Source organism: Poecilia mexicana, unplaced genomic scaffold (assembly GCF_051168715.1).
Source record: "Poecilia mexicana isolate PSO_F unplaced genomic scaffold, ASM5116871v1 scaffold_11, whole genome shotgun sequence".
NCBI classification, from domain to species: Eukaryota; Metazoa; Chordata; class Actinopteri; order Cyprinodontiformes; family Poeciliidae; genus Poecilia; species Poecilia mexicana.
The window spans coordinates 5,639,536-5,710,713 of NW_028263380.1; the positions used below are offsets into that span (position 1 = coordinate 5,639,536).

The 71,178-nt window shown below is 40.0% G+C and overlaps 5 protein-coding genes and 1 pseudogene across 5 annotated transcripts; 4 read left to right on the forward strand and 2 right to left on the reverse strand.

Moving 5' to 3' along the window:
* Positions 1 to 9,302: 9,302 nt before the first annotated feature.
* Positions 9,303 to 12,604, forward strand: LOC106928814 (C-type mannose receptor 2-like). Its single transcript, XM_015005318.2, has 5 exons — positions 9,303 to 9,367; positions 9,619 to 9,656; positions 10,122 to 10,502; positions 10,850 to 11,280; positions 11,990 to 12,604. Exons 2-5 carry the CDS (start codon positions 9,620 to 9,622, stop codon positions 12,089 to 12,091), a joined length of 951 nt encoding a protein of 316 aa, XP_014860804.2. The 5' UTR covers positions 9,303 to 9,367; position 9,619; the 3' UTR covers positions 12,092 to 12,604.
* Positions 12,605 to 14,572: 1,968 nt separating this feature from the next.
* On the forward strand, positions 14,573 to 17,260 carry LOC106928815 (macrophage mannose receptor 1-like). The gene is made up of 5 exons (XM_015005319.2): positions 14,573 to 14,707; positions 14,981 to 15,018; positions 15,114 to 15,494; positions 15,996 to 16,426; positions 16,518 to 17,260. Exons 2-5 carry the CDS (start codon positions 14,982 to 14,984, stop codon positions 16,617 to 16,619), a joined length of 951 nt encoding a protein of 316 aa, XP_014860805.2. The 5' UTR covers positions 14,573 to 14,707; position 14,981; the 3' UTR covers positions 16,620 to 17,260.
* A 1,133-nt stretch (positions 17,261 to 18,393) lies between these two features.
* LOC148156377 (C-type mannose receptor 2-like) lies at positions 18,394 to 20,048 on the forward strand. The gene is made up of 3 exons (XM_088009938.1): positions 18,394 to 18,430; positions 18,519 to 18,896; positions 19,570 to 20,048. The coding sequence occupies exons 1-3, from the start codon at positions 18,394 to 18,396 to the stop codon at positions 20,046 to 20,048; spliced, it is 894 nt and encodes a 297-aa protein (XP_087866064.1).
* Positions 20,049 to 20,313: 265 nt separating this feature from the next.
* On the reverse strand, positions 20,314 to 22,003 carry LOC148156378 (uncharacterized). The gene is made up of 4 exons (XM_088009939.1): positions 21,981 to 22,003; positions 21,077 to 21,758; positions 20,433 to 21,042; positions 20,314 to 20,330 (listed from the first exon to the last, which is right to left on the reverse strand). Exons 1-4 carry the CDS (start codon positions 22,001 to 22,003, stop codon positions 20,314 to 20,316), a joined length of 1,332 nt encoding a protein of 443 aa, XP_087866065.1.
* A 78-nt stretch (positions 22,004 to 22,081) lies between these two features.
* LOC106913300 (uncharacterized) lies at positions 22,082 to 23,879 on the reverse strand (annotated as a pseudogene).
* Positions 23,880 to 39,367: 15,488 nt separating this feature from the next.
* Positions 39,368 to 57,180, forward strand: fndc5b (fibronectin type III domain containing 5b). Its single transcript, XM_014972023.2, has 5 exons — positions 39,368 to 41,474; positions 44,866 to 44,984; positions 46,273 to 46,471; positions 52,456 to 52,545; positions 56,998 to 57,180. Exons 1-5 carry the CDS (start codon positions 41,390 to 41,392, stop codon positions 57,135 to 57,137), a joined length of 633 nt encoding a protein of 210 aa, XP_014827509.1. The 5' UTR covers positions 39,368 to 41,389; the 3' UTR covers positions 57,138 to 57,180.
* Positions 57,181 to 71,178: the final 13,998 nt, after the last annotated feature.

The window sequence follows — 71,178 nt, forward strand, 5'->3', positions numbered from 1 at the left end:
CAAATCCATCAGGAGAGAAATGCCAGCACACAGGCGATGGCCCCCCTGCCAGGAGTCTAAATAAAAATCAACGGACCGCAACCGGATGTGCATCACTGGTTGTCATGGCCACTGAGGACTAGTCTTTGGAGTTGCCAAGGCAACAGCTTGGGGAACTCTTTGCCAGCCCGTCACTCGTCTCGGGAGAAAATAGTGGATGAGGGACGATAAGTATATGTTTGTTTTTGCTTTTTTTATTATTATTATTAATATATTTCTTTTTTGCCGCACAAGTATGTCCGCGTGCTGCGAGAAGAGTCTGGGTGACTGGAACAAGTGGATGAGTTTGTGAATAAGAAGTGAAGGCAGAATAAATGGAGATATTTAAATTAGTGAAAAATACAAACACACATGCATGTCTTTCTTGAAATGTTGTAAGTCTATGAGTACTATCTTATGTCACCTATTCAAGACATTTTCAATAGGACTTAAGGGAACCAAAGCCCAGTCCTAGTGTGTTAAATCCCGTTTGTAGAGTTAGAGCTATGTTGTGAATTAGGGTTAGGCGTGGTTTTGTGTCAGTAACGTTTAGATGGAGTTACTTAAATGAATAGAAGTCAGTAAAAAAGTGCTGACATGGTCAGAAACACTAATCTGCGTGTACGTGTGTGTGTGTGTGTGTGTGTCTGTATGATTGTATGAACATAACAAGAGTCGTGAATCAGTGTATATGTATGTAAGCGCGCTGTGCACATAAAACCCACTGCCAGTCAAAGTGACGTGAACTGAATGAGGGGAAGAAAAAGTAGGGCCCGGTTGCTATGGCGACGCAATGGGCTTTCAATTGGGAGCTCTTCTCTCCTGGGCGCGATCGGCATCAAATGCTACCTGGATGATAAACACAGACCGTCTACGTGTCAACACAACGGCTGAGCATCAAAAAAATAAAAATAAAAATCTAAAGTCGTCGTCTCTTCTGCTGTACTTCGGCTCATAATCCTTCTTCTCCTCCACTTATTTGTCTGTTTTTCCTCCCCTCCTTTTTTTCCTTTTCTCCTGCCCTATATTCATACTCTAATCTAGTCGGGTCTGACTTCTTGTCTCACTCCAGTAATCTTGTCAGGACAGATGGTTCGCACACACACACGCACAAACACACACAAGTATAAAACGCTTTCTCTCTGATCCACATTCGATGCACATTTGCTCTGTTGGTGACCCAAATCAGCTCGAAACTCACATTACGTCACATTTCCCACAGCACACACACACACACACACGCACGCACGCACGCATGCACGCACGCACGCACGCACGCACGCACGCACGCACGCACGCACGCACACAGCTACCATCCCACTGGGTGACACAGTCATGTTCCTTGCTCAGCGATGGGCTGCTGGCAATCAACAGGTCAGCTGGAGAGCAGATCAATGAGAATATGAATTTTGGTCCTAACATGCTTTGGAAAATTCATACTGGCTTGCTTGTTAGGACAGTGGCTGGTCAATATGATGTCGATGATGGCTTCTGTAGAAAATCCACTACTCTGTTATCCTAAAAGCATTTTCTTTTCCAAACCAAACCCCCCAAAAGACTTGTCTGTGTTCTGTTTTGTGGTGGCGATGCAGTTAAACTCACTGAGAAACGTACTGATGTTGGAAAAATCCTGTCATGGAACATGTTAGGAATCTGTGCATCTTTTTCTTCTTTCACACAGCAAACATGTGGAAGAATGTTCAGTTTTCAAGCTTCCGAGCTTCACGGAGCAGACCTCACCTTTAATTCTCCCACTCAGCTCCTTCAGACTAGCCAGCAGCAGTTAGCAAACACCTAGTGTCACTGCACGTTAGCCAAATTCATTATAGGAGCTACTTCTGAGTGCTACACTGGTAGAAACATTGATAAAGGGTTAATAAAGGAGCCATGTTATGATGACTTCCTTAAGGCGGAGATTCAGAAAAAGAAGGGATTTTAAAAAGAACAGAAGGCCAATTTCAAGGTGTTAAATTATAAAATAAAAATTTTAAGTCATATTTGGTATATATAACATTTTTATAACAAGTGAAGGTAATATTATTTGATTGTGCTATAAAATGGCATTATGTCCCTGGAAAACACATAATACTGGCCCTATAAATGGGATCTAGACAAACTAGAACTAGTCCATGGCAAACTTCATGGAAAAATGAGAATGACACAAAAACCATAACAGCAAGAACTACAATTCAATTACATTAACAGTTTTGCAAGGCACCATATGTGCATGTTTGGAAACAATCCTACTATGTGCTTGTTTTGCTGTTTTAGGATTCTATGGCAATCAAGTTGCTCAATGAACTAAAATCAAACATTTTTTCAGGCAAGCAACAAAAACCAGAGTTGAAAAAGAGATGAAGTGTAAGACTTGAGGCTACACAATCCAGACAGGATCAATCAATCTCTGGTTCATCTGTGTGTCTTCTGGTGCATTCCTAATGAACTAATCCATTTAGCATGCTCAGGGAAAAAAAAGATCACATGTTCCACCAGCAACAAACCCCACGCACATGACTCTAGCTTTTATGTGCTGTATTGATTGCCTATGAATTTGAATAAATAAAATAGTCATTGTAGTTATATGTGTGACTGTTGGCTGTTTGGATTCTTGGTTGAAATGGTTGCAGGAAGTTTGGCAAAGACCAGAAACTCGGGCTGGTGCAAGTTGGGAGGAGACAGGGAGACTTACGGAAAAATAAAAACTAAGAATTCGATTTTGGAAGCAAAAGTACAATTGGAGCCACGGTAGATGGGAAAAAAAAGAGGAGTAAAATTTCCGCCAAAAACTCAAACTCAATTTTCTGATGAACTGAGGTTTGGATTTTTGTTTTCTTTCTGTTAAACATTGTCATCAAAGTTAACAGCACTAAAATGTTCAACGAAATGAATCTATGAGTTTCACTTTTAGTGAAATAAATGTTCTTTTCAGTAATACTCTACTGACGTATGGTTGATCTCTTTTCTGAGATCTTATCCCTCTTATCATGGTCAAAGTCAGTCACCACATGTTAGAATAAACCACATAAATTAATGCCAAGCAAAAATGAGGTGAAAGATTGACATGACATTTTTTAAAGCAATTGAAGACGGTTCTGGAAAAGTAGAGGGAATAGAATAATTGTTTATGACCTGCTACTACTTACCCTTCCTTCCTTGTGTTTTTGGTGGCCCCATGTTTATGTTACTAATGCTGTTAAAACTACCGTAAAAACACATCTGAGCCTCTTGTATTTTCACATTAAAAATGGGCTAAGGATTGAAAACTAAGAAATCTAAGAGAGGTTTGTGTATGGATTTTACATCTAACTTTGCACAATTGAAAATTGTCCTGCCAAATGATATTCCCTCCAAAAGTTTCAAAGAGTAAAATCTTTGTTTTAGTCATTGCTCTCTTTCCACAACAGGTCATGCCCTGTTTAAGTATCTCCTCAACTTTTCACCTAGTGACTCAATATCTCATTATTACATGTGGGCATTATGTTGTACCCAACTCTTTCCATCTTAAGAAGATTTAAATTTTGAAAAAGTGTCCCTCTAAACAAACTTGTGCCATTCTTGAGTGGCAACCGAACTCTGATGATGACCAAAAAAAACAAACTCTGGTCCAGCTACAAATCTCGGTCTCTGTTCAGTTGAAATAAACTCTGGCGCAGTTCGAATGCGTATGTGGACATCAAGTGGACCAGACACTGCTCCAAAAGCAGGAAGTGGACTACAGGGCAAAGTATTTTGGGTAAAGTACAAGCAAAACAAAAGTGAGAGTCAAATGTGAATATGAAAATGACTTGTGGTCTTTTACCAAAGACAAAAGAGAAATCCTACAACCGCTAAAATCTGACACTACTTCATTTTTGTTTGCATTACGTGAAGAATTAAGTTGCGCTCATGGTTCTTCTGAGGTTTTCATGCAATTTCCCTGAGTGGTTTTTGGTGCAGCGCCACCACAGGCGAGGAGGAGAACAGGTTTTTCAAAGGGTTTGGTTTGTTTGACAGAATGAAATTGATCCTCAGCAGCTGAAAATGTCACAAAAGTTACAATTTTGGTCCCCAACTGAAGCGAGTCTACCGGCGTAAAAACATCCCGAGAAGCAGTTAAAGACTTTTATATCGACAGGCTTTTAAACACATTTATCTTGAGGTTTTGTCTTGTTTCTATGTTTGCGTCATAGTCATTTTTAACATCTGTGACAGGCACCACTTATTTCTACTAGCAGAGGTTCTGCCAATAAATCAATTCCATTTATTTCATGTAAAATGGGTCAGCGAGAGAAGCACATCTGAACAGAATAGATCTGAACAAAAGAGGGGAGAACTTGAGAGGTTCAGCTGTAGTTCTCTTCTCAGTAGAGGAGTCACCGGAGGGCAGGGCAGTGGCATGACTACGTCTCCCAGCATGCTGCGGTCACACTGGGACGAGGGGATGGAGGAGACGTTGGGGGGAAAAAAAAAAAGAAACTACTGATTCAATACAAAAATCAGATTTCTGCTAATTCCTGCTAAAAATACAGAATCAAACTGGTTCATCCAGATTTATCAAATGGATACAGGAAGGAGGCGGTTGATTATAGAGCTGCAGAGGAGGCTTCTCTACACCAGTTGGTGCAATCCTATTGGCCCATCTTGGTACCCCTTCCCCCATACCGATCCCACCTCACAGACTCCTACTTGATGTCTCTCATCTTCAGCACATTTCTACGTGCATCAAGCCAAATTCACAGACGGCCATGGTGGGAAGAGACAAATTTGTCCGACAGCAGTCAGGGGTTGTGTACACGGTGTAGAAATATTTATTGCAATCCAAGTGAGGAACAATGTAGGTAGGAAAAAGTGGGGGCGGGGGGTAAACGGGAGAAGGGGTGGAGGCAGTGGAGGGGTGGGTGTTTTTGGGAAGATGGATGTTGTTCAGAATAGGAAATGGAGGCAGCAACAGAGAGAGGAGTGGGGGGGTGAGTTCATATTGGGGAAGGGGCGGTGGTGGTAGTGGCGGATGGTGGGAGACTGGGCTACATGACGTTTGTTTCCATGGTGATGGTCTCTCTGTCTCCCACATGTAGGGAGATGGTGCTTTAATATCTGTGTGTGTATGTGTGTGTGTGTGTGTAATGGTATTTTTTTTCTCCAAAAAAAAAAAAAAACACAAAAAAAAAACCTGTTTGTTTGTTTGGTGGCCATTTTATTGCTAAAAGAGTAAAACCACAGCAATGAGCCGTGCCAATCTGCACCCTGAAATGCTTCCAGGGTTTGCAGTCAACACAGATTTCAGAATCATGATTCAACACAAGCAGACTGGTTTTAAAAATAAAAAGTGTCTTTTCTTGTCCAGTGCTGTTGTTTGAACCGGTCAAGTTAAAGTGTAAATGGCAACATTGCCACAACTGTGGCTGTTGGGTTTCATTAAGAATCTTTATCTTTGCTTTGAAATTAAAATAATATTAATAAAGATTAAATCTGTTGGCGCAACCGCAGCTGCCAGTGCCAGACAACCACTAATTCCAACCAGCTCGCTCCGGACTGCAGAAATGCCAGATCAATTACAGTGCGCGAGTCGGTTTTTCCACCTGTGTTTCCCGCCATCACGCTTTTCTCATTCGCTGATTAATGTAATTAAGAGTTAGGATTGCGTGAGCTGCAGATTTTGGTGTTTAGTTTGTAAAGGTTCGTTTAAAAATAGCATGTAAAAGAGCTACAGCTTGGATGAAGGTGGAATTGTAGTTTGTGGGGGTGTGGAGGGTTTCAAAAAAAAAAAAACGTCAGACGGTGAGCGAGGCTGGATGCTTCTGCACGTGCGTTTTATTAGGGATGTGACACTGCATGTGTCGGAGAAACAGGCTGATATCTGCGCGGGGCGTGACCGGCATGGTAAAAAGATCCTGTTGCGATCCGCGCCGAACTGGAGGAAGAGGAGAAAGTGGCCTGGGAATTCCGTTCAAACTTGAAGGCAACATCGCCATCTGCTGTCAGGAAGAAACACAGCACTTCTGCTGAGCAAATCACCCCCTTTAAAATATGTGATTAGCGACACATTAAGCTGCGTTTTGCTTACAGACGGACACACACGAGATTGAGGCAGACAACCTCAGCGTGAGTCACCAAGCAGACGGGCGAATTCCCTTAGAGGCGTCAATTCAGGGAAGACACGCATCCATCCTCCTCCATTAACCACACACGCCATCTATTTTTTCCACCTGCTTTTAATGACATTATTGCTGTCATTTACAACTTGGCACCAGAAATCTGCATGAAAATTCAAGTTTGAAAGGAAAAAAGAAAAAAAAAACTTGCTGGCAGAATTTCAAGCAGCTGAGTCAGAAGAAAAGAATTGCTGTTGTTCTCGACAAACGGGCCATTCACCTGCAGAAATAAGAGGATAAGCTGAACTGCTGGAACTCAAAGCCTTAGGGGAAAAAAGTAATTAGTAACCCTAGGATGATTAATGATGCCAACTGTAGTTTATGGATTTAAATGCAAAAGGCATGGCACAATGCCAGTCATGGGTTTGATTCATTTTTAGCGATAATAAAGTGTTGGGTTTTTAGGTTTTCTTTGCTGCAAAACCACAAAATCTTAAATACTTTTCTACTTCAGATATTTTAATACATTTTAAATAAGACAAAACTAACTTACAAGTAACTTTTCAGGAGGTGTAAGAGCTTGCTTTAGCTTTGGTGTGGAAAAGGAAGTCTTAAATGACTGCCAATGAATGAAAAATAAATTTAATGGGTATTTTTTTCCTAATCAGCTTAGGCTGAACAATTACATACCCTTATTAAAAATGATATATTTCAAATGTATCCATTGGCTAAAAAAAAAAAAAAAAAAAATTAAACACGACATTCAGATTTTGTGTATGACACACACACAAAATAAATATCTGCAGCTTCCGTTTAACATCCGAGAAGTGTGTCACTGCCTCTCAGTTTTCATGTCAAAGTTCTGGGCCTTTTGTTTCTTTCTCCCTGCTTTCATCATCCTCATGGGTTAAGCCACAGAAGAAAGCTCTGTTTTCGTGAGAAAGATCAACCGTGAAACCCATAATCCACGCTCCAGCAAGACATTTCCCTGGAGAGACGATCTAAATAAAACCAGAGCAAACCTGATGTTTAAACTAAACATACAATCACTTCTAAAACGGTTCTACAGTTTTTGAGACTTTATGGGAAATTAATAGATTGCCTGGGAATCTTTCAACATAATCATCTCATGCAAATTCATTCAAATGTTGGTGATGACACTTGACAAAATGTAATGTTTGTTACTGGTTTCTCAGTGACAAACATCAGTTTTTGATGTTTCTGTTTTTATGATGTAAAGCACTTTGAGCTGCCTTGTTGCTGAAATGTGTGATGCAAATAAACTCGACTGATTAAGAAGCTACAAAATAGCTTCAATCTCAGATTAGACGTCAGCTTCCACCTTCAGAACAAACTCGTGGATTTATGAGGAATGAAGATGGCAAACCGTTTAACACAATCTCATTTAAAAAAATCTGAACTATCCCTTTAACTTTAGAAAGCATAAAAGCTAAACATTTAGGGTTTTTTTTTACTTATTGCTACAAACAGAAGCAGTCGGTTGCCTTTAAATATCTGAACAAGATGGGAGCAAATTCAACAAATGGCCACAAGAGGGCACCTTGAACAAAACATTGTTAAACCTCCAGTCAGATTCCTACTATGTCAGAGAGACAATCTGTGTCCATCTGTTCAGCACTGAGACTGAAACTGTCTTCAACTGGTGCCTCTGACTCAAAAGGGTCAAAGGTCACACGCCAAAGATCTCCATCTCCATTGGCTCAGGCGCAAATATTGAAAGTCAGTGCTGTCGATACAATCTGTGCCAGGCAACGAGCCGTGCAGTGCTCAGAGGTCGGATGTTTTGTGAGAACTTCTGCTTGAGTGATGTTCAGTTCAACCCAAAGTCATACGTGTGATTCATCTGCCACCCTGTTCAAAGGATAAATAATAATAATTTATTCTTTGAGAGAAAAATAACAATAAAAAAAAAATTTCTCAACTACATCTAGATGATGATAATCTCTAATTCCGGTTGTGAACTGTCTGCCACCCTTAGTTTGCTTACATAATGGCCTGAACAACCCTGGAGCGGAAGGTCACACGCCTCATTTCACCACCTTATGGATGCAGGGAAATAGGAGTCTGGGCTCTCTTCACACAAGCAATGAGGCGGTGGAGTTGATTTTTACATAATTGCAGCACGCATTTATCACGGGCAGTCGTAGGCCGGGCTAAAAAACAAATGAGATCTGGTCCAGGTAAAGACGGATCTTATGAAAAACGACACGCTTTTGGGTGATTTCATTTGAACGCAGAAACTAGGATTTCCAAGTTTTAAGTGGAAAAAAAAATCACCTGGAGCACATTAAAAGTACTTCAAGCTGCAGCAGAAAATTATTTATTTACACTTCTGTGATATTGTGTCACACAGAAAGAGGTGGATAAAGTCCACCTAAATGCAAAGTGTGAAGTAATCCCATTGTATTTGTGATAACTGTCCTGGTGGTAAATCCTACCATGGTAAGTTATTTCCCATTTTGCCGTTTTCATCACCATTTCTGATGCAATACTTCTAAATGCTCATAGAAAAAAAACATTGATGGAAACACGGTTGTATAGGACTGCTGATTAGCTATCATAGCAAAGTACAACTAGCTAGTTCCACCAGTTTTTCACCTTACTATTGAAACATGCTTACTGCCTGTGGGTTACTTGACTCAAATTTTAACTTCAAATCACCTTTTGCCCAGTTCCAAGTCAGGAAATCAGCAGGACTGTTAATTATTCTTCTAAACCTAACCAAGACTCAGAACTGAATGTTGTCAGACTGGTAAAAACAAAGAATTACAACCTACATGACAACATAAAGTGGGCTAAAACAACTCAAATAGCAGCAAGGTCATTGTCATTTATCAGTTTGGAGTAATTTGTAAGGTTTTCAGACTTCAAAGTTAAAGTCCAAGAGCACAGATTCAAATTTGAGTGAAATGCTCTGCCATGACCTTAAATAGGCCAAACATCCTTGAAAACCATCCAATGCAGCTGAATTAAAGCAATTCAGCATTGAAGGGTGTGCTAGCCTCCATGATGGATAACACAATCTATTAAACTTTGATTATACTATTGGTCAAAGTCAAACGCTAAATTTCACCTCCTAGATTTGCATGTTATTGGCAGTATCCAATTATGGAGAATGACTTTGCATAGCAACCAAGAAAAGGAGGGGAGAAATGAAACAAAGCTAAGAAAAGTCTTCCTAATGGTAGGAGGGTTTTCTAATCCAAAGAAAGCAAGCAGCCAGGCATAAGAACTGGAGCTTCTTTTCCTGTTGGAAGGTAAAATTATTTAATGTGTGCATTTACACATGTTCACTGATTCATCTGTACATTTTATTTTTCTTGTTTGAACCACAGACGTGGGAAATCAGCAGTACTTTCAACGCCTTCAGCTTAAATTCACCTGTTTATAACTGCTTGTTGTTTAAGTTGGGGAAGTAAAAGCTTGAAATTAACATTTGCCGTTATCTTTGATCCGCTGTATTTGTATTTCTTCAAAAATATTTTGTACAGCTTCACACTTTTTTCAGGATGAAGCGGACGCTCCTGCTTGTCCTCGCTTTCTCAGGTCAGTCTGTCAGTTGTGCAGAAGGGTGAAACTCAAAAAGACAGGTCTGATGTTTTTATACAGATAAGTTATCTGAAGTTATTTTCAGTACCTCCAGTGGACAGATGTCATACAGTAGTGATTTTGTAGAAAGTGAAGAGATCCAGACCTTGTCAGTCCACTATAATCTTACCATGAATGCTGTAGTTTTTGTAACAAGCCATCAGTTGTTTACATGGGCAGTAATCATATTATTAATTGTTCTTTCGGGAAAAAAAAAGAGTTAAATATTAAACGCTAATTGATGGCATTTGCTGGATTACAGCTACTAACAGTACGATAAGGACTGTTCATTTTGCTGTTTGAGGTCATTTCCCACTGTTGGTTTCACAGCTTATATTCTAATATTTATATAATATTGATTGTTTACAGAAGATATGTTATAAGATGAGGTAATTTGAAAAAAAGAAATTTTCTCTTGTCCAGCGGGGGTTTATGTTCTGTCTACCAACTTGTTTCGTGAGTACCACTATGTGAGCAGCCCCAAGACGTGGGCTGAAGCTCAGCGGTACTGCAGAGAGGCGTACGCCGACCTGGCCACTGTGGACAGCCCAGAGGAAAGCGACAGACTGCTCCTTGAACTGCAGGGATCCGGACAGTTTGCCTGGATCGGGCTTTACGACAACACAACGGGCTGGAAGTGGACAATGGGAGATGATGACTTTGTCGCCAATAACAGTTTCCCACCTTGGGAACCGAATCAGCCTGACAACTATGGTGGCAAGCAGAGCTGCATAGTGATGAACTGGATAGGAGGCTGGCGGGATGAAATCTGCAACACAGAGCGCCCTTTTATCTGCTTTGACGGTAGGTAACCCAACTTTTCATTTTTAAAATCTAGTGGCAAAGATGAAAAGTAGGACAATAAAACAATCAGAAGTGAATATATTTAGGTCAGACAATGGTAAGGATTAAAATCAGTAGAAGAAAAAAATATCTATAGTAGTTTCAAAGAAGAGAATGAGTGAGGTTTGTCTGTTTTTTCTGTGCGGTTTCAGAAATTGACAGTCTGACCGGACGAGCCCCCACTTTCCCCCACTGTCTGACCGTGATATTTTCTGTGCTCCTCCTGACCATCGTTCTACAACCATAGTAGCGTTAAAGAAAAGAATATAAGTAAAGTTTATTTTTGCCGTTTTTCTCTTTTCTTGTAGAACACGGCCCTTCTAAATACGTTGTAGTGAATACATTCATGTTTTGGGAAGATGCTAAGAACTACTGTCGGTCCAAACACACGGACCTGGTCAGAGTGTGGAACACGTCTCAGAACGATGAAATCCACCCACTGATTGAGAGGAACTACTGGATCGGCCTTTACAGAGATCTGTGGGCTAACTGGTCTGACCACAGCCTGCTGACCTTCACTAACTGGGAGACGGGCCAGCCTGACAACAAAGGCAGCACCAACATGACTTCCTGTGCTGCCGTGGATACGAGCACCGGAACGTGGTGGGATGTTGACTGTAGTGAAGAGTACGAGTTCATCTGTCAGACTCTGATTCCATCCAGTAGGAGGTTGGAGCTGCACTTCCAGTCCGAGGCCGACCTGAATGACCCAGACGCCCAGCAGCAGATTTTACAGCAGGTACAGGAAGCCTGAAAACTGGTGTTTCCTCTCTATTTTGAGAACTTAATCTATAATTATAGCAAATCTAAAGGAAAAGTGCAGAATTTGAGTGCAGAGTTACTACTAATCAATAAATTAGAGTATGCATTCCGAATTGGCTCACATTTGTGAACGTTTTTTGTTCAAAAGGTAAAATCTCTGTTACCTCTGCGTTTCCATCAGCTGTTAGCAGAAATTCACCATGATTAACAGAAACAAAAGGCTTGAAACTATCATACCATATGCAATTATTTCATGTGTTGCACTTTTCAATTATTTTCTTATTTGTTCACTATTTTAAGACTGTAGATAATATCTTGAATATTGCAGAAACTCATCAATTAAAGTAAACTGGTTTTAGCACAATAATTTATAGGAAATCAGCTCTATAACCAAATAAAAATGACTTAAAACTCACATGACAGATTGTACAACATCATGATTTATCATACACTAGAAAAGGCTGAAATGGATACTTAATATTTATAAAGACTAGGAATTAGAATATCTCCTTTGCTTTGTTTGACAATGGAGATATGAAGATTGTATTATATAACAATTTTAGCTATCCTGTTTGTATTATTTACAGAAAATTCAGTCAGTCAGACATATGACAATATGCTTTGATCAAGTGGACAGCACTTTAACAATCTACCATAAAAACTAATCAGTTTTTTCTTTCATTTAGCTCCACGCTAAACTGGAGGCTGATGGACTAACAGACTTCAAGCTCCGCTGGATCGAGAAAGATGGGCAGATTTTTCACAAGGATACAAAGGAGAAAACATAAGAAAAATTCAGCTTTTTAAAATTTGGTCTTATTATTTCAGCAGCATTTGTAACAGTTAGTCAAAGATATATTTGTTTTTTATTAAGTTATCTATTTAAATTCCAGATGGGAGAAGCAGAAGACTTTTTCCCCTATAAATGTCTATCTCTGCATTATGTGAATATGCAACGCTCCTTTTGCTCTGCTTTGTTTTATGGGGTTGGAAAATTGATGGACTGTGGTTCAAAAGTCTTGAAAAATTGTGAATAATTCCTTGTACTACAGTCTTTCTTAAGTTGGGTTATAATCATACATATAGTTTGCTTTATTCTTTAGCTGAAGTTTTATTGTTATGCTAAATGATCTGACTTGCTTTAAAATTCCATTACCTTTATTTTATTTTATTAATTTCTAAAGCTCGTCTGTAGTTTAAAATGAAATAAATATGGCATATTTGTGTGGTCTGAATTACGGTTTGTCTTTGATCACTAAATGTTTGAGTAACTTAATAAATCAGATTAAACCAACAATAAACTGTGTAAATTTATTAACATCACAATTTGTCATTTGAGGTGCAAAACATTATCATTGAAATTTTTACAAAATTAGTTTTTGTTTTAAGCAAATACCCTTTGTGTGAGGTTAATAGGGACTTTTATTTAGTTAAAAAAAGATTAAAAAGATAGAAATTTAATTTGCAGGATTGGAGTAAAATATGCATGATGACAGATATTTTTCTTGGCCTAATGGGCATGATAAAAAAAAAGTCAATTTGACCTTAAAACACAAGGAATTGCATGTTCATGAATTTCAATTAGGGTACCTTGTGAGTTTTTACCAAAATCAACTCAGATTATAAAATAAGGGTAAATTTACTGTGAATTAAATTAGGAAAATATATATTTTAATGGAAGCCAACTAAGTGCATTACAGGTGTATAATATAAAGAAATATCATGTATCATAATGTAGAATGTAATGAACTAAGGTTGCCTTACAACCATGACCAGCCTCTTAAGTTTTGTCTGCTGGCTTCTGGTATTTAAAGAATCACTGGGAAAAAAATTATATTTCTGTTATTAGAGCACAGACTTACATGTGGCTTCGCTCATGTAATCAATTCTTCTCACAAAGAGAATGAAAATAAATTAATCTATGTTCTTACTTGCCACTTTGAATGGATTCCCAGTCGTTTTTATGCCATTAAAATATATTGGGTTAAAGCATCTGTTAAAAGTCAAGGTTTACGGGACATATTATGTCCGATTTATAATTTATGTGTTCTTCGACATCCTATTTTGAAAAAAATCTTTTTAAAGTACATAAATCACAAGAACAACAGTGTGTGACGTTTGCCCGTTCACTCGACTGATCCATTCTCCTTGAGGTAAGGACACAAACATTTAAAAATCTTTAATTGAAAGTTGGCCATATCATCATCCATTATTACACTGTAAGTGTTGACCGTCCAAGTGAAGGAAGGTGTTCTACAGTTCTTGCTGTGCTACAACGATTTGTACTGTAAAATCTGCTGGGCTAACTGCTAATCCAACCACTGGTCAAATCTGGACCAATTATAGGACATGGGAGACTTCCTGTAATTCATGGTACCATGAGTTCTTTGCTCAATCATAAAATCTAACCATGAGCTTGTTACTTTAAGCTCCAGAACATTTAGGCTGTGGAGCAGAACCATCTTTGAATGGGTCAAAAAACAAAATCCAACTGAGAAGGTTTAAAGCTACAGAGTGTAACTTTTATAAAAAAAAAAAAGTTACATTTGTTGAAGCTGTCACTGCATCTAGACAGGTAATCTGGGGGGGAAAAAATACAACTTCTCCCCATCAGCAAAGCCTGAAGTGAACGCTAAGGCTAGTCAGCATGGCCACATATGATGACAGACAAGCCCTTTTGCTGTTTCTCTGCCTTTAACACATTTATCAGCGCGTTCACGAGGTTGACTGACTGCCACCGCTAAGACCCTCCTCTTGGCTCTGATTGGTTGTTTCTGACAAAGACGAGTCTAAAAGATAAAATAAAAATACCCCAACAGAATTGCAAAACACTGATTAATAGATATTGCTACCATGATTATTAGCTTCAAATGACAATTATTTTTTGGTGTATAAAGCTTTTGTCCTTAAATAAATAAAATGTATTGAAAACTGCTTGTTGTACTACCTCTGCATATCTTTGACATTACAATGTATTTTGATGACTAAAAATACATTCAAAACAGAGCAGAAACTAACTTTTGGATTTAGCTAAATTTGGTGTGAACGGCTTAGAAACACACAGATATGGTACATTGCTAAGAGCCAAACTTCTTTCTTTTTACGCAAGTAATGCCTTGCTGAATGCTTGACTTGAAAATGGAAAACAGTAAAACACAAAACACCTGCGCTATTAACAACCACTAAATGTCTTCAGGACGGTATTTTCCCTAATGTCAAGGCAAGGTTAGCCACCTCATTTCACACAGTTAATTTGTATTTGTTTACATCCTGTTCTAATGAAAGCAGCAAATTACTCAGATTGGGTTTAAATACTGAAAATAAGGAGGAGAAATAAAGGTAAGCAGATTCTTTTCATCAAAGCAAAGATCCAGGCAGGATACCCGAGCCGTCTTCAAGTCCAAGTAAGTATATCGTATGTTCCTTATTTGGTCATGCTTTTATTTATTAACAAATTACAAATAAACCATTCATTAAGTCTTAGACTTGAAGGAGATATCTCTCAAATGTAAATTGTCCAAAAATATTCCCAGTTGTTCAATCCTAAATGTCCAGTAAGTTTTAATTTTTGCCTTTTCTCTTCATATGAATTAGGAGGTGTAATTTACATGTTTTGTGCTTTGTTTTTTTAACCCATTATTTAAAAACTGTAATATTTAAAATGTTTAAATTTACAGTATGAGGAAGACACTACTGCTTGTTCTCACCTTATCAGGTGAGTTTTCTTTAAGGGGGAAAATGAAACAATGTTTCCATGTTCTTAAAAAACAAAAAAAGCTTCATGGTTATTTTATTATCATCCTTACCCAGCGGGGGTTTATGTTCTGTCTACCAACTTGTTTCGTGAGTACCACTATGTGAGCAGCCCCAAGACGTGGGCTGAAGCTCAGCGGTACTGCAGAGAGGCGTACGCCGACCTGGCCACTGTGGACAGCCCAGAGGAAAACGGCAGACTGCTCCTTGAACTGCAGGGATCCGGACAGTTTGCCTGGATCGGGCTTTACGACAACACAACGGGCTGGAAGTGGACAATGGGAGACGATGACTTTGTCGCCAATAACAGTTTCCCACCTTGGGAACTGAATCAACCTGACAACTATGGTGGCAAGCAGAGCTGCATAGTGATGAATTTGATTGGAGGTTGGCGGGATGAAATCTGCAACACAGAGCGCCCTTTTATCTGCTTTGACGGTAAGATAATTTAAAAAAAGAAAAAAACAACTCAAGTATCACTTCCCAACCTACTGTCAATAAATCATTAAAGGTTAATATATTTGTGGCACCGTATGCCGCACTGGTTAGAGCAGGCGCTCTGCATTCACAGGCTAGAGACCTGGACATATCCGTCCCAAGTTCGACTCCTGTCCTCAGTTCCTTTGCTGCTTGTCTTTACCTCCTTCTCTCTGCTCCGTTCCTGTCACATTATTCTGTAAAAAAGGCAGACAGTTTTGTAAAACATTTTTAAAATAAAGATTACTATGCCAGACAGAGGTCAAGAAAAATCGGTCCTCGCTTTCATGAGTTTTTTTTTTTCTGTGCGGTTTCAGAAATTGACAGTCTGACCGGACAAGCCCCCACTTTCCCCACTGTCATTTTCTGTGCTCCTCCTGACCATCGTTCTACAACCATAGTAGCGTTAAAGAAAAGAATATAAGTAAAGTTTATTTTTGCCGTTTTTCTCTTTTCTTGTAGAACACGGCCCTTCTAAATACGTTGTAGTGAATACATTCATGTTTTGGGAAGATGCTAAGAACTACTGTCGGTCCAAACACACGGACCTGGTCAGAGTGTGGAACACGTCTCAGAACGATGAAATCCACCCACTGATTGAGAGGAACTACTGGATCGGCCTTTACAGAGATCTGTGGGCTAACTGGTCTGACCACAGCCTGCTGACCTTCACTAACTGGGAGACGGGCCAGCCTGACAACAAAGGCAGCACCAACATGACTTCCTGTGCTGCCGTGGATACGAGCACCGGAACGTGGTGGGATGTTGACTGTAGTGAAGAGCACGAGTTCATCTGTCAGACTCTGATTCCATCCAGTAGGAGGATGGAGCTGCGCTTCCAGTCCGAGGTCGACCTGAATGACCCCGACGCCCAGCAGCAGATTTTACAGCAGGTAAATACTGTAAATGCCACTTTAAGAAGAATCTATCCTCAAAAAGTTCTTCATACCCTGACACAAGTTTTGTTTTTAATCTGACATTTAGCTGCATGCTAAAATGGAAGCTGACGGATTAACAGAGTTCAAACTTCGCTGGATGGAGACGGATGGGCAGATTTTTCACAAAGAACCAAAGAAAAAACCATGAGGCATATTCAGCCTTTTTCATGCACCATGTATAAGCCTAACCTACAGAAATTCACATCCATAGTCAAGTCAGTCAAGGACATTTTCAGTAGCTCCTTTTTGCTAAGCTAACAGTCATAAATTTATGTAATCCTTTCTGGAATATGTCAATCTACATATATGTATGTATGCAGGTAATATTGTGTAACGTCCATTTTGACTATTTAATAAAGTAAAACCTGACACGACTACCTGTAATACCATATGCGTTTCCTAAACTTGAAATATGCAAATGATTTGCTTTTCGCTTTATATGATGGTTTTATGTTGTACATGGAATCATAAGTTCTATGGACCACTTAAACTTCATACCTGACCTTTTTCTTGGCTTTTATACCCAACTGTTACTTCCTTTTTCATTTGTTGGCTGTTAAAAGAATAATAATAATAATAATAATAATAATAAAAAGTCTATGATGCAATACAATGCAAGAGTGGTTTGAATGTATAAAAAAAATAAAGAAAAACTTGTCATTCTTTGGGCACAAAATGTTTAAGTGGTGCCTTTTAAATACATTGTGAATGTTTGTGACTTTGTTAATTTAGTCAGTGTAAAAACTATGTTAAGGTATTTTTAAACTGGCAATAAACCGTGCTATTAAATTGGTGTGTGTTAGCGCCACAATTTGTCATTTTTTTAAGCAAAATGTTAATAGCGAGACTTTTAGGAGTTTTTAATACAAATACTAAATGTAATGTATTTCAGTCATTGCACTCAGGTGCAGTGAGTTTCAGGTGATTGTAGTATGAAGACTTCTGTGTCAGAAATGTTTAAAACTTCTTTTTAGGTGGATGTAAAACTAGAAAACAAACTACCAAAATTTCTTCAGACTAACAACACTGTTGACTACCATCACGTTTTGAAGATGATAATGTTTTTAATATAGACGCCACCTAATTTCACTTGATTCATTGTACATATTTACATGCTTTTCTAATGATAGCGACAAATTACTTCCACTGTGTTTGCATAAGGTGGAGTGACGGAAAAAAAGGCAGGCAAATGCCATTCCTGTAGGTCTGAGAGTTATTTTCCGACAGGGCGAGGATCCAAGCAGTGACGAGATTTGGAGATGTCTTCAAGCTAGCAAGCATATTGGACATTCCTTAATGTAGTGCTATTTTTGTTTAGGTTAACTCCTCAGAGGTTAGAAATCAACATAGAAATAAGCAAATAAGCAAATAATCGCATTATAGCTTAACACAAACTCAATTTTCATTCTGATGATGAATCATTTTTCCCGTACAAATTTGTTTACAGAGATAACCCAACATTTTATTTATGGTTTTAGTTGTGTGTGTGTGTGTGTTTTATGTCCTTTTTATTTATTGTTTTTGGCTTTTGTGTTTTAGCCTGGATTTTTAAAATGCTTTCAATTTCCAGTGTTAAGTGTACTTTATTAAAAATAATGGGTTTCTTTAAGTCTTTGAGAGAGCGGACATATATTATTATATCATTATCAGTGTACTGGTTGAAAGTGGTCTCAAAACAAACAATATTATCATTTATCACAATAATTTCTGAAACGATTTTTTTGTCCAGCAAATTTTGTTATCATGTTCGGTTTACTTTGGTCATTTTTATTCAACTGAGACAGTTCCTACAAATGTAGAAACTGTTTAGGAAACCCTATTTAGGTCAAACTGGTGGGAACAATCTCCAACAAACCGGAACACATTACGTACATGTTCCTATTTCATTACGTAAATTCTTTAAAAATAACTTAAGCTACAGGATGAAGAAGCTCCTGCTGCTTGTTCTCACCTTCTCGGGTGAGTTTCTGCAGAAAGCCACATAAAAAACAGTTTTGGGTAAGAAAATGTGGACATTTTTAGTCATGTTTTAAACTCCCTTGTCCAGTGGGGGTTTATGTTCTGTCTACCAACCTGTTTCAAGAGTACCACTACATGAGCACCCCCAAGACGTGGGCTGAAGCTCAGCGGTACTGCAGAGAGATGTATGCCGACCTGGCCACCGCAGACAGCCCGGAGGAAAACGACAGAGTGCTCCAGAAAGTTCAGGAACCTGAAAAATTTGCCTGGATCGGGCTTTTCTACGACATGGCGAACTGGAAGTGGGCAATGGGAGACGAAGATTTTAACCATGAAGATTTTAGCAACTGGAAAAACGGTGAGCCTAACAATTTAGGCTCCAAAGAGGTGTGTGTGGTGATTACACGAACTGGGCTTTGGCGAGATGAGATTTGTGAAACAGAGCGTCCCTTTATAAGCTTCCACGGTAATATCTTTGGGTTTCTTCAACAAAGTTTAGTTACTAAAAGACCAAGTACAACTTCTGCTCCCTGACATCTGTCTCCACAAAAGCATAGTAAAAATAAAAAATGCTTTTCACTTCAGTGGAAACATAGGTCCAGTCAGAAGTTTGCTGCATACATCAAGGGCAGGAACGCCACATTAACTTCAGGCTTTGAATGATTTATTTGGATGGTTCTTTTATCAGGATGGAAGAATGATGTAATAAACAACTTCTCTGAATTAAAGATAATGCTCACATTCTTTTCAGTATTCTACAAAGTGCTTTTGTTGCATCATCCCTCCAGCCTGGTAAAAGAGCCGTTCAACTAAATCATTAAAAGTCAACATGTAATGTGGCCTTCACGCCGGTGACGCGCACACAAACATCTGAGGTTTGCAAGGAAGATGGGTGAAAACTTTTCCATATTTTGTCACATTACAACCACAAACTTGGATACATATTTCATTGGAATTTGATGGGAAAGACCAGCACAAATGGCATACGATTGAGAAGTAGAAAGATTATATATGAACATCTGACAGAGCAGTGGTCAATCCATCATCAGAAAATGGAAGAACTGCAGAACTATCATTGAGAATCCAATTTAAAGAAGCTTAAGCATGTATGTTCTTCTTGGGTTTATTTCTGCTTACAGAACAGGGCCGCTCAAAATACAATTTAGTGGAAACCGTTATGTTTTGTAACGATGCCAAGAACTACTGTCGGTCCCACTACACTGACCTCATCACGGTGAGGAGGATGTCTGAGAACGATGAAATCCACCCACTGATTGAGACGAACTACTGGATCGGCCTTCACAGAGCTCTCTGGGCTAACTGGTCTGACCTTACCCCAGTTCACTTCACCAACTGGGAGACGGGGCAGCCCGACAACAACGGCGTCACCAACATGACTTCCTGTGCTGCCGTGAATACGAGCGCCGGAACGTGGTGGGGTGTTGACTGCAGTGAAAAGCATGAGTTCATCTGTCAGACTCTGATTGCATCCAGTTGGAGGTTGGAGCTGCGCTTCCAGTCCGAGGCCGACCTGAACGACCCCGACGCCCAGCAGCAGATTTTACAGCAGCTACAGGAAGCCTGGATCCGTTTGATCATTTTATATATGTTATTATAATATACACTGATCTCATTATGGTGAGGGGCATAATATATGTTATTAGGATTAAACGTGGTAGACCAACATAAAAATACAGAACATGATAGAAAAGTGACACAAAGCTTGTTTCACTTGATTTTACTTAAGTTTGGAGTCTGAACACAAATGCACACAATTACTTGAACAAAATTTTGGAAACAAGGTATTTTCCTTCCACTTCCTAATTACACAATACATTGTGTTGGTCTGTCACAAAATACCAACAAAATATGTTAAAGTTCGTTTAACTAATGCGCTTAGCTGAAGAAAGAAAAACAACAACGTGGTAAGATGAACTCTCAAGAGACATAAGCATACTGGTGGTAATATAAGTAAATGTAACACTCAGGGTTTCCCCCAGACCAACGGGACTCACCACGTAGCCCTGGAGGTCAGCTGGGAGACAAACGGAACGCGCCACGAAGCCCTGGAGGTAGGGCAGGAGACCGACAGGACTCACTACAAAGCCCTGGAGGTCAGCCCGGAGAGCAGCAGGACTTGCTATGAAGCCCTGGAGCCAGGCCAGGAAACCGACAGGTCCTGCAACGGAGCCCTGGAGGTCGTCCGAGAGACTAAAGGGACTCGCCACAAACCCCTGGAGGTCGGCCGGAAGACCTATAGGATTCGACACGAAGCCCTGGAGATCAGCCGGGAGACCAACGGGATTTGACACAAAGCCCTGGAGGTCAGCCGGGAGACCAACGGGATTCGACACAAAGCCCTGGACGTCAGCCGGGAGACCAACGGGATTGAACACGAAGCCGTGGAGGTCGGGCAGGAGACCGACAGGACTCGCCTCAAAGCCCTGGAGGTCAGCCCGGAGGCCAGCGGGACTTGCTATGAAGCCCTGGAGGCAGGCCAAGAAACCGACAGGACCTGGAACGAAGCCCTGGAGGTCGTCCGAAAGACTAAAGGGACTCGCCACAAAGCCCTGGAGGTCGGCCTGGAGACCTATAGGATTCGACACAAAGCCCTGGGTCAGTCGGGAGACCAACGGGATTTGACACAAAGCCCTGGAGGTCAGTCGGGAGACCAACGGGATTCGACACAAAGCCCTGGAGGTCAGCCGGGAGACCAACGGGATTCGACACAAAGCCCTGGAGGTCAGCCGGGAGACCAACGGGATTGAACACGAAGCCGTGGAGGTCGGGCAGGACACCGACAGGACTCGCCTCAAAGCCCTGGAGGTCAGCCCGGAGGCCAGCAGGACTTGCTATTAAGCCCTGGAGGCAGGCCAAGAAACCGACAGGACCTGGAACGAAGCCCTGTAGGTCGCCCAAGAGACCAAAAGGACTCGCCACAAAGCCCTGGAGGTCGGCCTGGAGACCTATAGGACTCGACACAAAGTCCTTGATGTCAGCCGGGAGACCAGCAGGACTTGCTATGAAGCCCTGAAAGCAGGCCGGGAAACCAACAGGACACGCAACAAAACCCTGGAGGTCAGCCTGGAGACCAGTGGGACTTGCTAAGAAGTCCTGGAGGCAGGCTGGGAAACCGACAGGACCCGCAACAAAGCCCTGGAGGTCAGTGGGCAGACCTACAGGACCTGCAACAACCCTCTCGTTCACCAGGGCAAACCCCAATGTACAGGCGCCGAGATGGGGGACAACAAGTATGCCCACTCCTATCTGGCGCCTCTCACCATGGGCAACTCCAGAGTAGAAGTATGTCCAGTCCCTCTCAAGGAGACTGGGTCCAGAACCAGAGCCATGCGTCAAGATGAGGCCTCAAGCTCTCCTGCCAACATCTTTCAAGCGATTAGCTCTTCCACCATCAGCCCCCCAAGTGTCAAGCTCCTCTGACACCGCAGTCCTGTTGTCCTCAAGCTTTTCTGCCACCGACAATCACGCATGAAGCCTGGAGCCCTCACGACACTTCTTTATTTAGAAGTACCATGGTTGAACCCAGTACCTCAGATTGTCTGTTTCGTACATTTTCAGAAGTGTATCGGTGAAGCCTCTGACCACATGTCTGAATATAGATGGCAGATCCTGTGGCTGGTCTGAAACCGACTAGTTGTCTTCGTGGGTTTCCTCTTCAGATGGCTGCTGGTTCTGCTGCTCCTCTCTGTCCCTCAGCCTTTGATTCAGCTGTTCCACTTCAAGCTGCAGATCAGTATTTGTACGCTCCAAGGCGGAGTTTTGCTGCTCAAAGGCGAGGCTTCTCTGCTGCAGGACAATACGATTCACTTTCAGGGCATTGTTTTCCTCCTCAAAGATGTTATTTACCTGGCTGACAATGTTGTTCTCCTCCAGCAGTTCATTGTAATCTTCCTCCAGTTCGGTGTTTATCTCCTCCAAGGCATTGTTGTCCCGCTCCAGGGCATCGCTTTTCTGCTCCAAGGTGATGCTTCTCTGCTCCAAAGTGGTGTTTCTCTGCTCCAAGGTGGTGCTTTTCTGCTCCAAGATGGTGCTTATTTGCTCCAAGACGGTGCTTTTCTGCTCCAGGGTGGTGTTTTTCAGCTTCAGAGCAGTGTTCTCCTCCTCCAGGGCATTGTTCTCCTGTTCCAAGACGGTATTCTCCTGCTCCAGGGCGACATTTATCAGCTCCAAGGTGGTGTTGCTGTCCTTTAGAGTTCTGTTTACTTCAAACAGTTTTTTTAATTCCTCATCTTTTTCCCGAAGCAGCTCGTCTTTTTCACGTGCTGCTTGTTCTATGTTCGTAACTTGAATCTTCAGCTCCTCGGCTGCTTTAATCAGACTCTGTCTCTCAATAGATGTTATGCTGACTTCTTTCAAGATGCCTTCGAGCTTCTCTGTCTCTCTAGCCAAGGTTAGATGTGATTCATTCGAATGAGAAGACGACGCCTTACTGCTCTCATTCATTCTTGATCCTTTAAGTCTGGACAAATCCAAAAACTGTTCAATGTTTTCCTTTATTTATTTGTTAGGAATTGCCTTTTTATCTTGAAAAGCATATTCAATCTCTTGTTAGGAGACAATTCTCTTTGTGACATCAATTTGCGTGATGTCACAAATTGATGTCACTACCTCAGCAGGACAACTAGAAAACTGCTGAAGTTTCAATAAAACTGACCACTACTTTACAGCTGAATGCAGCTTTGCTTAGCTGATGGCCATTGGAGACAATTCAACTGGTAATATATCACCAAGGCTGAAATCCGCACTTCGGAGACAGCAGCTCTTGAGGACAAGGGACTGAACAGCAGGGTGCGAGCACCAACTGTCAAAAGGAAACATTGTGCCTGAAAACAGAAGAAGGGGAAACGGGTGGACGTGTTGACCCAGCTGATGCCTAGGAAGCCACCAATTCCGACTCTCTTTCTGGCCAATGTCCGCTCACTGGGTAAGAAAGTGGATTTGTTAGATCTGAGGTTAAGAGTTTCTGCAGAGATGAAGAACTGTGCCATTCTTTGCCTAACGGACACCTGGCTTAACAGCAACATGCCAGACTTTAGCCTTCCAGATCAACGGTCTTCAGTTATTCCAAGCAGACCGTGACCAACGGTCAGGAAAAACACGGGGAGGAGGACAATGTATGTAAGTGAATGAAGGTTAGTGTACGAACTGTGGACTGGTTAAAAGCTGTCAGCCATACTATCTGCCTCGGGAGTTTGTTCGTCACCATTGTTTACATTCCGCCGGGTGAAGCATCGAAGGAGCTCTATGACACCATTAGCTCACTGCAGATGAAGCACCCAAAGGCATTTTACATGGTTGCAGGGGACTTTAACCATGTGAAACTAACGGACACTCTGCTCAGTTTTTACCAGCATGACATCCTTATTACACTCTGGATTGTGTGTACACTAACATTCACGGTGCGTACAGAGCTCTTCCTCGCCCCCATCTTGGCCAGCATATCGTCCGCTGATGACACGGATTAGGCCAAGGAAGAAGACAGTCCTGTGTGGCCCAGGGATGCAGCCTGTGCGCTCCAGGACTGTTTTCAGTCCACAGATTGGCAGGTCTTCAGAGAGGTGACTTTCTCACTCTTTGCTTACCAAGCAACTCACTCACTCTTTGGTTACCTAGCAACTCACTCACTCTTTGGTTATCTAGCAACAGCCTGTTGAGTCACTTGCACAGCAGCAGTTTCTGGTTTCGCCTCCATTCCTCATAATTGCTTAGAAATAAAAAAAATAATTAAAAAAACATTGTGGTGTGAAAACCATGGATAAAATAGGGAAGCATTCCAAATATTTAAAACAAAAAAACTAATAAAAAAGTATTGATACAGTCTGATAAGACGCTATATTCATGATGACCATAATTAGACTATTTTTGTGTTTAAAATCAATTTTAACTAATTATTTCGGATTATTTTCTATGAAACTGAGTTTGATTAGTTTGAATTTAAACACTGAAATTAATGGTTTGGGTAATGTTATCATTAATCAAATCTATATGAGTTATAACAACATTTAATTTCCCTTTGGGATCAGTAAAGTTGAATTTGTATCATTTGAAGGCAAAATTTTACAAAGTATTTTTTTGTCCAGTTTCTAGTGAAAATATCTTGGTACACTTAAAATAAGACAAAACTGATTAATAAGCAACTTTTGAGCAAGATATAGAAGCTTGTTTAAGTCAATAACTCCTTAATATTGATTAAAATAACTACTAGTTCCGCTGGTGGAATATTTCATTTATAATATGAAATGTTACATGTGAAATAATCTGATGATGTAAGAAATTTAACAATAGATCAGTCAGTCTTTAAACAGAAAAATAAAACTGATTTAAAGCTCCAACATCTCTATATTTCCTCCTTCCGTAGCACAGAAGGCTCCAATAGTTGAGTATTTATCAGAGCTAGCTTGGTAAATCTGGCTAATTGTTGTCAACATTCTCCATCAAAATGAGAAAATTGACACTTGGCATGTTCCATAATTTAAAAAAAAAACTATTGAGCTTAAAGACATATCCAGGAAATATCCGGTCATTTTCTCTGTTTTTCTATCATACCGTTAAGCTGACAGCTCCCTCAATCTACTTGCATCAGCCTGTAAAGAGACCAGTGTTCAGACCTACTTCTCCCCTGTTCAAACACGTCGTGTTCGAAAGGTTCCAATCATCACGAGTCCGCACAGTCAAGAAATTTAGTCTAATTCCTATAAATCTTATCAGGAGGATACCAAAGATCCGTGCTATTTCGTTCATAACCAAAAATATGCACCAACAAGCAAAATCACATTTCTAAATGTGATATTTTCATTGATTATTAGCAAACATGTCTGGGGAAAAATTTTCACACAGAGCAAAAAACTGGTTTGTTTGTTATGAGTGAGAAAATATTTTATCATCAACTACAACATAAAATGAAACGTGGTTTTAAAACGTTTATCTTCCAATAAAACAAAAATCTGAGCAGTGTGGCGTGCATTTGTACTTAGCTTCACCCATCTTCCTGCTAAATCTGACTGTAGCTTTTCAAGTATGTACTTAAAAAAAAAAAAAAAGACTTAAAATGGTTTAATTTTATTTTGGAGCATCATACTTAGGTGGGTGATAAATATAAATGCAACACTTTCCTGAACATTGCAAGATTTGTGAAATTCATGTATTCTTATACTTCAACTGTTGCATCTATCTCAAGGAAATCTAATAAAATGTAGAAACAGTAAGTACTGGATTCATTATGAAAGGTTTATAGGAACTGTTTGATGTAGACAAATCAGGCATATTTAAAATAAAATTCCTCAGTTTTATTTATTGATGACTCTATAGGCCTTCCACATGTCTTTTTTCACCTCCTTCACCATCCTGGTGTAAGGACATGCTCAGGTTCTCGACTGTTCATATTTGCAGGTTCATCTCATGATCCCTTGAAGTTCAGGTTCTGCTTGTCGCTTTCTGTTTTTGTCGTCCCAGTCACATTCCGTGAGCGATTCCCAGTATTTGTCCTGCTCTGAAGTGTTTACATTTTAATCATTTTCCCCAGTTCCCACTACTCATGCTCCCCACACAGCTGTTACTCATTGAGTTCATTCAACTTCCCCCTTCCTTGTGTTGGTAATCATTGCTTTTGAAGTTCTCATCCTCAAATTTTCCATCACATTCAACTTCCCCCTTCTGGAGGAAAACCACTGGAAGTTTTTTTTATGTTTCTGTTTCTGTGTTCTTCCTACTGCTTGTAAGTTCTTGTTTTCTGGTTTTTGTTAATAAATCTTCTTCCTCATGACATTGCCTACTTCCTGTCTGCAGCTGGGTCCTTCAATTTCATTAAATATGGTAATGTAGGTAAGAAGTTAATTTCTTGTAGGCATTTTCTCAGTTGTAGAGATCAACACACATCTGGAAATTTGGCTAAACAAGATGGGCCCCTGTGCTACACCTTACAGGGTTTCCCCCAGTGTAATATAAGCCTGGCAGCCCACCATGCTTTACTAGGCCCCACCGCCAGGCTAAGCATGGCTTGTTTTTATTTTTAGAAAAATTAATAATTGGGGGGGAAATCGCTTAATTTTTATTTTTTTTATTTTTTAGATAAATCTTTAAGCCGGATTGCAAGCGTCCCTGTTCTGAGCGTTTCACTTGTGGAGCAGATTTATTTCTAAAAGGTTTATAGTTTATGCATTTAAAGCTGGAGAGCGGACCAATCACACAGCTGGCGCCTAGCTGCGGTTGCCTCGCGCTGCCGCTGCTTTACCTCAACGCGGATCCCGCGCGCCTCCTTTCACTCAAACTGGACGCGGGCTGACCGGTATGGATATTTACATCAGCCCAGTGTGGGTAGTTATTTTTCTTTAGAGAACTCTATATCAAGGTCAGAGTTTAAAACGAACCGCGTTAGCTCTGGTTGCGCAGCTCTATGTGAACCGCAGGAATAACTTGTAGTCGCGCGTCTGTTTGCAGCCATTTGCGCGTTGAGTGAGTGGCGAGAATGATTTATCTTTGTGGACAGTATTATATTCGGCATTAACATCTCAACTCGCCGCCCAGCATCCGACCCTGTCTTCCCTATAAAGTTTATGTCTCTGGTCCCGGTTGGACGGAGCGTTAGTGGTTAGCGATGCAGTGCTATTCATCATGCAGCTTCAGCCCAGTGAGGAGCTTTCGCGCTCGTCTCTTGGTCACGCATCTCGCCGGTTTCATATTATTTTATTATTAATTTTAGTATTATTTTTCCAGTTAAACGGTGCACCAAACTATATCAAACGCTTTGTCTACTTAGTCAGCCAGAGTTATTGCGCGCGGCTGCGCGGAGAGATCTGGGATCAAAGGTCAGAGAGATCCATAAGGTCCCCTGAAGGCCTTATGGAGCCACTGACGTATTTTGGATTAAACAGAAGTACAAATAATTGATATTCATTTTAATTGTATTTTTTGATTAGTTGTTTTTAAGACTAGTTGTGGGTTTGAATAGCGTCTCACTGATGCCGTTTTCCCGTAACGTATAATTACCCAGTAATATTTTTACTTTTTCTGTCTACTTAGCATCTTTAATACAAAAACACAGTGAACCGCCAGTGGACCACCTCGGCGCCCTGAGCGCCGGGCTTAGCAAGTTTTCTGGGGGAAACCCTGAACACTGTTACTACATAACACGGGTCTGGTTTGACATAAATGTTTACAGCTATTAAAAACCAATCAGGCTGTTATTTTCTTATAATATTCATGTTCGAAGGTCAAACGCTTGAGTTCACCAACATGATTTGGATCTGTTTACCTCCTGTACTAATGACAGGAGCAAATTAATGAGACCAACTTTGCATATCTACCCAAGAGAACAAGGAGAGAAACCGTAGAAGTAAGCAAATTATGTATTTTAGGTTTGAGAGATTTTACTAATTCACAAAATAAACACAAGAAAGAAGCAAACTGGTGCATTTTCCTGTTAAAGGTAAGCCTCGTGTCCTGATGTCTCATTTTGTCAGTATTATGTCTGTGTGGGAAGAAATTAACAAATAAAAGTTCTTTTAAATAAAGAGATGTTGTCGTCATGAATAATTCTGTAATTAATTTAATGACATTGAGTTGTCTGTCCATGTTTGTATTTTTTATTTTACATGATGTAATCTTGAAGTCTATACATCTTTTCTGGGATGTTCACAGACGGACACTAGGAGGCGCTAGAGTACATGCTATTTTTCCTCCGGACAAAAAAAGTGCCCCTGTGAAATATTTATTTTATGCCCAAGACAGCATATAGATATTAATTTGAAATAGACAAAAGATGTATAATACACTAGAGCTAAGTCAGCTGGTGGTTCCCCTTTTTCCAAATGTCTGTGCACCTATCAATAAGAAAGTAACCACCTTGTAATGGTTGATTTTACAAGATAAAGGACACACTTGTCCTTGTTTTGTAGTTCATTTTTCTACAAGATTCACGAGATCCATGTTTTAACTTTTTTTTTTAAATCTAGTGGTGCTTAGCATGATAAAAGTTGTGAGATGAAATGTCCTTTTATCTGTTTCAGTGGAAAGAGCATTTTCTTTTTCCTATATTTACTTCTAACAATAACTCGTGTGCTTCTCTGTTACATTTTTCCATTTAATTTTGAAATATTCTAAATAATGTTTGAATGTCAGAAAGGTTCAAAAGAAATTGTTGAATGTTCAAAAATAACACAAACTGCCTTTGGAACAGGTGGAATATCTATCATTTAGAAATCAAACCACATACATCTTGGGCTTTTCCTGTTTAATTTGTCTTGAGTTTTATCTTTATACAGGATAATTATGGCAAATGTACTTTCAGCTGACTGATCAACGTTCTTTGTTGCCATGATACGCGTGTGATAATCGTGTGGCTACAAGATACTTCACCTTGTGTACCGTCTTCTGAAACAGCTTGTAAGCAAATAAAGATCTTCTCTCTTTGACTCACTTACTTCTAATAAAGAAAATAAAAACATCCTCATTACTTATATCCAAGCGCACAAATTTGGAAAATGGCTAGATATGCAAGCACATTTTATATGATTCAGTGGAGTGTGACGCAGCGTTTCTGTTCAAAATCAATAAATCCATAAACATTTGTATTTTATGGCTCAGTTACTCAGATTGGTCGTCTCAAACTGTGTTAATGTCGGCGATTGTGAAACGATGATGAAACAAAGGAGCTCCATGAGGAAATGCACTCTAAAAATATAAACTGTGGAACAAAATAACATCCAAACAACAACTGCACTTGCTGCACTTTTAATCTAGAGCAGATTTAAAAGGTACATTCATCTGAAAAACACTGGGAAAGGAAAAAGAACATGATAATGTGAGTCCAGGGACAAAGTTATTCCAAATACTTACTAGATTAAGAGATAGACTGCCGTTCTCTAACATTTTCCACAAAACAGAGAAATCAATCGATATGAAACGTCTCTTTCTGACCTTCTTGAAGGGTTTCTGTCACTGCAACATTTCCTTCTGCTTGTACTTAGGGGGCATGATGAGTGTAAGATGCTCACATCTCTATATAAATATGCCTTGCAAAAGTGTTTACACCCCGTTAATATCTGTACATCTTTTGCGACGTATTGGACTGCCCATGTGGCAGAATAACTCAATCTAGTGCATAATGAAGTGGAAGGTGAATGATACGTGGTTTTCGGTATTTCTTACAATAAAAATCTGGAAGTGTAAATCTGTAAAAATCTGTGAACCCAATTATTATACAGTCCACCTGTATGTAATTTAGATGATTAATGCCTCGGAGGTTTGTTAAGAGAATATTAGTGAACAAATTGCATCAAGAAGACCAAGAGGAAGAGCATACAGGTCAGAGAGAAAGTTTTAAAACAATATTCAAAAATTGGAACGTTTATTGGAGAACTTCTCAGTCCAAAAACAGAAAAATTACAACTCCAAACCTACTAATGTGTGGTACTTAGGCCTAATCTGATAGGCCAAGAAGGAAGATGAGTTCTAACTTAGATTGCCAGGGAGACCACGGCAACAGAGATCCACAGCTCCGTTGGCCAAATCTTTCAATATAACTCTGGCCTTTATGGAGAAGTGGCAAGAAATAAGCTATTAGTTATATTTTCATCCAATGGTCACACAAATTTTAAGCAAACTTTTGAAATTTCTTCAAAAGGAAACCATCTTCTGGTTCGAAGTGAATCAACCAGGCTACACAAAAGTGTTATTTTGTCAGATGTAGATGCTACCTATGGTTGTATTAAACAAGACACACAGGTTACCAACTAGCACGAAACACACATTTCACAAAAAATGAGAAAGTTTTTAGGTCCAGTTTAATGCTTGGGCTTAGAAATTTCTCAGATTTCCGTGCCTCTGGTAAGGTATAGACCTACCAGTGGATGGGGGTGACCCACCATCCCGGCCTGGACTGACTTTCACGTGACACTCTGAGTTTCCTTGTGTCCTCTTTTTTACCCATCTACAATGGCCCTAGTATGCCATCATAGAGAATTTAGTGCATGAACTTACAGACGTCCCAGAGAAAGCTTTAACAATTATTAAACAAATGGAACATAGACAAACAAAACGAGGACATTAGTTTATCTTGCCACCGTGCCCAATGAGGTACTGTAGAAGATGTAAAAGAATCTCAAGAGTGGTATCTCCATAACAACCATTTATTTTACAGCTTCTTTAGATCTCTCTCCCTGGGTGCCAATAAATGCTCTCATATGCTGTATATAAAACAGCTCAGATTACACTCTGGTTTATGAGGCGATAGAGGATAAAGTACATTCAATAAGCTTTTGTTAGCATGGAGGTGACAAGACTACAAAGTCGTCACCCCACCTGAACCATGGTGGTCGACCAAAAATATGCCCGCTAAATCAGTTTAGATCACCAGTCGCCATAGTGATGCCATAAAATGAAGCATCAAAGGATCATAAACAGAAACGCTTAAGCTTGACAAGTCTAGCGTAAGCTGTTTTTTTGTTTTAACAGGCTGCTGTTTTTTTTTTTTTTTTTTTTTGTCTTTTTGACCCGTATCTGTATGTCCGTCATGTGTTGGCAGGTATCGGTGCCGTCCATGAGTATTCAAAATGACAGTCAGTCACACAGGGTCTCTCTCTCTGTCTCCCTCTACATAAGTGTACACATCCCCTCACACACACACACACACAGATAAATAGAGAGGAATACAGGAGCTGCAGCGTGACAGTAATTCAGCCGTGCCGTCGGCTGGTGCGAGGCCATCTCTGGCAACACCCTAAATGAGTTCTCATGTCCCCCACGGCAAGATGAAGCACCTCTGATAAAGCTGAGCTGCGAACCTCGGCTTTCTGCCACCTAACTGCAACTAAATCACAGTCCGCCTCCTGCACTCGCTGTCAGGTCTGGGTGCAATGGGAGGATGAAATAAAAAAAAAGAAAAAAAAAGGAGGATGCAATAAAATATCTTGGCTAACAGTGTGGGGTTATGTGTGTGCAAGTATATTACTGTAAAGAGATTTTGTCACATATTCAGTTCAGTCTACCTATACTGCACCAATTCACGAGAAATATCTTTTGAGGACACTTTACAAATGAAAAAAGTTAATTAAATCCAATTACATATACACAGTACAATTGATCCAAGTTATCAAACATTATTCATTTTGGTTCAAACATTTTCTATTTAATCAAGCCCTGCAAATTGTATCAAGTCAGTAGCTGCGTTTCCAGAAAATTGTGCAAGTTGAAATTTTAAAATTAAATGTGCTTAATGGAATTTAAAAGAAACTCACATTTTTTGTTACAGCTTTTGCGTTAGGATGAGGTGGTGTTGATCACTAACCACATGAAGTTTGGAGGTCTGGAGACATCGATGGCAGAAAGTTGGCACCTTCAGCCATAAAACACCTGATGATTGGATGGGTGAATAAAACCTTTTAGCAATATAGCACAAACTGCTTAAAAAAATCATACAAAAATTGGCAGGACATCTTACATCTGGAAAAGGGGCTTACTCCATTGCAGAACGGTGATCTGGCTACTGATAGTAGTAAGGCTACATCAAATTACATAAAGTTGTTTTCGTTTTTCTAGAGCAGGGCCTTCATGTACTATGAATATGGACATACCAGAATACTTGACTATGTGTACTTATTATCTGCAGCAGCTTGTACTTTTTTAATAATCTCTGAAAGCAAATTAAAAAAAGACTTCTAATCATTGTGTCCTTTACTCAACACAATGCTATTAAAAATAATTTTCATTGCCTGTAGTCAGACAAACAGATTAGAAAAACCCAAGCAGACAGATTTAATGAGACTCATTCGACCATTACGTACTTTCTGTTTGAAATCTATAACCCTATAAACATTTTATGAATCAGTTACTCAGAGTGTTTATCTCAAACTGTTTTAATGTCAACGATGGTGAAATGATGATGAAACAAAGGAGTCTACCAGACAACGTATTTCATAAATAAACCCCAGAGATCAGGGTGCAGTGCTTGGCAGTGGAAACCAGTGGCAGCTGGTGAAAACCATTCTTGGTGGGGTTGACATGCCAATAGATTTCCCTTCCAAACCGAACACAGGGATTGAAATGAACAGTAGGGAAATTCTTTATACAGCAAAATAACATGTTGAATTAGCTAAAAGCAAATGGTCGGTTCAGTAACTTCCAAGATACTGTATACTGAATTTTATCATTAAATCAGTGTCGACAGCCAACACAGAATCAGAATCATAGCTGTAAAAAACACCCAACTAATTTGAGAAGCTTAACTTTTAACAAACAAGCTAAATTTTAATAAAATGATAACTAGAAAATTCCTGCAGAAATTTTGAGGGGCATGCCAAAGTGTGCCCGTCGGTTTTTAATCAAGCCTTCTGATGCAAAAAATTAGCATTAATGCTAAAGAAAGCTGCAATGTAGTCAATAACCTGTGGTGAGTCAGAAACATGTTGACTAAACTGTACCTGTACCATTCAGTATGTTGAAATTAATGCATAAGCCAAAATGCTAATATTAGCGTGAAGACTAATATTCATGTAGGATGCGTGGCATCACTACCATGTTTTCTGTTATTGATTTACTCCATTCAGTATACTGAACATTGCTAATAAGTAAGAAAATTAGCTAATAGCTACCTTTAGGGAAAAGGCTAATGCTAATGCACTGCCTTGCTGCGCAAGGCAGTGCACTAGTGGGGGCAGTAAAATGCTAAAGTTTGTGCTAATGTTGTGCACAAACTTGTGCTAATGTTAATGAACTGCCATGCTGCGCAAGGCAGTTCACTATCCTGAGGAAAAAAAATGCGAAAAAAGCTTAATATTATTGCAACGCCTATGGCGTTGCACTAGCATGAGAGGAATATGCAGACTTTTATTTTGAAACTTTCAGTAGGCTTCATTTTAACCACCACACCAATTCAATGTGTAACAGTAGTTTGTTTAAACCATTCACATAAAGCCCAAAGCTGATGTGAAAAATATCAAGGCTTTTATTTTGAAATTTTCATTAAGCTTCATTTTAATTGACCACAGCAATAAAATGTGTAACAGTGGTTGGGTTAATCCAACTATATAATGCCCAAAACAGCAAGTAGTTCTAAATGCCAGTTCAGTCCTAATCTGTGGTATCTGAGAGTTCCGCCATGTTGTAGTTCTGACCTTCAGTCATTGTAGTTCTAAAGAGCAGCTCAACTATCATGTTAGTGAGACACACAGGGAGAGACAGAATTCTAACTGTTTGAAGCAGTTAGTTTTTCTGATCAAAGCGGCTTACTGTTCAGCATCCATAAGAGCAATCCGAAAACTTTTTGAAGCATATAAGAGGGCAATTTCTTGTCTCCGATGGAACCGCGATTTAAATCTGTAGTTCTCTCTGCACTAACCTGAGAGAAAAACATAATAAAGGCCTGAGAGGAATATCCAGGCTTTTATTTTGAATAGTCACCACCCTATTAAGGAACACTGGCTAATAAAATTTTTCTTTTTTTCTGCGTATTTCATTCCAAACCTAAGATAAAATGCTATTTAACTATTTTTTTAAATTCTTTTTTCATAAAAGTTTCTGTATTATTATAAGGTGTGTGTGTGTGCGTGCGTGCGTGCGTGCGTGCGTGTTTCATCTTACTTTCAAACTACAATCGCTCTGGAAGAAACAAATCTCTTTTCTCTTTCAATCTGTATTTCAATAAAAGCCCTTTAATGGAAGGAATAAGGGATTACATTTGACACTAGCTCGGTCACCATTTGATGTAAACAGCTTCCCATCCCTGTCTCCGTGTTTCATTAGTGATCTATAATGTCTTTTTAATGGCAGCCTTAAATTATAATTCCAGTTTCAGCTGTCGTTATGAGTCACCGCCGTTTTCTGTTGGCTCAGCAAAGCACGCTCAGTCGAGTCGAGTTTAAACAGGAAGGCAACTTTGCCAAATGTATCAGTTTGGGAGCCAGCAACGTGAAAGCTGCCAAATCACATCAGCTGCAGAGGTGGAATGACGCTAAGTGATTAGCAGCAAGTCTGCAGACTGGAAAAAGGTCTGCATATTGTGACTTTTCTCACTTTATTTGAGGACATTAGAGTAAATGGACATTTAATGATTTTTTTTCAATGACTTTCTGTGGAAAAAGGTGAACAGCAGCTAATATCTGCTTTGCAGATCTGAAAATATCTAGTGATGAAACATCAAAAAAGTAAAGAGGTGGACCAACTAATTTGAGTGTACACTAAATGACGACAACCAAGAGAGTTATTTACTACAGGTAAGATATAAAGTTCTTGTAATATTTTTATAGTTGCACTTTAAAAACACAGATCTATCCCTTCAAACACATTAAAGAAACCGAAACATATAAAGTCACCTGCAGTCTTTGATCATTTGAGTGATGCTCAAAATTTTAAATTTGGTTCTTGTTGACCTTTTTTGTCTTTGTCAGGCATGCACAAGGATAAAATATGTCCCCATTTCTGCAGCGATTCCTGAAAAAGTGATGCAGGCGCCGCTGGCATCCTTATTTGGCATTAGCCGCTGAAATTCAGCCTCATTTCAACGCATTTCACACAGTCCTGTGTAATGATTGCTATTCAGCGCCGCTCTCAAGCTCAACCTTCACACTTCAAAAGCCACTCCATCATCATCATTGTCGTCGGGTAAAAAGTCAAAATGTGAACTTCTTTTGATGAGGCGTACGTGGTGTGAGGTCCCTCTTTGTGACCTTTGACTTACTTATGGCTCGACGGTGCGAATGCCATCAGAATGAGAATCGCAAGTGCTGGGAATGACCCATGTGAGAACAATGAAATTTCTTTTCGATTCTTGGAGAGATACGTCTTATTACGATGGATTTAATCACATCAGAGGACGGTTATGATCATAAATATGAAATAAATCCTTCGATGTTTTGGACAGACGAATAACATTTTCCAAACAGTATTTTTCCTTGCACCTACTACAGAAACAGGTTTGAGTATTTCTACATCTAAAATCTCATATTATTTCTTTGGTGTTTTTGATCAGTCAAGTGACCAAAAACATAATAAATAAATAAAAATACTGTAATAGATTTTATTTTTACAATATTTTTAAACTATGAGAAACAGCTAATTCTTGTTTGCTATTCAGACATATCATGTTTAGCATCAACGCTAATTTTTCCTTAGCTGTGATATGGGAACGTGCAAATTGTTTGTTGTTCAACATGGAGATTGTTTATGGCTGATGCTGACATTTACATTTTACACAGCCTTATATTGTTTTGCTCTGGTTACAGTAGTTTTATGCAGACTGTTACAAATTTCAAAGACTAATAAAGTCAAGTGAGAGAACTTGACAGAGGCTGATTGACAGACCAAGTCAATGTTCAGCATCATATATCATTATTAATACTAAGTTATGCCATAAATTAGAAAGTGTTGCATTCAAAAACTTTACATAATTCTGGCATTTTGTGGGTAAGTAAATCCAGACTCCTTCACCAATATTATCATCCCAACCCCACAAGTCTACGACATTCATGCTGCCCATAGGCGTATGTAAACTTCTGACCCACACTGAGCTCTGCTACCTGTACTTCCTCTGCCATAGAGGTGTGCGTTCGCCAGCCGATGTTGCTCCTCGCGTTGCTCACAAAGCCGTAGTTGTGAATTAGTAATGGCTTCCCGGCCCTGTTACCTTTTTCGTGCCTTACTGCCAAATATAGAGACGTGTGCGACTGAGCGCCAAGGAGAGGTTATTATATAACTGCTGCTGACCTCTGCCAACATCCTCCATGAGAGAATACTGTTACAGTATGAGCGGCAGAGGGTGAGCATGGACACGGCTTCACTGCGTTTATCTGTTCTGAACCAAACAAATGCACCAAACTGCCAACGCCGTTGCTGCGTTTTGTCTTTGTTTTGCCTCCTTACACCACTCACGCTGTTGAATTGGAGTTTTTTTTTTAACCCATGTTTCAGGTTTCGCTGCAGGTCAGAAGAGAGTTTTAGTGAATGGTTTCAGGTTAATGAGCTGTGGCTTTTCCAGCTGCGGCTGTTTGAGCGTGTCAGATGTGAAAACCCAACAGAGAGCAAAACAGAACAATAAAAACAAAATAAGAAAAAAAGAAAAGAAAACGAATGATTCAGCGTGGCGACTGTAGCGACAACCGGAACCTGTGATTGTTGAAATGAAACCTGTAGACCATAAAAAGCAACATCTGGATGAGTCCGGAGAACTTTTTATTTTTTAATCTCAGTTTTGATATTTTGCGGTTAGCTGCTGTGCAAAAGCACCAAAAACACACAAGTCTGCACTGGGTTCAGGTGGAAACACAGATGCGATGCATTTGGCTTCCTCTTCCTCATTGATAGAGTTTCACTTCACTTACTGTGTTGTTTGACAAATGACTCAGTGTTTTTGGTCAATAATCACTGAGTCACTGACAGTATTTGGAACCACCTGCACTGTGGCGATTAGGTGATTTGTACTCCGGATGAGGAGGAAACATCGAACCAACAAGATCTTTAAGCGCTTCACTTCCAAATGTGTAACAAGGAAAACAGCTGGACTTCGACATTCTGGACTCCAACCGGGCCGACGGATCATCACCAGAGGAAATGTCGATTACAGACGGCTGCATTCTGTCTTAACCTTTGCTGAAAAATATTATTACTTAAAGATATTTATTACAGTTTAATAAATAGACCAGTAACTGGAGTATAAAATGTTGTCAGTTGAATCTAATGTCACCTGAAGGCATTTCTTTAAGATGCGTGTTTTTGTGTGAACAGAATCACATCCAGACTTTGTTTGATGTAATATTTGATTTAGACAAACAAAAAAATAATAATTTGAATTCGTTCTTAATATTTGAATGTCTGCTTCACTAAGCCTTTCATTTTTTTTAGTTTGCAGATGGGCATAAATGTCATCTGAGGTTGAAATTCCTTGTAGGAAAGTCGAGTTTATCAAGAACACAAACCCTCAAAATCCAATATGGCTGCCCCATATTTAAAACTCATCTGTATTTGAGATGATAGAGACTGCTTAGTTGCATTCCTGGAAATTTGTATGTCAGCAAACTTATCACACACACACACACACACGCATACACACACAGAAACCGTCCGTCCTTCTTCATTAAACATGACAGTGCGGTGTTGGAAAGCACAAAGTGAAGATGAATAGTAGCTTTAGTTAGCATTGTCTGTTGTTGTTTAATGAGCTTGAACTTGAAACAGCATTAAGACGGAACTGATGCCAGTCCCACAGGGTAATAACTCATTTATTTCTACTCACCAAACTAAAATCAATATTTCTTGTGAGTGACACTAAAGTAGGGGAGTCCAAACTTTTTGTCACAACAGTCAAAAGTATTCATGGCTCAAGAAAGAAAAATTTAAAAACTCAAATAAAATCAAGGAAAGAAAGTAGCTCAGTTTTGGGGAGCCTTATTCATCGTTCATCCAACACTTAGCAATAATTTTGCACATTTGTTCTCTTAAATGAAATACTTTTCAAATACTTTCCGAATAAATTTATTCTCAGTTACAAGAATGGGATTCAGGTCACTTTCTTTCACAAAGTTTAGGGAAGTTTAATAAATTAAATAAAAGCTTCAGAAAAGCCAGATTTTCAGTAAAAGTCTCTGGGTAAACATGGTTCTACTTATTATTACAAGCTTGACTATAAAAAAAAAAGACAAGCACTTTGTGTTGTACTTGACATTTTGCGTTGTAAGAAAATTAGATCAGTGATGATTTTACACTGATTAAAAGTAAAACATTCAATAAACAAATTAATTTTGTACTAAATCTGCTGTTTGGGGCCTCAAAAAAATTGGTCCAAGCACCACAAATGGCCCCGGCGCCGCACTTTGGACACCCCTGCACAAGAGAAAACTGGAGTCCATCAGTGGCAGAACTATGGCCGTAGAGTTCAATGGTTGATGTTTGCACTAAGTGCAAAATCACCCAGATTTTGACCTAACAAGCTGAAGAGGTTCGCTTCTAAAGTACTGAAGAATGAAAGACAGAAAAGAAAGAGTTTAACGTGGGATGAGTTTTAATGTCTTCAACTAATCTTAATAAAACGTTGCTCAGTTATCTCATTTTTTAGCCCTCAACACACTCCTTCAGTTATGACAGAAATTCAGAGCTTCAGCGGTCAAACACATTCAAGGCGGATTAAGCGATCTAATAGATTTGACTTTTTCTACACAAAAAAAATCCTTTATAGTTGATCGGAGAATGCAAGTCATGCAAATATCCTCCCTAAAAATGAACCTCCACAGTCACTGGGACACTGGGGGTTATTTCCATAATCACATTTAGTTTGGGTTTGACTCAGAAAGCACAATTTAACAACAATAAGTCTATCTTCGCGGTTTCGCCGTCCACTAGAACTCTCCGCAGACAATGAGGAGAGAAATCGGGGACCGGTCGCCACATTTCAGATCTGTTTTCAAACTGAATCCAGGAAACATTTAGCTACAAAAGTAAGCAGAGCAACAGAGTCGTTTTGAAGGTGAACACGCGGTACGTGAAAGTGACTTTGACTGGATAGGGTGCAGCTGGAAGGAGGCGGCAGAGTCTCCTTCCTGTTAGGTAACACCAGGGGTCGGCCCCTCAGCACAGGGCGACTGTCCTTGGAAGGAGGGAGGCGGCGTCAGGATGTTGCCTTCCTTCTCTTCATCTTTCCTCTTCCTCCCCTCCTCCGAGGAGGGCGTTCTCTCCGAACGGTGCCAGCACTTTAATTGGAACCACTTTAGGAAATAAGCTGCTGCCATCTTGTTTTTTTTAGCTTCTGGATTGTCTAAAAGACAGAAGAGCAGCACATAAAACGTGAACCTTTGATGGGGGGTAAAGAAAAAGTACAGCCTTATCCTTTGGTGAACAAAATGAAATTGAACCCAAACTAAACATGGTTTATAAATACAAACAAATATATTTGTTGGTTTAAGTTTCTATTTTATTTCGTTCTATAGTGAATATAGAACGAAACAAGATTTAAGGAGGAAATAAAGGAGACTGGCTTTTTTTGTTTTGTTTTTGCAAAAGAAGGAGATAATGATTTCATGGAATACAAACTGTTTTAAAGTTTTTATAAACTATTAAAGGGGGCAAAATTTTGTGTTTTCCAGGCACATGGTGCCATTTTATAGCATAATCAAGTGACTATGTTAGCTTCAGTTGTTATAAAAATGATGTATATATCAAATATTACACCTTAGTAGTGGATTTGAGTGAAGTTGACCCCTCCCCACCATCTTCTGCAAATCAGACGTTTGTGCAGCATATTCTTTTGGTTTGTGCTGCTTTGGATTTGAAGGTATTAATGAAAGTTTAAAGGTCAAAAGGTCAGCCACCCCCCTCGCTCTTACTAAATCAAAATTACCTTTAAACCAATTTTGTCTGATTTGAAGAAGGTTGGAAACCGGTCCTCTGTCTCCGGCTTGATTGCGTCTCCAATGAGAAAAGAGAAAAAGACTCCAGAGTGAGAGAAGATCTGATGACATCAGCAGGTTTTTTTGGAGTGCATTTCCTGCAGCAAAGCTTTTTTTTTTTGAGGGTGGCAGGATTTATGGGTGACATATGTACATTCAAGGGCAGACAAACATTTGGGCAAACAGTTTTCGATGATTTATTAGTCCTGTGTCAACATCTCTGTTTGGTATTCACTCTACAAAGAAGACTGACAAGAGACAGAAAATAAGAGATTTTTTTTCCAGTCGTGTTCTCTGTTTTTTTATTTTATTTTATTTTTTCCAGTAAGATGTCGTTCATATCTTTATCTTCAAAAGTTCATCTTTATTTTTAGTGTTATGCCCTTGGGAGCAGCTGGTTTCCACACACATCTATCAGAGTTTTGAAGAAGAGCTTAAATGTGAGTTTGAGTCATTGCACTGATAAAAAAAAAAAATGTTTCTTTGAACCAACTTACAAATAATAATAATAATTTCTTACAATTAATTTTATTAGTTTTGCTCAATCTAGAATTCTGATTTGAATTCTAGCTTTCTAATTGAAAATCTGTCCTTCCTGCCAACTAAAACAACTCTGAATAATCTTGAATAATTTGTTTTACAATAACGTTTAATTTCCCTTTGGGATCAATAAGTAATTAAATCCGAAATGAATTTAACTGGTTAGGATCAACAATGATTTCCAGATGCCGTTTCGACAGAAACCGTGATTATAGAACGATTTGCTGAAGATATTGCGCGTGTCCATCTGTTGATGAACTTAAAAAAAAAAATAAATAATAATAATAATAATAATAATAATAATAATAATAATTCAATCAGTTTCGCGTTTTTAATAATGGCATCAATAGAAACATCGTCCTTGGATCTTTTTTGATGACGTTGTTGCAAAAAAGTTTGGGGTTGAAAGGTCAAACAGTGTAATTCATCCCGCTGCGTCTAAACGTCACACGCGCGCCGTAATATTTTATATTCAACTATATTTACCAACTCTTTTAATGAAATGAGATATCTTCAGTGAGGTCTGTCTGTCTGCTTTATTTATTTTTTTATTTTTTTTGTTTGTTTTCCGGTTTCTTCTGTGAAGTGACCTCACGTGCACCGCTGCAGGTGTTTTTTGCGTGAGCGTTTGCGGGAGTCTGCGAACAGCGGCACGTTGCTGCCTCCGCTCCCACCTCTCCGTCACCACCAGCCGGACAGGACTGACACTCCGAGCCACCATCCCTGTCACCACACCGGTACCATCTCCCTCGCTTCCCCTCCACCCCTCTCCACCTCCCTCTCTCTTCACCTTCATCTCAATCCCTCCTCCTCTTCGTCTTCCTCCTCCTCCTCCTCCTTCGGCTGTTGTTGCGCCGCCGCTGCTGGCGCTTCTGCTGCAGCTCACAACTTCCAGAGAGCCTCATCTCCGGGCACAAGTCCGCCCTCTGGTTCCCCACCTTTACCGGCCGGGGATGCTCGTCTCGCTCGCCTTAAATGCGATGTGATAAATGGGCCGCGCAGGATGTGAAGCCCCGCAAGAAGAAGCAGGAGGATGGCGAAACCGGGCTTGTCTGCGGCGGCGGCGCTGCCGCTGCTCCTGCTGGGCTCCTTCCTCTCGGCGTCCTCCGTTAAAGCCGGTGAGTTGGACCACAGGTTGATGAGCGAGCCAAACAAAGAAGAGGCAGAGAGGAGGGAGGGGATGTAGGGGGAATGTACCGACTGAGCAAACACATCCAGCGGGGCTGATATGTGTCGGTTCGGAGCACCGCTGATCTGGTGTTAGGTTTGTAGCGGCATCCCTCTGGGGGAGGAGGAGGGGAGATAATGTCATGACACATGGATGAGATCTGCACTCACAATAAGCTTTGTTAAGCCAAAAATGATGGGGTGACATGAGGTAATCACGCTGCATTAGCATGATTTTTAGGATCACTCCGACACAAACAGAGGCAGAAATTGCCTCATAATCCAGGTAAATGTCTTGAAATTGAATCCAAGATGAGATTGTAGCTCCCAGCTAGAGTTCAAGCGACACACACGCAGGCACACACACACACAGCGTCATCCAAGTTATTCCGTTCAACCTCATCTGGACATTCGGATTTCTCTGGATGTTTCTTCAGCATCCATCACTTACCCTGCGAGATTATTTCCAGCCCTTTTTAAACGATGATATACCTGAATTCTTCAGTGAGTTATGCTCAAGAGGGGAAATCTGTTTGAGTCAAAAGACCTCGCTTCCATTGTGTCCCGACAATGGAAGCTCACAGATTACGGATAGTCCTTTGGAAACCCTAACTCTTGGAGATAAGATCGTCCAGGCTTTATCTCAACTTTCATTTGGAGATCGCTTTCATTTGGTATGAAGGTGTGTGTGTGTGCGTGTGTGTGTGTGTGCGTGTGTGCGTGTGTGTGTGTGTGTGTGTGTGTGTGTGTGTGTGTGTGTGTGTGTGTGTGTGTGTGAGAGAGATTTTAGGAGGGAGATTTGTACTTCTGGAACCTTGTTTAAATCATTTCGCGACTTGTGGAATAGTTGTGAACGTTCTGGTACATTCTGAGGTGTGGCTGAGGCTAGAAAATCTCGCAAAAGTCTCTTCATTTTCACAATGAAAATGAAGAGGTAGTACAACCTCTTCAATCCTTTTAATTAAGTTTGCATGTGACATCTCACACGTCAATATTTAGTCCATCAACTGCAAACCTAATAGGACATGGCTGTAGTCAAAGTCCAGACCTACTTCTAATTGACAATCTGTGGCTTGACTTTATAATTGATGGTCACAGACAATTTAAGTAGATCAAATAGGTAAATGTCCAGATGTATACATCCCACATATTCTTCAGTTTTCATTTGGAAAACATTTTGCTAACTTTTTATTGTCTGCCTTCCCACTTTATGTTGGTTTATCTCAATAAAAATACATAGAGGGGAGAAAATTCATCTCTTTCTGCATTTGTACTTCTGTAAGGCATTTGTTTAGTGGATATTTGTCCAGATGTTCGGGGCTCAGCCTCCACAACTTTTATGAGTAATTATTAAGAGTGGACCAATTTATCGGCCAGCCGATTTATCGGTGCCGATTTTCTTAATTTTGGGAGATCATGATCGGCCGATTTTTACATATGAAGCTGATCTTATCCACTGATCTTATCTAGCTTGGCAAAGGTCTAAGAATCAACCACTGTCCTCTTTTACTCTCCGTTGACAGAGGTTTGACTGATAGACCGGCCCATCAGGTCATGTCTGCACATTTACAATTAACAGTAGTTACCCCACTGTTACCAACTCAACAACTTTCTTGCTATACTGAGCAACATTTCACACAAAAAAATTGGTATTGGCCAAAATTGGAATTGGCAGGTTAAGCTTTTTAAAAGACTGGTGATCGGCCAGAAACTGCAATCAGTGCAACTCTAGTTATTATTTTCCCACTGCCAACTAGCTTTGTTCCTTCTTTGTATTTGTCCATTTATTTATAGGAAATCTATAAACTTAAGTTTTGAGTTCCTACCAAAATCTCTATTTCAATTCAACAATATTGGTGATAATTTGCCAAGCTGTGGAAAACAGAGCGGTACAAAAGGCACAGTTAATTGAACTCTTTTTGTTTAAATGAAGTCTTTACATGCAGACCTTTGCTTCCATAAAAACAAATTCTACTCAAAATACATACAAAAATCCTATGTACAACTACAGAATATCTGCTTGTACACTTTTTGACGACTCAGAGATTAACCTAATTAGCATTAGCACAATACTACTAATGCTAAACACAAGCAAGTTCTGGCAACCGCATCAGAATAATACTACTAAAGCTACGGATAACAAATTGTAACAACCGCATTACCATAATACTGCTAAAACTAATTAGCACCATCTCAGCTGAAATGGCTGACTTGTTAGCTGGCATAAATCAGCTAAATATTCGAAGGAGTCAGTGGGGTGACATTTCAGACATTTTCTTGACACTAAATGTCTTGCTACTTGCTCATCTAACTCCGTAGAGTAAATGTAAACTGCCAATTTTTGCTCATTAGTCAGAAGCAAATATGAGATGCTGGTGAGACTGCCATGGAAACGGTGGACAAATGCTGATAATTGCCAATTAGGGTGCATCACGTAATGGGTTGAAAATTCCAGAAGTCTTCAAGTATGCTGGATAATATAACCAAGAAGTGTTAGAAGAACTATGTGGAACATTTTTCTGTTTGTAGTCTTTGGTTACATTTTGAGAAAGAATATCTTTAGTGTTGAGGAAGACCAAAGAGCCACTACTGTTTTCTTGTTTCCTGAGTTCAAACCCAAACCAAGGTCCAACTCTGATGTTAATTTGTCGAGCTGGACTCGAGGGAAATCCAGCTTCGAGTCAACTCATAGAGGGCCTTGAGCTTGTTGTACTTGACACACACACTTCCTGTCTGTAAAGACACACAAACACACACACCCACACACACACACACACACACACACACACACACGCACACACACACACACACACACACATTCAGCTCTATCCTTTTCTGCGGTTCAGAAATGGAAACGATTCAAACTTCAACAGGACCTGTCATTACATCCGCAGATTAGCGCCGTGTTACATTCACCCAGGTGTGATTTCTCCGCTTTTCCAGCACAAACGTTAAGATCATTTCACAAAAGGATCGCACCAAAAGTGAATCTCTGCGTACGAAAGAGGAGAGGAGGCAAAGACCGAAAAATGTGTGAGAATTGGAAACAAAGACGAATGGGAAGCAGCGTCTTCCTGTGGGAAACCCCCTGACAGACTGAAGTGTGTTAATTAGGCTGGGTATAAATGAAAGGAGATAGATTAATTTGTGGGTGGTGAGAGGAAGATCTGAGTGAAAGTGGGTTGAGAGAGCAGAAAAAAAAAAGAAGAGTTCAAAGAGAGTGATCATGAGGAGGCTGCTCTGCTCTCTGCTGTAGGATTTATTATATCAATTGCAAAGTACGGGAATATAGCATTTATGTTCTGTCCTTGTTAATTAAATATCCTTCTGTGTCTGTGTTAGACGCTGCGCTGTCAGCTCCGCTCAATGTGACCATCAGAGAGCTGGAGGTCAACTCGGCTGTGGTGACGTGGGAGATCTTGGAGGGAGATCCTGTCATCGGATTCGCCATCACGCAACAGGTATGTGTGAGTTTGTTAGTTTTTTTCTTCTTTTTTTTAATGCCTTCAGGAGAGAGGGCCTAAAAATAATGCAAAGGATAATAAAATAAAAAATAAAATAAAAATAATAACAGGACTTTAAAACATATGATATACATAAATTGTGTAAATTATGCAGCTATGCCATTATTACTGAGGATTTGTCCCTGTTGATTTTTTCTTTTGTTTACATGTATGTATACTTGATTGCACTCGGATTACTTGGCATTACAACGTTTTTAATGGAATTTCATGGACGCTGATTTTTTTTACTAACTGAGGCGGGAAAAAGATCTTTATCCCACCTCTTATTCATAAAGTTATATTGGCCCATTACGGACAAACCCCTTGTGGTTTTGGATATCAAAGTTTCACCAACAATAAATGTTTCAAAGCTTTTATTTAAGCTAAAACAGTTAGTTAGAAGAAGAGCTAGCATATCTGGGAGCTAATTCTAACCAGCTTTCCACTTCCATTAAAACCAGCTAGCATTGTATTTAACTGCTATTTATCCTGTTTTTTAGATCATGTTCTACAAAATACATTTGTTTAAAAAAAATACAGCAGTTTGTTAAGATGAAATTTTTGGCACGTGAGGTAAATTTAGCTAACTTGATTTTGCATTGATTTAAATATTTGTAGATAACCTTGATTTAAGTATCTCCTGAAATCTTCAAGCAAATCATCTTGTTTTTGTTTTTGCCTGAGTACCAAAGTAATTCATCTTTGTGCACACATTTTTTTTCATTAATTATTCAAACTGGAGCAGAAAATTGCAGCTTCCAGAAACCTGGTTTCTGCTGGCACGTCGCAACGCTTTGGAGATCCATGTTAGATGAACATTTTGTCCTCGTGAAGTTTTAATGGCTTAAGAAATTTCCTTTTATAATTGCCTGGTAAATAAAAGTGCCCCAGTGGACCCGTGGTCTTTAATCCAGCAGGAGCCAATTGACCTGAGCAAGCAGCTGTAGCGGGGTAATAATGGCCATTTCTAGGAGAGTGTACATGGCCTGGAAAGCAATTTCTGCCTTTAAGCTTTACTGCATTGTTAAAATAAACCCTGAGAGACTTTACTTAAGCTTTTTCCCCAACTGTTCCCCTGGACAGAAGTGTACACATTAGCATAAATTAAGCCACAGCATAGAAAACTGAAGTTCCTCACATAAATTTGCAGTGGTTAAAACTACAAATTTAGTTTAAAAAAGGTAAACAAAAATGGATTGTAAGCTTTTTTTTCTGTTTTTTTGTTTTCCCCTCTTGTCCACCGCAGAAGAAGGATGTGCGGATGTTGAGGTTCATCCAGGAAGTGAACACCACCACACGCTCCTGCGCGCTGTGGGACCTGGACGAGGATACCGAATACATCGTCCACGTCCAGAGCATCAGCATGGGAGGCAGCAGCCCCCCCAGTCAGCCTGTTCTCTTCAGAACGCCAAAAGAGTCGGAGAAAATGGCGTCCAAGAGTCCCGGTGAGATTCGGATTCCCGGCAGGGTTTGCTTAGATTTAAACATCCTGAGTTGGGTTTCTGTTGGGCTTTATGTGACATACCGGCACAATGTGAGGCATAAGTGTGAAATGTACGAAAAATGCGATTCGTTTTACTCTGATATCCCTAAATGAAGTCAGTCTGTTTGTAAAAATGCTCTGTATTCATTGAAAAAAAGAAAACAGGTGATCCAACAAAAAAAAAAGTTGTTAATTTGTAACAAGTAATAAAATTAAGTTTATCCAAAAAATAAATAAAATATATTAAGTAGTCATGTTAAACAAATGTAAATAGATAAAGTTTGACAAACTTAATTCGATAACTTAACTTTTTTAAGTTGAGCTCCGTTCTCTTTTTTTCAGTGTGTCACTTCTGCTTATAAGAGACTTATTAGTTGTGTACTACACTAATTTTCCTTCATTGGAAAGTGGCAAAAAGAAACACTCATGTATAATAAATATTGAGAAAGAGCAGAGGAGCACTTTCTGGTCTCAACATAAGAGGATAGGAAAAAAATAAACACAACAGTGGCGACAGCATCATGTTATGGTGAAGAAAACCTGCTGGGATACTGGCTGGGATGGAGCTTCAACATCCAGCAATTAGATAACCCTAAACATGCAGTCGACAATTGAATTCCAATTGAACGTTTTAGATCAATTAACATTCATGTGCAGGAACGGCCCAGTCAAAGTCAGGAAGCGAATCCAATTTAGAATCTGCAGTAAGACTTGAAAACTGGCTGTCGTAGACACTCCCTCTTGAATCTGACTGAGGTTGAGCTGTTTGTCACAGATTTACGGGGTGACAAAAGAAACGGTAGAGACACACCCTAAAAAACATGCATATGCCACACTTTTCAGATTTTTACATCCTTTCCCTTCCGCTTCGTTTTTATGCTTTTCACTTTGTGTTGACGCGCCACATAGAATCCCAGAGAACTACACTGGCTTTTGTGGTTGTAACGAGACAAAACGTGGCGATAAAGTTCTCTGGGAACGAGGCGCCGCAGCTGTCTGAGCTAGCATACTGTGAGCCGTGTTACCGAGGCCTCCGAATGCTAATCTATATGTAAATACATTTGTTGTGTATTCATCACGCTTTTCCCATTGAGAACGTCGTCATGTAGCTTATATTGGAACAGGATATGCTACAAACACAAAATGTGAGAGGGGAATTGAAACTCGGCGCATACGAGAGCCTGCAAAAAAATAAAAAATAAAAAAATGCAAGCATGAGAGCATATAGACACGGAGGCAATCATGCATCAACGCAGATGGAGTAAACAATCGGCCTCCCTGTTTCTCCCTCTGCCGACACACACACAAAAATCTGCTCATGTTCTTACATACAAGTATATATATATTTTTTTTATTATAACTATGTTTTTTTTTCCTCCACTCAGACTATATATGTCACGCTATTTTCTGTTTCTGCGTCTCCCGGACGAACAAAACGGTAATAAAAACACAAATCTCGGGCGTGAACTCCTCTCGCCTTGCTTCCGTCTCCTCTCTCACGAGTACGCAGAGAGGCTGCTGGCTCTTATCTGGAGCGGCCCGCCAGCACTCCCAGTTTTATCACGTCCGACCCAGTTCCGCTGCCAAAAGCGGCCGCTTCAGAGGGACCCTGCAAAATACTAAAACGCTCATCAGCGGTGAGGCGATAAGAAGACGCAGCAGTCTATTCCCTGGAAACCCCTGCACTGACTGAGCTTGCCTTGGTCCTGTTTAAGACACATGGTTGGAACTGATACTGTATTTATATAGCAAAAGAAAACAATATCCATCTTTTGTAATGTATCTTTCCTTCTCTGTCGTATTGAGGTTATGACACACCGAGCCCCTATAGAGATTGAAATTTCTGTTCATTCCTTCTCGCAAAATAGGTCAGATTTGGTCATGTCCAACTCTTGCCACAGATTCTCAGTTGGATTCAGGTTTAAGTTTTTCCGTTGTAGGTGTGGGTGTAGTCGTTGTCTTAGTGGAAAATAGACCAAATCGTGATGTGGCCACTGCAACTATGTTTCCATCAACGGTTTATTATGCAAATTTTGTAGTACTGCATCAAGAAAGGTTGATGTAAAAGGCAAAATTCAAAATAGCTTCCTGGGTTTTGTAAAAACACTTTGTGCTCACTGGAGGTGGTTTTTAGCCTGGCCATTCTGCTTGGTTTTCATCTCCCTTCAGTGACAATCTGGGATTTCTCCCATTGAGCTGGATTTCTTCGGGAGGACTCCAAACGAATAAATCAGCGAACAGAAGAAGTTATGAATGACAATGTAGATTTTCTACGGTGTTTTAGAATTGTAGTCCGCCTGTAGTGCTGGCTTGGAGTGAAGGACTCTGCATTTTTTTTCTAACTTGCAACCTCTACTTCCTGTGTATTACAGTCATATGTAACAGGAACATCTGACAAAATTACGCTTTCATGGCCGATTCGCCTCTTTTGTCCACTTTTCTACAAAGATCTGATTCATAAAGTTTCTTTCTGTTCTGTGTGGCAAAAGTTTTCACAGACATCTTCATTGTCACTAACTGTGTTTGAAGCTAACGTACAGCTGCTAACATACCCTTGCTTGTAGCAAACTAGCTTTTCTGTACCTATCATGGGCAACTTCAAATGTATTGCTATCGGCTGGACGATGTTCGTTTTCACCACTGGCTCACTTCTGTTGCCAACCTATATGAGGCCAGATGCATTCTGTAAGGAAAAAAAGCTTTTTAAGTTTGGCTCTATGGTTTCTCCATAGTTTTTTGGCCTTAAATTTTACTCCCTGTGTCATTAAAAAGCTCTTTAAAACTCTTAAATTTGACTCCCTGAAACCTGCAGATGCCCTGAATGAATCAAATGAAATCTTAAGAAGTTTTTGGTCATACAGCAACATTTTAAGGGGTGTGAATACTTTCTCAAGCCGCCAAACATCTGGTCATGTGACACATATTTAGAGGCATAATTTGTCTCAACTGTTGCCGAGTTCTGACTTTGATGGATGAATCTGGTCGGTGTTGGTGGAAGCATTCATTAGCTGTCCTGATTAAATCTCCCGGCCATTACTGCTCTCCTCCCCCTCTAAGCGGGTATTAATCAGCCTGACACTACTCTGCATTTGTAGCCGCGGTGCGGACCGACACGCCGCTCGTCGCTGGGTTTCTGTCAAACGGTTTGCTTATCTTTCTAAGCTGCCTATCGCTAGGATGGAGAAAATACTGCAGGTGTTCCTGGTGTATTGAGCTAAATCGTTGGAGGTTTTGTGATAGTCTTTCCCGGCAGTCACATTTTACAAGCCTCCATACTGTTGGACCTATTGAAACTTTAATTAGTGTCTGTCTTCTTCTTGTAGGTTCTGCTTCTCCTTTTCTTTGCAAGTGATATTTAAATATGGCCAAACAATTCTGGATATGAGATGGTTTGTTTTCCAGTGTTTTGACCTATTTGACAGGGTTATGTTACTGAAAGTAAACCAAACTGACAAATTAAGAGCTTGTCAACAAAGAAAGCGACCATATTTAATGTAATCATGCCAAGCCCTCACAGACAGGAGTATGTAATTATTTCACATTCAGCTTATTAAAGTGCATAAACCTTCCACTCTTTCTGTCAGGCCTCGGGCTGCAGTTAAAGCTTAGAGGGATCGCTATGGTAACGGTGATCTTGACAGCCAGGCAGAGCAGAGATGTATGACGAACAAAATCCTGAACTCACCCAGACAAAGATGGTGTGTCACAAAGGCCTTCATGGAACGGCGTCTCTCCCCTAAAGGCGACCGCGACTCGCGCTGGACCTGGAACGAAAACAAACATTTAGCTTTTAGAGCAACGGGGTTCACCTGCTTACACAGCAACGGTCATGTGGTATGAAGAAACCACGTAGGTTCAGTGCAGTTCTTTATCAGCGACGTCAGATTGTCATCTCTGGCATTTTGAAACGCTTAACATCCAAAAATTTGTGCCGCTTAATCCAGTTTCCATGACATCTCATGGTACAAGTTATGACAATATTCATGACACTGTTGTTGACCTCTGGTGTTTGCAGAGGTTGGACAAGAAACCAAATAGCTAAAATCCACAAATACTTCAGACACCCTCTAAAAACGCTTACAGCTGCTTATTTTACTAGTTCAAACAATAAATATGCAGAAGTTAACATCCACAGTCGTCCTTTACTCCACTCTTGTGGATCAATCAGCACCGATACCAATGGTTGCTTTGGCTGCTTTGCGACATCCAATAGTAGCAAGTAGCATTGTGCGCTCTTTGCTGTATTTTCTTTCAGGTATATTATGCTACACACACAAAAAAAAAAAAAAAAATCTGTGAATAATTTGGAGTTAGAATAATTTTAGTTAGACAAGGTGGCATTCAACTGTATTTGGAATTTAGACAAAGTCTGTAGGAGCTAGCACTTTCCAGCTGGAGCTAGCTTAAGTTTAATTAGCACAGAAAAATAAGTGCTCTCTACCAGTAAATTATTTGCGTGGCAGTATTTTATCTTCCTAGTTGGTAAAATAAATAACTACATTGTGACAAAATAAATGACAATTTGTAAACACGAGAGGGAAATGTAATTGCAGCTGCTAGCTGGATTCCTGTCCGAAGCTCACTATTGGTACCGTACATTGACATTTTTGAAACGTGAACAAATTTATTTTACTGATTACAAATTGTTAATTATTAAACCTGCCTTCCATTTGTGAAAACACACCAATCGTAAATAAATGACACAGAATATGAATGAAAACACAGCTCATGATCACTTAATCTTTATTCTATATGTGAAACAACAAAAATAACCAGGAAAAAAATACTTATGTGGGCGTTCAGCAGCTAAAGCCAAACCTGGGTTGTATTTTTCTGCAGTGAATACAGACCTTTTAATATACTGCAAAATCTTTGTTTTATTTGTAAAATTAAAACAATGAATTTAGTAAATGGTAAAGATTCCATCTTCACTGACAACAGAATTTCTTTCGCCACACGTAATTTAATTAAGTTTACCAAAGTTAATTTCTGAAGTTATCGAGCTAAACAAACGTAAATAAATTAAGTTAGATGAACTTCATTCATCTAATTTCATCTAACTGGTCAATTACTTGTGACCAGTTAAATTTTTTTAAAAGTTGGATCTTAATTTTCTATTTTCAGTATTGTTTTGTTCTTGCGAGCTCTGTGCATTATGACAGCCATATGATTTCATTAATGCAGCTAAATATAGCATATGTATTGGCTCTTACATGAGGGAATGTTGACTTTACAGTTGACCTTTAAGACCAGCTTCCTTCACCCAGTCTGTGCTTTCCCCATCCCATCTTCTTTTCCCTTCTTCAATTTTTGCTCCTATTGTTTTTCCAGCCTGTCCAATTTTCTGCCTGCACCAGATACAGGATACTGTAACCATTGATTCAGAAAAGTCAAATGTGCACTGGAAGCAACATCTAATTTCCACTATCATATAATACAGCAACGTTGCCGCTAACACACTGGCTGGTGATTAAAACCAAAAACAGCCAGTGGAAAGGCGGTGAAATGTGTTGTGTTTGCTTTGTACGGCCGGCACGCAGAGGCAGGATGGCTCTGATGGCAGCGGAGAGCGAGAGGCTGTAATTCAGAGTGTGTTCCAACCTTTACGGCTGTGATTGGTGTTACGCTGCAGCGGCCAGAGCGCTGTCAGCGAGGGAAAGCCCGGTGACTGATTGGGTGGGGGTCTGGGCTCCTTTTGTCCCTGCAGACGGCTGCTCTCACTTAGCTTTAATTACACAGAGCAGGGTGAAGAATTCACACCAGCCTGCCTCTCTTTCCTCACGTCACCCGTCTTTGATTCTTTTATCTTTCCCCACAGAGTTTACGAGTGATGGGGAATTTTTTTTTTTTGCATTCTCTGCCCCTACCGCTGATGAATTACAGTGTCTTCCACCTTGCCTTTGTTGACTCTATGTGTGTGTGCATGTGTGTGTGTTCTCTCTGCAGACGAGGTGACGATGGAGGAGGTTGGTCAGGCTGCCCAGCTGAGGGCCGGAGAGCTCATCATCATTGTTGTGGTGCTCGTCATGTGGGCAGGTAATGTTCTTCTGCGTTATTGGTCATTTATCATCAGGCACCTTCCAGGACGCCACTACCTGCAGAGTAAATAAGCTCTCTGATGGAGTTCCTACTTGGGGACAAACATTCAGCTTCAGGTGCCATATTTCCATGAGGAATATCTCCCCGCAAGGCTTTTAGGCCAAAGTGGGGAGACTCCGGGTTATTTTAGACAACATTCAAGTTTCCTAAAAGTCGTTAGAAGTTTTTGGATTCCTATTTATGATCCAAAAAGTTCAGTTGATTGGATCTCTTGCTACCTACCTATTACCTAAAAATATGACCTGTCAGTGTTAATCTATTGTCTGCGATGGTATGTTAGGGCAATTATTGATAGAATTTGTTTTACTTAAAAAAATATATGGAAATTTGTCAGTTTGAAAAATTGGAAATTGGCTAGAAAAAAGTCAGAAATGTCAAGATTGATCTCAGAAGCTCTCTAGAAAAAACAAGGAAATGGTTGAGGTTAGAAAGTCTAAACTTTCTTAGAAAAAAAAATAAAAAATTTGGAGATTAATCTCAGAAATTTTCTGAGATCAATCTCAGGCCAGCGGAGATTGATCTCAGAATCTCAGGCCAGATTCTGAGATCTCAGGCCAGAACTCAGAAAGTTCCAAACTTTCTGAGTTTGGAAAGTCTAAAATTTATTAGAAAAAAAAAACACTCACAAATTTGGAGATTGATCTCAGAAACGTTCCAGAAAACACAAAGGAAATTTGTGAGTTTCAAAAGTTAGAATTGATCTGAAGTTTGTACATCGTTTTGTGTCTTATGCAGCTCTTTTATGATTCTAGTTCTAAATCTGATTTGCTAAATATTATGTCTGGATTTGAAAATGATAAAAATATTCTTTGTATTGTTGCCACTTCTGAGAAAGGTGGCCAAGTGTTATTTAAAAATACATGAGAAACAGATTAAAGGCATAGTAATTATTTTATTTAGCCTGATAAGTACAATAAATCCTTGGAGACGCACCTTTACTCTCAACAACAAACATAAAAATGAAAAGCTCATAAAAGAAGACTTCGTATCAAATGTATGGATGTTTATGACGGGGCAGTTGGAAAGTTTTAGAGGATAGAAATAAATTCTGCTGGACAAATGAATAAAATATAGATTTCCTTTTCGGTTATCAAAGGAACTTCGGCTTTGGCAGTAAAGAACAATCTCCCTTGTAACACTGCCATCTTCAGCTCCTATGTTTTCATGTATTAATCCTTATTACAGTTGTACTATATGAAAAACTAATATCCACAACCTCCTAATGAGATTAGATAATACAGCTTGCATCTTATTTTGCTCTGTTTCCTCTTTCTGTTTCTTCATTTTGCTTTTCTTCTCTCCGAAGTCTCATTAAGCAATCTGCAGCTTCAGCTGGAGGTTTAGATTCTCGACCAGCTCTTGTGGTTTAAGCCTCTTCTTTCAAGGAAGCTGAGAGCCAAACTGCTCCTCTTCCTCAAAAGTAAAAAGATAAGACTGCTTTGATTGTTTTCTAGATTTTTTTTTTATTATTTGATGTCACACACACACACACACGCACGCACGCACACACACACACGCACACACACACACACACGCACACACGCACACACACACACACACACACACACACACACACACACAGAGCCAGCCGTCAATGCTTTCTGTTAAGGATTGTAAAAGTGTTTTTAAGTGTTTAAATATTACTTTGAAGGATTTACTTCCACTTTCCCCACATTTGGCTGTAAACAGACGCTGATTACTCCAAATCCATCATAATTTAAAACCATTTTTAAAACCAAAAGTTAGATAAGTTTAAACTGATAAGACTGAATTTTTATGCTGTACTCCAAAAGCACAGAAACTTTATTTTAGGTTTATAAGTCTTAGCTCACTTGAAATAAGACAAAACAAGCTTACAAGTAGCTTTTCAGAAATGTATAGGAGCTTCTTCTAAGTCAGCAATTACTTAATACTGATGAAAACGTACTAGTCAGAAGTAAAATAATCTGCTAGTGGATTTAGTACTTTAAAAAAAATAAAAAATTAAGTAATTACTCACTTCAAATAAGCTCCTATACCTTTCTGAAAAGTTACTTGTGAGCTTGTTTTGTCTTATTTCAGGTGTACTAAGATATTTGCTCTAGAAACTTGACCAAAAATACTTGATAGGATTTTGTATTTGTGCAAATTAAAAGACTCCTAAAGGCTTAGCGCCTCTCTTTCCACAAGTACTAAAGTGATAATTCACTCCACAGAAAACTACTCTTCTTCCTGTTGTGGAAATATTCACATTTGAGTGGCAAGATGCACATTTACTAAGGTTTCTTTGCCATACGATAAGTCTCTGATCTTACTCCACTAAGTGTAACAAGATATATATGGTCTCTATACATTCCATGGAGGGGTTGGTATGGGCCCAATTACTGGTAGCAGGGACTGAGATGACAAGGGAAAAACTAAGGAAAATTCAAAGAGAGTAAAAAAAAAAAAAAGTAGTGGAGAAAAACCTGAGCAGCACATGATGGTAGAAAAAAATAAAAAAAAACTTAAAGCCAAGGAGGCGAATTGTGTTTTTCAGCTCTTAATTGGGCCTGTGGGGCATGCTGGAGGATATCACAGGGAGATATCCCATCTTACCCCTTGGTACCGCAATGATTAGATCTGCCGAGGCTGACATAAGCAGAAATACCGAGCCATGTTTGGGCTCGGATTCATCCCATCGCACACTCTTCTACCATCATGAATTATTCCCTTTCTCGTTCCTGCAAGCTTGTTCTCTATCTGCTCCCCACATCGACAGCTCCTGCGTCGTGTCTCGGCGTCCAGATTCACATCCTCACCCCCCCTTCGACTCCATCTGCTGTTCGTGTCTCAGTTCGTTCGGATCGGCTCTATCGACATGTCGGGAGCCACGTCGCTCTGTCTGCGCAAGAGAATTAACAGGACAATGATTCCAAATGCACATAGAAAGTGGTTTGGTATTGGATAAGACTGGCTAACGTTACCCATTTGGGTCTGTTCCAGAAAAAGAACCAATTTGAATTAGATTTACCATTTTTCATTAGAACAGTGGTCAATAACCAGGCAGAATTACTTTTGGACCTTGTTAATGACGACCAAAGCATGAGGTTCCTTTGAATCTTGCTAAGAGACATTTAACCAAATATATCTCTGCAAGTATGTATAAATTAAACCTTGCTTGGGTAGGAGAAGATCCACAAATTCAAACCTGCAGCACACAGTTCTTGTTCTCGAACGTTATCTGTTGGGTGTTCATCCCAGCCCACAAAAAGAACTGTTCAAATGGATCCTGAAAGGCTGAAAATGAATGTAAACACCTGGCTGGAATCGGATATGTTGAGCTGCAATCCAAGCATTTCAGTTTAACGCTTCAGTCATTACAGCTAGAAACCAGAGATAAGACCCAAAATCTGGCTGTAGTGAAGGACCTGAACCTTCAGAGTCACATAAAGACAGCTACAAAGTCAGCCTTCTATCACCAGAAGAACATTTCTAGGTTTAAAGGACTAGCGTTGATTTTGATGATGGCGTATGACTGAATGTCATTATTTATTGCTTGTTTCACAATTGGTGACCGTATGATGTTCTTAGGATGATTGAGCTGCCTTTTTGCTCAAATGTGTTATACAGATAAACTTGAATTTAAGCTTGAACGAAAGGTGGTGCACATGTTAAGAAGCGACACGTTTTTCTTTAATGTTTTGAACTCTAGAATGTGTAAATGAACCTTTATGTGTGTGAAACGTTTGTTACCTTGTGGATGTGTCCTTCTTGGGACCCCACTAAGGCCCGCCTCAAACCCAGCTCTTTTATAGAAGGAGCAGTGATAAGAGCTGGGGTTTGATTGGCTGGGGTAAATTGAGAAGGCGGGAATAACCAGTATATGGGTGGACTACTGGATGTAGCAAGAAGACTGATGGGATGGCTGCCATTTTGAACTGTACTGGAGGCTTAATAAATGAGCTTTATTTTCTGTACAGTCAAGTTTGGTGACTTTTTCCTTCCACATCACATCTCTGAGTGTAACGGTGGTGTCAGAAGTGGGATTTGAATCTTCTTTCTAAGTATCTTATCCAGTTTAGAGTCGAGACTCACAAATGTTCCTAGCGGATCTTGTAAGACTGTTTTAAAAATGTTTGAATGGCCTGGCTTTAGGTTGGTAGCTATTTACATTGACTGCCATATTATTCTGGCTTATACAACAATGAGCTTCACATATGAAACATCTAATATTGATCCATCATAACCTCTTAAGGGAAACCAAATAAAAAGTCTTGAACTATCCCTTCACCGCCCACACACTCCAAGATGATGCAAACTTTGTTAGTTTTCTGTATTTTTTTACACAATCATCATAAAGAGAGAGAGATTTTATTTCGAGACATAAACAATCAGTTACTTAATAATCTCTACCCTGTTGTCCCTCAGGGGTGATCGCCTTGTTTTGTCGTCAGTATGACATCATCAAAGACAATGAGCCCAACAACAACAAGGACAAAGCCAAGAACTCCTCAGAGTGCAGTACACCTGAGCACCCACAAGGGGGGTTACTGCGCAGCAACGTCTAGGACCAACCTTCTGTCGCCTTCTGCAATAACCAACCTAAGACCTCAGGACGGGTGAGGAATACGCACAGACTCTTGTGTCATATTGTAACAAACTGTTGGCTTTGCTTTCATGTTTATCTTTATCTGTTGTAACTGATAAAACTAACTGGGAGGTTCAGTTTTGGACAATTTGCCAACCCCGTTCCCTTAGAACAGGGGTCCCCAAACTACGGCCCGCGGGCTGGATCCGGCCCGCCACGTCATTTGGTCCGGCCCCCTGAACAATGCCGGATCCAGCCCGCCTCCTCATACCAGAGAGCATTCAGTGTTTTTTTTTCATATATTGTTTTTTCCGGTTTATATGTGGATTTTTCTTCAACCACCAGGGGGCTTGAGCAGATGTGAAACTAACTTTCCCTCAATGGAATATGTACTAGTCAGTCCCAGTCACCGTTTCACTCACGGTTTTTTCCATTTGCATTCTGGGTAAAAATCTATCTAAAAGTGCGAATGTGTCGTCGCGCCCCCCCCCCAGCTCGACAGTTTCAAAGACAGAACAGCCCCCCCGTCGACAAGAATTTTCTAAGGTTTCTTTCTCCAAAAACTAAGACCGGCCCCCGACCAGAGAAAGGAACAGCTATGTGGCCCTCGCAGGAAAAAGTTTGGGGACCCCTGCTTTAGAAGTTGAGGCTAAATGTTTATAGGACTTCTCAACATTATCGTCCACATATATTGTCATAATTAAGGGTACTTTGTTTGTCTCCAGTTTGGCAGTATCTTGGATATTTTAAAACAAAAACTAATCAATAATCATTAATACCGATTGATATGACATGGTTATTGTGATAAGTTTTTCAGCCATATCGCTCATGCCTTAGCTGTAATATTCAATTTGGTTAACTATTTAAAATAGGGCGGCGGAATATATCACGTTAGATATTTTACAGGAGGTAACTCACGTTATATCGTCATAGCAATATGTACCAATGTACATATGTACCAATCTCCCACGGCAAGATTTTCTGATATCATATTTGAGCTGCTGTTGTGCAATGTGATGCCTGCAAACAAAGTTAAGTTTCTCCAATCAAACAAATCCGAAGTGTGGGAGAAACTGTAGCTAAGTCTTAAATGAGAACACTCGGGACGATCGCGTTCAGAAACAATCACAAAACAACAGAGATCATTTGTGATATTTAGAATGACTGTAGGGCTGCCAAAGTGTTAACGAATGCAATTAATTTAAAAAGCAAAATGTAAAATGTTTCACATTTTTACATTTCAAGCTTGCAAACTTAAGTATCGTGATTAATATGACAAAAAAAATTTAATTGATTGAAGCACTTAACTATTTCCTATATATATATATATTTTTTTTTTTTAATGCTAAAGTTTATAACTGTGTTTCTTCCAGACCCTGAGACCAACAGAAAGCCATTCTCAGAAAAAGACAAAAAAAAAAAAAACATTGACGAATAGATCAAACCAATAAAGGAATCTTCTTGACACAAAGGAGCGAGTTCTGCGAACGTGCAGAATCAAAGGCTACAACCAGCCGAACCGGAAACGGCGGACTGTCGCCTCCCTCCTGCTGATACACGGCGGACTCTTGGCCAGAGCTGCCCGATTCATACGGTTTTGTTACTCTTCGTCGGTGGCATGGAATCCCCTCTGACCCCTCCACCCTGGGAGTGTTGATTGTCGAACATGAATGTCAAACTCAACATGTGGACGCCAGCTCCAAGGTGGCGGGAACTGGAGATCGGCTGGTCCAGGTGTCAGCCAGCACACAGCTATGACTAGCGCTCATGTTTTCTGTCGGTCCATCTGCTTTGGTTCCTTTCTGTCTTTGTTCCTGCTCATCTCTCTCCTTGTCTCTCTGTGTTGGTGTGGCTCTAATAAGCACATTGCCGTTTGGTGCTCCTCTTACTGTGATTGCTTCTTGAACCCCTCTACAGTCCCAACGCTGATTGCAGTCTGAGTTTTCTCCTTGGGTCGCGAGTATTGCATGACGAGTGTCGTCTCCAGCTTTCCTCTCTCTCGTTACCGTCAGTTTAAATGATGCATCTGTTCCTTCGCCTCACTAAACGGAACTTTAAACTCTCCCATCAGCCCAGCAGATCACGTCTGACAGGCTTATTACCCCCCACCTATATTTTTCCGGCGAGGTGATGACTGAGTACGGCTCTGATTCACGGAGAGTTCAAGGATTGACAAGAAGTGCGTCACCCACTTCTGACTTATTGTCACTTTGGGCTGTAAAACTACTGGGCCCCGTGCGCCGTGCCAACTTTTAGAAAGACGCCGCAGTGGGTTTGGGTATCGTCGTTCATCGCTGCATATTCAGCACCATATGCTGTTTGTGGTCTGCAGCAGGACGAGCAGGGAATGTGGATGGGGCATTATCCTCTAATGCAATGTAGAATTTGGCCACGTTTCCCCGTGCGGTTTGGCCGAAGACCAACGGGGATGCCAGGAAGAGAAGGCCATAAGAGGACACACTCAGTCCTGCGCTGGACCCAGATCTGTCACTGAATGTGAGCCTCTGGTACACTCTCAGTAGGAGAACACAACATGAAACAGGACAAAAGTCTGACATTCAGGAACTTCATCCTTAAAACTGGGGTATAACTGTAACTTTATACATATATATTTTTAAAATTACATACCTGTTAAAACTGTCACTATGTCCTCATAAATGTCCTTATATATATAATATGAGGCAAATAATCTGTGAAAAGATCAATCTACTATAGCCGTCCCCCAAAAAATTCCAGTCTCAGTTAAAAACAACCAATCAGAGCCAGGAGGAGGGTCTTAGTGCTGTCAATCAACCTTGTGTACATTTTGGTAGACATGAAGAAACAACTTACCACTACAGGACAACTGTTTATCCACCATCATCGCCATCAGTGGCCATGCTAACTAGCTTTAGCATTCATGGCTGCCTTCATTGTGGTGAACCAACTGTAGCGTAGCAGAAAGAAAGCGGGAGGGTGATTGACAGCGCTAAGACCCTCCTCCTGGCTCTGACTGGTTGTTTTTGACAGAGCTGTGTATTCATTCAAATGATATAAAATCTGTCTCACACTGTACTGTCACAACATAGTGAGAGTTTTAACAAACATGAGAAAAAAAAATATTTTTGATGAAAATTAGATAGACAACTAGATTAAAACTTCCTGATGGTACAATATACAATGTCAGCCACTTACTGGCCTTAAAATGCCTTCACTTATTGTTGCAGTAGCATAATCTGACAGAAAAATTAAGAATTCTGGTGAAGCGTTTCTAGATAAAATTGGGCAAAGTGAAATATTTAAATATCCTTTTATTTAAAAAAGAAAGTATGTCTTCCACTTTAAATATGTCTTCCACCCCCCTCCCACCCAAGTTTCCCAAAGCATTACAGGTCGCTTTTCCTTTAAACTTTGATCAACATTAAATACAGATTCCAATTATGCAATGGTTACATTTATTGTACAGATAATTGTCAGGGGAAGCAATGAATGTGCCAGCAAATATTTTGTGATAAAAATTTACGTTTTTGACATGAGATTCTTTTTCTCCAAATGAATTTCACTAATGTAGAGAAATTAAAGGTAGGCTTTTTCTACATGTTTCAGCATAATGTAGCGATGAAAGGGAGATTTTTATGGTATTTTACACATCTGTTCCAGGAGTGTCAAAATAACTGGTTGGCCCTGAAAGTCTGTGTCGCAAATGTTTTTTTTATCATGCTTAAAACACATGAGAAGCAAGTCACAACGCCACTTTTATAATATAAAAAAAACAATAAATAACCTAGAAATGAAACCAGTTGACATTTCTAATCAAATATTGACTTTAGCCTGTTCCTCCATGTCTCAGAACTCCATCGTTAGCAGACTGTTATGAAGTTACAAAAGTCATGTAACAACAAATGTGGCCACTCTTGTTTATTCTCCAATCTCTCTGCTGTAGAGCATGAAATGAGTATCGTTGTGCCACTGAAAATAGTTCCCCGGAGTAACACGCTACAATAAATCCATGTCAGATCAACATTTGTTGCCTCTATCGGACCAGCGTAGTCGGCGGACATTTGCGTACTTCTTGTTTAGGAAAAGTGAAACGTAGCACCCACGGCTGTACTGACACCCCTGTTAGAGATGTTTAAAAAATAATAATAAAAAGCTTTAATCCTTTTATTACACTTGACCTGCTCAGGCAGGATTTAGCATGCTGTTGTTGCAGCGTCAAAAGCAAACAGCAACGCTAATCAACTGACAGGCTGAAGTTGATTTAAAGTGAAAGGTGAAAAGAAACACTTCTGCTTTTATTTTACATTTAGACACCCTTAAAATCCAAGCAACAGCAAGGAGCTACTAAATATGTTTTAGACCACAAGAAAGTTGAACAAGTTGCTTTTTGTAGCAATAAAAAGAAAATTAAGCTGCATCCTTATTATGGTTGTTAATAAATTTGGGGCCAAGAGAGGACTCTGTTTTCGACAAAATGTAGAAATAGTTCAATTCTCTGAAGCTAAAATAAGAATATTATCCAAAAAAAGACCTACTAAATTTTTTGAAACCCTTGCAAGTTCTTGAGAAAGTTTGACCTTCACACTGAATTGGTTGGAACTCCATCAACACCTTCATAGAAATGAGCGAAGGACTTCCACAGAGTTCCTCAGCTAAAGATAAACCTTCATTTTCTTCTCCTTTGCTTCCTGTTGGGTTAAGCTGCTTTGTCTGCACAACACCAGCTTCACTCTGAAAGACGGTCAGAAAAACACCTCCAGACTAAAGTCAGCGGAGGTTCTTTCTATTAGAGATAATGAGTTCATGGCTCAGTGCTCTGCTGGTTGAGATGTCCTCTAATCATCAGTGCAGATTTATTCATTCACACATTCAGGCTGGATTTTAATGCCATCTTACGCTGGGAGAAAAGCAGCCATTTTGTGGCGATGCCGTCTTATCCTGCCACCGTCATCGGCCCCTCCCAACAACCATCTCCTGTCCTCGTCCTCCTTCATTCTTTCATTTATGACTTTACCCTCATTCTTAATCCATCGCGCCGCTCTCCCCCTCTCTCTTGTTTCTCCCCTCTCACTGCCCTGATTCTCATTACATCCACTCTCCGAGGTTAGCCGAAACCGTCTCCCGCTCCGCATGAGCTCTTCGCCCTCTTGTTGGGGCCCCGGCCCGCCGCCTACCCCTCGCTCCTCCACTTGTTTATCACCTCAGCGTCCTGGACTGGCTGGAACAGCCACTTCACCAGGTAACAAGTGAGGAACAATGGAGGATAAAAACCGAATTGACCGTTTTTCGTGCGCCTGTTTAGCATTACTTTGAGCGACTTTCCTTCGCGAAAATGTTTGAGATTCTAGTAGGCCTATCACATGGGATTAATCAAAAAGTTTAATGTGCCGATTTATCGCACTACCTATTTTGACCTAAAAGCTTCTCTCCGGCAGAGAGATACTTAGTTCAAAATAAGCGCGTCACGCCGTCTTGGTCAACAGTCAACAATGCAAAGTCAGAAACATGAGTGAAAAGATGAGCAAGGAGAGTCAGACTGGTGTGCTCAGCCACAAATTTTTCTTTTTTAAAGAAAACACTGGCTAGGAACAGGCGCCTCGCAAGCAGAGAGTTTATAGACCTCGTCTCAGGTTCGACTCCCATCTTCGGTTTCTTTTTTTTTTTTTTTTTTTTTTTTTTACATTTATTTATTGATTTTAACAGGAGAACAAGAAACATACATATATACACTTACAAATACTTAAAATGTAGACCTAGACCAGACAAAAACCCAAAGGGCATATACACAGGGTAGGGGAAAAAAAAAAAAAAAACGGGGGGGGGGGGTGGGGGGTTGCAGCAGACCCTCAATTGACCAACCAACATAAACATCAGTTTGACTCACCATATGGCCTTATAACCAATCCTCTTTCCATCCATCAAGTTGGATATCATTTTGGCACAACCAAGTGTAAAAGACAGACCAGACCACCCAAAATTTATCAAGCTTATTCTTAGTAAAATAACTGATTTTCTCAAGTGCAAAGTAGAACGTCATTTGTGTGGTCCATTGTGAAATTCCACATAATGTCCCTTTCTTCCAAGAGAGTGCAATGCAGCGTTTAGCTTCGGTTTCTTTGACGACATTAATCTGCCGCCTTCCTGCCAGATTACTGTCAGACACAAGCCGCAAGTGCAACAAAACGTCTTAAATGAGAAACACCATGATGGACGTTTGAGCAAAACCAAGCTAGTGTGTAGCCTGCTTGCTGCAATGACAAAGTATCCTTCCACTGAGGCACAACCGGTGTCTAGTTAATATTTTAAATGATGTTTGAAACAAAATGGCTTCTTTTGAACCTTCTTGAATATGAAAACCTGTAAAAAAAAAAAATAAAAAATAAAACATTTTCTTAAATATTTCGAGCTTACACATTTAAGCAGTGATTAATCACACAGTGCTATTTTTCAATCAATCGACATCACTCATCTTTGCCACCACATCCACATAAAACGCTTATAGCGTTGCAAAAAATAACCACCTTTTCACCGTTGCACGATGTAAATATTCAGATTCGTAATGGTTGAAGCGTGCGCTTCTTCAGGAGATGACAGAAGTGGGACGCTGCGGCCGTCACGGCAGATTTAAGCCACAACAGATAAACGAGTCAAAGGGGGCGATGGATGTCGAGGTTTATCCAAGGCAAAGCCCCCACAGGTCAGGGGTCAGAGTCAGAGGTAGCCATGTAAGAACCTGTGAAGATTTAAAGCCATTGTTGTTGCTCCGTCTGTACAGGTGAAGCAGATGAAAGCCAGAGGAAAGTCTCCACTCAGCAAATCTGGAGATATTTTTAAACCGCCCACCCTGCTTCCTCTTTCTGTTTTTTGTTTTTTTTTTTTTTTTTTTGTTCACTGCCCTGCTTTCAACATGCAATTGTGTGTGAAGTGGAGAACTGGAGGAGGGATGGATGTTTTTTGTTTTGTTTTTTTTCCAACTGAATGAACCTGCTGGATTTTATTCAGAGACATCGGTGTAAAGAGAGTTGAATGGTTACCTTGCACTTCACCTTGTGTTGATTTTGATCGAAATCTCATAAAATCCCAAGAAAATACATTGCAGTTTGTGGTCGTAGTAGCATGACAAAAGTGTAAATAACTTTTGCCAGGTACTCTCTACTTTCTAAATCAAAGTGTTTAAATCCTCAAACCATTTAAACAAACAGCTTCCAGGTTCGTTGAATCCCCGTTTTGATCCACATAGCTCTTAAGAACCCAGTCGGCACAAGCGCTTCTTAGTCAGTTTAGCATATTGATCAGAAGCTCAAATGTGCTAATGAATATCATATAAATGAGGGATTATATTGATCTATCTGGTAGGGACTGATAACATAAAACTTTATAGTTGTAGGTTTTTTAGGTCCTGGTGTGTTTCTGCCTGGATTTTTGACCGCTCTTATAGACGGAACGTAAAGAGTTTAGTTCCATTCTCTCATTCCCTGACCCAAACCCAGCTGGAAGTAATAGCTAACATGTTTTATGCATTCAGATGTATTTTAAAAAAAAAATTGTTTTTACATTTAGATACATGTGTGACTTGATACAGGTCATCATAAAAGGCACCTCTGCCTTTGAGCATATCCCAAATTGCCATCTCTTTTGTTTATACTCATTGATAATTTGATAAATGATCGTACTACATCGTACATAAAGAATAAACATATTATCTACAAAGATATATATTTTAATCTGAGCTGACTAAGATGGACTGGCCAACCTGGATAGCTTCATAGAAAGTCCTGACCTTGGATGTCGTGCGTGCAGGAAGCTGAAGAACTTCATTCGCGTGCCGACGATAATTTTTTTCATTTTGTTTCTTGATCTATCTCAGGAGACACGTTCTTAACACCCACATCGAATGACCTTTCCGGGTGCCACAATCAATCTGACGTAGAGGGTGATAAAAGCACAAACGTGCCTGGTGACTGTAATGCTATTGAGCCTGAAGCGGTACATTTCCTGTACCGGTCTAACCCAAGCACACAAACACACACACGTGCTTAAACACTGCGCTCATCCACCAACCCCATTCCCTATACTGGCTGCAGTCCAAAGGGACCCATTTGAGGAGGTGGCAGAAGGCAAGTCTGGCCTAGGCTGCTCAGTCACTGTCTATCTCAAGCTACAGGAGGTGGCTGAACAGCTGCTCAAGGTGAGCAGGCAGTCAAACGTGCAAATATGGAGCTCAACACTGGAGGAGACCAAAGGAGAGAGACAGACAGAGAGAGAGAGAGAGAGAGAAGGACACAAAACTCAAAAGGAAAGAGTATTCTTGAATTCGAATTGTCACAGGTGCAGAGCGTCAAAGGAAATTGTTGCACCCAGTCACTGTGTGAAGTTTGAGTGCTAACATGTCTGGCGTGATATTAGGGTGCCATCCTACGAGGGAATCAATGACAGAAACCATTCCAGGAAAAGGAAATTAGCATGATAAAGTAAGTCATTCTGCTCGTCTAATTGTATTGGACTAATTGTAATTCATTGCTCTGCTTTACGTCCATTATTGCACTGCTCCAGGAGACTTACTCTCTGTTACATCTTTCCTAAGTGAGATGTTTGTATGGATGTATGAAACCCTCAGTACGGCTACAATGTGATTTAACTAATCTCATGTTCCTGTAGTACAGCTAAGGCTCCCGCATACTCTGGCGCACTGTGAGCACTCTATGAGCCGGGCGGACTCTGTTCACCTGTCTGACGGTTGAGATTTCATAGGTGAGCGTACAGATTGCCTACATTTCCCACAATCCAAATGGATACTGGCAAGTTTGATGATTGGGTGCCTAGTCTCATTTCTAGCCTTCTAGTGTGGCACAAAGTGGCAGTCTGGCTGATGCTTGTCCTTGCGAATGCTTGTGCCAACTCTCAACCTAGTCAGATTGGTGTCGCATACAAAACAGTTTGATGTGAGCACCATTTCCTGCAATTTCCTGTGCGATAACGAGTACACGTATAGAGTTATAAAACTGTACCTTTCCGTGGACGTGTTCAGCAGTTGTCCGCTTCCGGTACACCTGGCCGTTGTCAAAGTGATGTACGCCCAGTCTGCGAGAGCCTTTCAGTCCTAATAATACTCCCCAAAAACTTAGTAACCCCAGTTTCCTTAAGTCAAACTTAAGTTTACATTGTTTTGTTTACCAACTGAGGCCTACAAGATGGCTAAGTCCCCCTTCCCCCAGGTATGCCAACACTGTAGATGACAGAATAAGCAAATGTCAAGAACTTTGGATCAAGGCCCTACATAGTTTAGCAAAGACTGAGGCCTTTTACTTACAGCATATATTTGTACTTTCAGTTTAAGCAAATAACCAAGAAGCATGGATTTATAGCAGAATAACAGAGTCTGTGTTTTATGTACAATCACAACGTCTGTGTTGACATTTTGATGTTCATGGGATAAAACCTGTTCATGAGGGCTAGCATGACTCTGCTATCGTTCACACCCCAAGGTGTGTGTGTGTATATATATATATATATATATATATATATATATATATATATATATATATATATATATATATATATATATATATACACACACATACACTATATATACTATTTCTATAAAAATATAAATGTCTAATTATGTATTGACACAAAAGAAATAAAATATTTTCAATGCACCATTGATGTTGGTCCTTTTGTTTACTAGAAAAATAAGCATTTTTAAAATTGACATTAACTTAGGTTTTCTGTGACTTTCACTCATTTGTCAAAAAGTAAAATGCTTTATATTTTTCCTAAAACATTAAGCACTGCACATCAAAGCAACATACAACCTAAAATATTTATATAAGCTACTTTGCTACATGATACCAAATCAAACAAATAATTGCTTTTGAAGCGCCAACCTTGACCTTTGACAGATTCTTTTTCAGATATGCATAATTATATTTCACTAAATGGGAGAAGGTGCAGGGTGACACCAGAAATCTAACAGAGGAATTTTTTTTTAATGGTCATTTACATCTTTGCATTATTTATATGGCACATTAAGGGTGCCATGGAAAACCTGATGTGAACTTTTGTCGTTGTCGTAGAGGATGCAAAACTGAGTTACTTATGACACATAATCAAACAGTCTTAACTTTAGGGTTTCCTTGAGACGACTTACTAAGCCTGATGCTAGACCAGTCCATCAGCGGCCAAACATGTCTTTGTGTTAAGAAATGTCAAAAGTTACAAGAACGTGGAGGTGCATGAGCAAGATTCATAATTTGGAAATAACAGCATGTGAGGCTAACAGGCAAGTGCCGGGTAGGAGCAAATGGTTAGCACCCAGTTCAATGCCCCAACTATACACCTATTTGTTTGGAGAGTTTAACTATTAAAATGTATATATACAGTTAGCATGTTCTCCCTGTGCATTCGTGGGTTCTCCCCAGGTACTCCCTTTTCATCCCAAAATCCAAAAACATGACTGTTGGGTTAAGAAAAACATAGGTTTAGATAAAAAGATGGATGGACGGAAAGAAGCTATTTATTTAGCATTTTCTGGTTTCAGGGCAAACTTGATGTGTTTCAATGGACAAAATAAATGTGTTTATTGCCAAGCTGCATCATGTGCATCAATTTGAAAGGAAGGGCGGAATCTCTAAGACACTCCAGCAGCGACCCAATATATCAGATCGCCTCAAGAGTTTGGCAGTAACAGCTGTTGTCTGTCTGAATGCTAATGAAGGCTGAGGGTGGCCAAAGTTGGCCTCCGGCATATGGGCTGTGACAAGGTTATATTGCAATGAATGTTGGCCAGGCCTGGAAACTCAAGGCTGGTTTATGAGGCTGCATCTGCAGGCACCGTGTATCAATATAACAATCCCCAACAACACAAACCCGCTCCCAGATAAACACACACATCCACACACACATAATTACACGCAGACAGACCTCCACTTCCAGCCATTCCAGGGCATCCTGTGGAACCAAACACATAAATTAGACCGGAGCTCCAGAGAGCCAATGACAGCAGGTGTTCAGACACGCACGCGAAGCTAATGGCGCCGCGTCAGAGGAAAGGCTGATGTCGGATTGGATTTCTGATGAATGAAATTCAGGTAACGGCGGACGATGACTGTGAAGATGTCAAGAGAAGGCTGATGGAGCCTAATGATGCCAACACCTTTGTTACAGTGCCTGTCTGATGTGATGCGGGTGTCAAAAATAATGGTGATAACATGAAGATGGGCACTCTGCCTAGACAAAAGGATGAACAGAGCACGTGTACAGCTGCCACGATGAATAATCATGGGCATTGATTACAGATGAATCTTTTTCCATCAAGTTTATTTTTGTTGCTTTCAATTTTAAAAGCAGGAGTTTCTCTCGTCGGACCAAATCTTTTTAACTGTATATAACATAAAACGACCCAACAGCCCCTCTGAAATCCACAGTAGATTTCATAGCTAGGGTTGGGATTTCTCTCCATTTTCACCCTACTAAAGATGATAGCATAACAGAAGCAGGCCTTTCAGAGATCGTTTGTCTCAAAACTTAATTTAGCACACAATAATAACATCCTGAAGAGCATGCTCTATGGATCTGCATATGTTTAATTTAACACGGCTTCTAGTCGACACAAACAACAACAAAAAATAAGAACGAGAAAAAAAAAAAGAAAAACTGTGTAGAACTGGTGCACACAGGACTGTGGGATACACACAGCTCAGATGGCTGCTGCTGCTGTTCTCCATATTTCGGAGTGATAAACTTTGCTGCTGCTGCTGCCTGGAGGCTTGAATTTAACAAGCAGACATAAAAGTGACATCAAACTGGTAATGGGATTCCTCCCAAACAAAGAGTCTTGCCATTCCTTTCATCTTACAGAATATCGTACATCCGTTTCTTTCCCGCGTTTGAGAAGATGAGACATGGTTGTCTGGACGTTCATGTTCTTTGTGTTCTGTCCGGAAGAAAATGCACTTTCACTTTTTTTGTGCAAAAGTCCTACATAACAGGGAGCCTAATTGCATAAAAATGCAAAAACCTCACTGTTTTTATGAAGGCTGTGCAATACCTTTAAAAAGTATTAATACAGCTGAACTTTTTTTTCTCTTTTTACAGTGTAATGTGTCCCCTGCTTCGCTCGTGGGAAACTTTAAACAGGACTTATGTTGGTGTGCCGTATTTTTTTTTTCCATTGTTGAAATGATGAATTGAAACTGTATTCCCTGAGATTTTACATTAAACAGTTTTCTCTGACTAGGCTACTGTGTTTCTCGGTGAATGACACAATGTGGACTATTTGCTTTTTAGGTGATTTCTGAAGGTAATTGTTTGCACTGTCTTTTCTTTAGTGTATGAAGAAAAAAAAGGGGACAGAAAAAACCTTGAGAACTTTATTTTCCTTCTACTTTACAATAATTATAACCTTGTATATATCCACCAATGGTAGGCACTGCTAGCTAAAAAAAATTAAGTGTAATAATCTTAAAACACTATTCCTGAACATTATTTCCACGAATCCAAAAGCACTATACCATGGTATTTAATAGAAGCTAATGCTAAAGTGCTAACTTCAATTTGAATCATGTATCCTCTTGAAAGACTAAAACCTTTGAGCATCAATTAAAATTTGACATTATAATTTACATGTCCTATAACACTCTTATATATAGTACTTACACTCATATGTTGTTTTTTACTATTCGCATTTTATCTTGTTCCTGTATGTTTCTTGATTTAAATAAAGTTATTTCAGCTAAAAAAGAGAGCACGTGAGGAGAGGAAACGGGACTGCTGTGTAAACAGTCTTCACCCACTTCAAAATAAGAGCATGAATATAAAAGTCCAACTACTTGAAGAGCAGTGAACCAAAACTGATATTCAGCTGAGAGTGTACAAAGCGGCTAAGTAAACTAGCGGTTTAGGATTTACCCAGAAAAACTAATTAAGTGGAAACTAAGATTGTTAAGCGACTTCAAAGTTAGTAAAGGTGCTAAATGAAAAAAAATGCTCTGCTATTAGCGCATTAGCAGAAGTGTGCCTATCACTGCTAAAGCTCTTGTAAAAGAAATTGAAGTGTGTGGTTGTAATGGTACAAAATATGAAAAACATAAAATATTTAGTCCATTGTATTAATTTGCAGGTATTTGAGCTTCCTGCCTCCTCATATTAGGGTTTTTTTTTTTTTTTTTAGCTCTCACCGTTATGGTATCTGTACCTTTCTCCGTTGAGAAAGAGATATTTCCTGGCTGTTTCTGCCTGTGCAGACTTTCATCAAACTTACAGAGAGTCGGAGCTCCCTTTGAGGAAAGACTGTTAAATAATGCAGGTGGTTAAGTAAGCTTGTCGGGACGAATTGTAAAAAAGCCCCTGGTTCAGTGAGCCAAAGCCTGTTATGGGGGCCAGGGGGGTAAACCGCGTGACTTTCAACCCTCCAGAGAGCAGCTCGCACACACGGGGCGAATACAGAACGTGGCAGGGAACGTGTGGGAGCATGTGTGCTGAGTGGAACCCAATGAAGCCAGGTGCTGGTGTCTGGTGTATGTTTTCCGTTGGTTTGTAGATCCAGCTACCACACCACCCCACATCCTCAGCACGTCACAACATGGATCTCTGAGAGCCAATAAAGTTGTGCTTGTAGTGCTGCACTTATTGTTCTGACAGGAGGCAGTCCGTCTAGGAAGAGGATGGTCTCAACACACATAAGTTAGTCTGGAGGTGACAAGTGCAATTGACTGAAGATGTGACAAAAAACTGAATTAACACTTTTCTATTCTCCAAAGTTCCATTCATTATGTAGCCCCGGACTGCCCTCTGCTGGCACTGAAAGCTAAAAAAAAAACATCAATAAAGTAGAAATGATCTCCAGAATGTGCAGTGACTGTTTCCATGTGGGTAATCAGTTTCTTAGCCCTTCCATCTCCCTTCTTAATCTTTTCATGAAAGTACATTTAGCTCTCTCCACTTCCCTTCCAAGATGAGTCAATGGCAGAAGTTGAAGGCTTACGTTCTTCTGCAGTGCCTCTTCATTCCAGAGGATGAGGGAAAGGGCTTTCCCCCTGAAC

Bases quoted from the DNA above. Each gene is read 5' to 3' on its own strand.
- LOC106928814 (XM_015005318.2), top strand. From the start codon at position 9,620: ATGAAGCGGACGCTCCTGCTTGTCCTCGCTTTCTCAG. The intron at 10,503-10,849 runs GTAGGTAACCCA...CTTTTCTTGTAG, and splicing joins CCCTTTTATCTGCTTTGACG to AACACGGCCCTTCTAAATAC. The intron at 11,281-11,989 runs GTACAGGAAGCC...TCTTTCATTTAG, and splicing joins AGCAGCAGATTTTACAGCAG to CTCCACGCTAAACTGGAGGC.
- LOC106928815 (XM_015005319.2), top strand. From the start codon at position 14,982: ATGAGGAAGACACTACTGCTTGTTCTCACCTTATCAG. The intron at 15,019-15,113 runs GTGAGTTTTCTT...ATCCTTACCCAG, and splicing joins GCTTGTTCTCACCTTATCAG to CGGGGGTTTATGTTCTGTCT. The intron at 15,495-15,995 runs GTAAGATAATTT...CTTTTCTTGTAG, and splicing joins CCCTTTTATCTGCTTTGACG to AACACGGCCCTTCTAAATAC.
- LOC148156377 (XM_088009938.1), top strand. From the start codon at position 18,394: ATGAAGAAGCTCCTGCTGCTTGTTCTCACCTTCTCGG. The intron at 18,431-18,518 runs GTGAGTTTCTGC...TCCCTTGTCCAG, and splicing joins GCTTGTTCTCACCTTCTCGG to TGGGGGTTTATGTTCTGTCT. The intron at 18,897-19,569 runs GTAATATCTTTG...TTCTGCTTACAG, and splicing joins TCCCTTTATAAGCTTCCACG to AACAGGGCCGCTCAAAATAC.
- LOC148156378 (XM_088009939.1), bottom strand. From the start codon at position 22,003: ATGTACGAAACAGACAATCTGAG. The intron at 21,759-21,980 runs GTACTGGGTTCA...TTCTGGACCCAG, and splicing joins TACGAAACAGACAATCTGAG to TCTCCTTGAGAGGGACTGGA. The intron at 21,043-21,076 runs GTGTCAAATCCC...CGACTGACCCAG, and splicing joins CGACTGACCTCCAGGGCTTT to GGCTTTGTGTCGAATCCTAT.
- fndc5b (XM_014972023.2), top strand. From the start codon at position 41,390: ATGGCGAAACCGGGCTTGTCTGCGGCGGCGGCGCTGCCGCTGCTCCTG. The intron at 44,985-46,272 runs GTATGTGTGAGT...TGTCCACCGCAG, and splicing joins GATTCGCCATCACGCAACAG to AAGAAGGATGTGCGGATGTT. The intron at 52,546-56,997 runs GTAATGTTCTTC...GTTGTCCCTCAG, and splicing joins GGTGCTCGTCATGTGGGCAG to GGGTGATCGCCTTGTTTTGT.